The 70595-nt window shown below is 45.6% G+C and overlaps 22 non-coding genes and 2 pseudogenes across 22 annotated transcripts; all 24 read right to left on the minus strand.

Annotated features, from left to right (window-relative positions):
- Positions 1-7198: 7198 nt before the first annotated feature.
- On the minus strand, positions 7199-7390 carry LOC130349056 (U2 spliceosomal RNA). The gene has a single exon (XR_008886485.1). It is a non-coding gene; the product is annotated as a U2 spliceosomal RNA (small nuclear RNA).
- Positions 7391-11023: 3633 nt separating this feature from the next.
- Positions 11024-11214, minus strand: LOC130349006 (U2 spliceosomal RNA). Its single transcript, XR_008886441.1, has one exon. It is a non-coding gene; the product is annotated as a U2 spliceosomal RNA (small nuclear RNA).
- Positions 11215-13308: 2094 nt separating this feature from the next.
- Positions 13309-13499, minus strand: LOC130349007 (U2 spliceosomal RNA). Its single transcript, XR_008886442.1, has one exon. It is a non-coding gene; the product is annotated as a U2 spliceosomal RNA (small nuclear RNA).
- A 2085-nt stretch (positions 13500-15584) lies between these two features.
- Positions 15585-15775, minus strand: LOC130349008 (U2 spliceosomal RNA). Its single transcript, XR_008886443.1, has one exon. It is a non-coding gene; the product is annotated as a U2 spliceosomal RNA (small nuclear RNA).
- Positions 15776-17858: 2083 nt separating this feature from the next.
- LOC130349009 (U2 spliceosomal RNA) lies at positions 17859-18049 on the minus strand. Its single transcript, XR_008886444.1, has one exon. It is a non-coding gene; the product is annotated as a U2 spliceosomal RNA (small nuclear RNA).
- Positions 18050-20127: 2078 nt separating this feature from the next.
- LOC130349010 (U2 spliceosomal RNA) lies at positions 20128-20318 on the minus strand. Its single transcript, XR_008886445.1, has one exon. It is a non-coding gene; the product is annotated as a U2 spliceosomal RNA (small nuclear RNA).
- A 2073-nt stretch (positions 20319-22391) lies between these two features.
- Positions 22392-22582, minus strand: LOC130349011 (U2 spliceosomal RNA). Its single transcript, XR_008886446.1, has one exon. It is a non-coding gene; the product is annotated as a U2 spliceosomal RNA (small nuclear RNA).
- A 2078-nt stretch (positions 22583-24660) lies between these two features.
- On the minus strand, positions 24661-24851 carry LOC130349012 (U2 spliceosomal RNA). Its single transcript, XR_008886447.1, has one exon. It is a non-coding gene; the product is annotated as a U2 spliceosomal RNA (small nuclear RNA).
- Positions 24852-26941: 2090 nt separating this feature from the next.
- On the minus strand, positions 26942-27132 carry LOC130349013 (U2 spliceosomal RNA). The gene has a single exon (XR_008886448.1). It is a non-coding gene; the product is annotated as a U2 spliceosomal RNA (small nuclear RNA).
- Positions 27133-29216: 2084 nt separating this feature from the next.
- Positions 29217-29407, minus strand: LOC130349015 (U2 spliceosomal RNA). The gene has a single exon (XR_008886450.1). It is a non-coding gene; the product is annotated as a U2 spliceosomal RNA (small nuclear RNA).
- Positions 29408-31484: 2077 nt separating this feature from the next.
- LOC130349017 (U2 spliceosomal RNA) lies at positions 31485-31675 on the minus strand. The gene has a single exon (XR_008886451.1). It is a non-coding gene; the product is annotated as a U2 spliceosomal RNA (small nuclear RNA).
- Positions 31676-33766: 2091 nt separating this feature from the next.
- On the minus strand, positions 33767-33957 carry LOC130349018 (U2 spliceosomal RNA). Its single transcript, XR_008886452.1, has one exon. It is a non-coding gene; the product is annotated as a U2 spliceosomal RNA (small nuclear RNA).
- Positions 33958-36042: 2085 nt separating this feature from the next.
- Positions 36043-36233, minus strand: LOC130349019 (U2 spliceosomal RNA). Its single transcript, XR_008886453.1, has one exon. It is a non-coding gene; the product is annotated as a U2 spliceosomal RNA (small nuclear RNA).
- A 2075-nt stretch (positions 36234-38308) lies between these two features.
- On the minus strand, positions 38309-38499 carry LOC130349020 (U2 spliceosomal RNA). The gene has a single exon (XR_008886454.1). It is a non-coding gene; the product is annotated as a U2 spliceosomal RNA (small nuclear RNA).
- A 2085-nt stretch (positions 38500-40584) lies between these two features.
- LOC130349021 (U2 spliceosomal RNA) lies at positions 40585-40775 on the minus strand. Its single transcript, XR_008886455.1, has one exon. It is a non-coding gene; the product is annotated as a U2 spliceosomal RNA (small nuclear RNA).
- Positions 40776-42856: 2081 nt separating this feature from the next.
- LOC130349054 (U2 spliceosomal RNA) lies at positions 42857-43042 on the minus strand. The gene has a single exon (XR_008886484.1). It is a non-coding gene; the product is annotated as a U2 spliceosomal RNA (small nuclear RNA).
- A 5389-nt stretch (positions 43043-48431) lies between these two features.
- LOC130349002 (U2 spliceosomal RNA) lies at positions 48432-48649 on the minus strand (annotated as a pseudogene).
- A 2078-nt stretch (positions 48650-50727) lies between these two features.
- Positions 50728-50918, minus strand: LOC130349022 (U2 spliceosomal RNA). The gene has a single exon (XR_008886456.1). It is a non-coding gene; the product is annotated as a U2 spliceosomal RNA (small nuclear RNA).
- Positions 50919-53004: 2086 nt separating this feature from the next.
- On the minus strand, positions 53005-53195 carry LOC130349023 (U2 spliceosomal RNA). Its single transcript, XR_008886457.1, has one exon. It is a non-coding gene; the product is annotated as a U2 spliceosomal RNA (small nuclear RNA).
- A 2071-nt stretch (positions 53196-55266) lies between these two features.
- Positions 55267-55457, minus strand: LOC130349024 (U2 spliceosomal RNA). Its single transcript, XR_008886458.1, has one exon. It is a non-coding gene; the product is annotated as a U2 spliceosomal RNA (small nuclear RNA).
- Positions 55458-57544: 2087 nt separating this feature from the next.
- LOC130349025 (U2 spliceosomal RNA) lies at positions 57545-57735 on the minus strand. The gene has a single exon (XR_008886459.1). It is a non-coding gene; the product is annotated as a U2 spliceosomal RNA (small nuclear RNA).
- Positions 57736-59819: 2084 nt separating this feature from the next.
- On the minus strand, positions 59820-60010 carry LOC130349028 (U2 spliceosomal RNA). Its single transcript, XR_008886461.1, has one exon. It is a non-coding gene; the product is annotated as a U2 spliceosomal RNA (small nuclear RNA).
- A 2073-nt stretch (positions 60011-62083) lies between these two features.
- On the minus strand, positions 62084-62268 carry LOC130348996 (U2 spliceosomal RNA). The gene has a single exon (XR_008886436.1). It is a non-coding gene; the product is annotated as a U2 spliceosomal RNA (small nuclear RNA).
- Positions 62269-68505: 6237 nt separating this feature from the next.
- LOC130349000 (U2 spliceosomal RNA) lies at positions 68506-68723 on the minus strand (annotated as a pseudogene).
- Positions 68724-70595: the final 1872 nt, after the last annotated feature.

Here is a 70595-nt window from a genome sequence, read left to right on the forward strand (position 1 = left end):
CAAAAAAATAAATAAATAAGTGAATGTGTGCAGATATACTGCCCGGACATCCGGCCGGATCTATAAAAATTTCTCTGATCCTAGCCAGAAGGCCGGGAATCAAGAGGTGAGTGCCACAAGGTGAAGAGATTATGGTGCCCGTGCTTCAACTCAGTGAGCCTATTCTCCCAGTGAGTTTCGGCACCTCGGGGTCACCACTCCCCGAGGCACAAAAGTACCTCGGCTCTAGACCCTCTCAGCCTCATGGCGAGACCCGGAGGGAACAGGTCACATCGGGGCAGCCGTCGAGCTGATTCCTCAGAACCAGCCCCGGAAAGCCCTGGTACACCTGCATCCTCCATGCAGCACCCATCCCCACCAGCATGAAAACTGATAAGAACAGATTTTTTACTTTTAGATATAATATTCTTAGACTAAAAGACCTTACGCAGTCCAGATTATACTTAGTCTGCTAAAAGCATATTCCACAGATGTAGATTCCAAAGACTTTTAGCCACTTTGTGACCTAATCTTTTTTTATCCAATAAATAGAAAACATACATCTCACTAAGAGCTAGGCGAACACAATCTTTAGAGGTAATAGTGTCTCTTTTAAAAAGAAGAATATTCCTCGTCTTCCATAGTGCAATTTTAATACAATTTATACTAATCCACAAAACCCGAGACTTTTCCACAGATAAAACATTATAAAATCCATATAAAATAACTTCATGATTTAAAAAATTAAGATCAGAAATGAATTTTAGTAAGGGTCCTATCAAATGCCATATCTCTTGGGCGTAAAAACAGTTCCAAAAAAGGTGTAAAACTGTTTCCTCACTAGGACACCCCATTCTCGGGCACTTTGCACTACGACACAATCCTCTTCTGTGTTGGAATTCTCTGGTAGGCAAACATTGATGTGCTATCTGCCAGGCCAGATCTTTTAAGTCATTAGATAAGAATCCCATATTCACCATCCTCCAAACTCTTAGAGATTTCTCAGTGGAATAATTAGATATTAAGCAAATCTGTTCTATCTTCCTGATTTCAGGAACTAATTTTCGTGCATTACTACAAATTTCTTGACTAAAATTAGCAATGCCATAAATACGAATAATCTTTTCTAAAACCACATAGTGCGCTGGGGGAATAAATAAGATTGGGGACGTTAAAGGTAAGGTTATCCACTTTCTTTTTCTAAAAATGTGACCTGCAGCATATTTTAAAAAATAAGACCAATAACAGTTTCTTTGCAAGCCATTAAAACACATAGAAAAAAAGTGAATATATAAAAACCTTTTTAAATCAGGCACATCCTTACCCCCCAATTTCTTTGTCTTCATCATTACATCTCTCCTGAGTTTATCCATTTTAGACCCCCATAAAAAATGAAAGCAAATCTTGTTTAAAAACTTTAAGGTGCGTTCACTCGGTGGGAAAACCAAGCTTAAATATAGCATGATAGGTAGCAACAAAGCTTTCATTATCAGTACTTTTCCTTCTATTGTTAATTTCCTCATTTTCCAAAAACTTATTTTCTTTTGCACTTTCTCTTTGACGATGGACCAGCTTTCCTCTCCATTATTTTCATTGTCAAAGATGACACCCAAGATTTTGATTTTATCATATTGCACATTCACCTCCGTATTGCCCCAATTCCCTATTGCAAAGCAATCACATTTATTTTTATTTAATTTGAAGCCAGAGCCCTCACAAAAAAATTCTGTCTGTCTGATAGCACGTTTCAGGGATGGTTCATCTGGACATAGAATATTAACATCATCCATGTATGCTATCGTCTTTACGCTCTGTCCTCCACTTCCAGGGATTGGCACTCCTCTAATGAGCTTATCTTTTCTCAAAACATTCAACAGAGGTTCTATTGCACATATGAAAAGAATGGGTGATAGGGGGCACCCCTGTTTCACCCCAGACTGTAAACATACCTCTTGGGATAAAAAACCGTTAATTAAAATACGACTAAAACAGTTTTTATATAAAAGTGCAATTTTTCCAACAATAAAATCAGGAAAATTCATTTTCTTTAAAACCAACCATAAAAAATCATGAGAAACACGGTCATAAGCCTTTTGAAAATCCAAGGATAAAATTGCCAATTTCTGATCACATTGTTTCTGATACCATAAAACATCTTTTACAAGGTTTAGATGATCACTTATTTTCCTTCCAGGTACTCCGCATACTTGGTCACTGTGTATAACCTTAGAAATTACCTGCTTGAGCCTATTTGCTAAAATTTTTGCTAAAACCTTATAGTCTGTATTTAGCAGGGTAATAGGCCTCCAATTTTCTAATTTAGAGATGTCTCCTTTTTTAAAAATCAGAGTAACAACACCATCTCTCCAGGACGCAGGTAAAATCTCAGATTTAAAAGCACAGTTAAAAATACCTAAAAGATCATCTTTTAAAATGGACCAAAAACACAGATAAAATTCAACTGGCAACCCATCCGAACCAGGTGTTTTACCATTTAAAAAACTCTTAAAAGTGCTTAAAAGTTCAGGTAAAAAGATTTCATCACAAAGGCTCTCTTGGTCAGTTTTGTCAAGTTTTGAATCCAAGGTATCTAAAACATCATTAGTAAAGGAAATATCAATATCTTTTTTATTAAAAAGCTCCTGATAAAATACTTGTGCTTCTCGCAACATCTCTTCATTAGTTATCTTCCCTTCTATTACAGATATCATTTCTTTCTTTCCCACCACCCTTCTTAAAAAAGAATCTCGAACACTTTTCATCATTCTCCAGACATTGCACCTTGCTGTTAAAAATCATTTCTTTTCCTTTTTGACTAATGGCATTTTTTATTTCATTCTTTGTCTGAGCAATAACATCATCCATCTCAAGCCCGGCTTGCTTTAGTTTATAATATGTTTGGATTTTAGTGTTTAACATTTTAAACCATAAAGCCTTTTGGATGCCCACACGGATAAAAAACAGTTTAGTCCACTTTTTAACATCCTCCCACCAATCCAAAATATTTTTATATTGGGATTGACGCAATCTCCATTTGTTATAAGCAGCAATAAAATCATTTTTTGTTTTCATGTCCTCTAATAAAGTAGTGTTGAGCTTCCAAACGCCTCTGCCTTTCTCTAGGCCAGGTAAAGTGACATGTGCATGTAATAACTTATGATCAGAGAAAATATTCGATAAAAGAGAAACCTCAACTAGATTAAAACTTTCCGATAAAAAAATAAAATCAATCCTGGATTTGCAGACATTATTTTCCCATGTGTAACCAGGGTCGTCTGGGTATTTTCTCCTCCAGACATCGGTAAAGTTAAAATCCTCAGTCATACTCTTAATCTGTTTCTCTGTTTTATCCACTCTGACATGCACACTTCCACTCTCACGATGATCACCACTCATACAACAATTAAAATCTCCAGCCATTAAAATAGGTGTTGAACCTGGGATAAAAGCCTGAATATCATTAATCAAGTCGGCTCTCTCATTTTTTTCAGGAGAAGCATAGATGTTAAAAAGCTTAATCTCTGAGCCATTGTACTTAATATTAACTAATAGCGCTCTACCAGGTATAATTTCTAAGAAGGACAAAACTTGTACATCTGAACCTCTAAACAAGATCCCAACACCTGAAGATCTGTTCAGATTGTCACCCGACCAGACCGATGGTCCCAAAGTCCAGCTACGACAAAGGTCCTCATAATTTGGACTATGTTCAATTCCACATTCTTGTAAAAAGAACAGAGAACAGTCCAAGGTCTCTAAAAAACTAAACAAAGCAGCCCTTCTCGTAGGGCTCTTTAGACCTCTCACATTAAGAGAGGAGCACTTTAAGGAAGCTATTCGCTACTGGAGTTTGAGTCCGATATGAAACCCACAGGTGACTCCGGGCTTTCGAACTCTTTGATATTTTTTGGATCGGACGCTGATCTTATAGAAGGCCTCCATGCATGTTGACTGTCCTCACATTCGTCTGAGCTTTTTTTGACAGGCCGTTTAATGCCAAGTTGTGGCTCATCTCCAAGTTCCTTCTTCCGCTTGATCTCCTTCACGCCAACCTCCATGGCTTCACTGCTCACTAGTGACCCTCCACCACCAGAACCCTCCACAGAAGGTCTCCCCTCTGTCTCAGGCACAGCAGAAAGGTCCATAAGCTCCGCCACGACATGAGAAGTTACAGCCGGCTTTTCTGAAGGCGCCTCAGACCGCTGGGGTGCTTTCGCAGGTGGTACTTCAGCTTGCACTACACCCACTCTCCCCGCTACACGGTCAGCCCACGATCTAGCTACACTGGAACGGAGACTGCAATCTTTAAAGGCATGGCCTTCTTCACCACAAATGTTGCAGACGATTTTAGCACAGTCCTTAGAAACATGGCCTTCTTGATTGCACCGACCACAGCGAACTGTAGTGTCCGTGCAAACTTCCATAGTATGTCCGAATTTCTTACATTTCCTACAAAAAGTAGGCATCTCGGGATAAAACAAATAGCCCTTATCCCGACCGATAGAAAAGTTGGAGGGTGGATGACACAACCCTCCAATGCCAGTAGCATCCTCCTTCATTTTCACAAAAAACTTATGTTTCCCCGTCCATAGGTCTTCTGAATTCATCACCTTATGGGAATACTTAACAGAACTGCAGTATTTCCCCAAAAAGAGCTCAATATGGGACACAGTCACAAAGGGATTGTGCATACACACAACTAGAGGAATATCGCCTCCAGTATACAACACTGTGACCGTGATCCCATCAAGCTCAGCAAGGTCTTGATTGCTTTTCAGCTTCTCAAAAAGATTCTGGCATGCATAAGCAGAGTCCAGAGTTAGGATGAAGCTGCCCTTCCGAGGATCTCTGAGACAGACGATGTTCTCTTTCTTCACCCCAAGAAGCTTGTAGAGAGTTTCTTTCACAAAATAAGAAAGTTGGACGAGTTCTTGCTTGTCTTCATCAACATCAAAGCGAAAGGAAAAACGAATCCGCGTTTCACCGGATGTAAGGTAACGGATGCGAACACCCATCTTGTCGATCGCCTTTTCGGTTCCTCGTAGCAGCCCCCCTTGGAAAAGGTAGGACAAACTCCCAGGATCCTCCTGACCAGACACTTGATCTAGCCAAAAGGCCGAGAAGCGATAACCGTGAAAGGGGCGGGCCCAACAAGGTCCCCTTCATGGGCACTATCACTGCTTGCTGTCAGGGAGGCTGCCAGACAATTTTCCATGCACACTCTGGGCTGGGGGGCAGTCAACCACCAGTACACACAGCAGAACCTAAACCCATACCATTATTGCTAAGCAGCAAGACAGGGGCCCATTGCACTCCCACGGGGCCTTTTTAAATGCAATCCATAACCCGGATTTGCCAGGAACCCTTCTTACTCCTCCTACTTGCATGTGACACTGGGCTTAGGATCTGCATAGGAAACACACACACAAGCACACACCTACCTTTGTTGCCTGCAGATGCCTCCTTGGCTGTCCCCAAACGGTATCAAACCAACACCCACGGGAAGCTGTAAGCATAGAGGACATGCCTGCACCCCATTGGACTTACCTGTGTGGGTTAAATCCGGGTTATTTGACAACCTATGGCGGTGATGGTTCTGCTCAGGCAGAGCAGTGCTGATGCTCCTCATAAAGCTGTCGCTGCTGTGAAGGTTCTAGGTGACATCACAAATCCCTATGGTTACATACACAACAAAGCTGGGTTGTTGTTGTTTACACTCTGCAAGGCCTGTGGAAGTGAGTGACATCATAGCACTGTAGTTCTGAGGGTTCTAGATGGATGCAACAATCTCCTGTTGCTTCTATGAAGGCCATAATAGACGACATCACCAAACAGCTCCATAGTCACATACACAGCAAAGGAGAGATGTTGTTTACACCTAGTGATGTCAGTGGTATTGAGTGACATCACAGCACAGTGCTAAGGCTCCTGGGCCTGGACACAGCAGCGGCTGCAATATCTCAACGGAGAATACGTTTATATATATGTGTGTGTGTGCGCGTATATATATATATATATATATATATATATATATATATATATATATATATATATATTTCTCCGCCGAAATCACTTTTAAACCCATTTCCACCTTTTTTTCCCTTCTCTTCCTCTTACTTTTTTTTCACGTTTTTTTACGTTTTTCTCCTTTTCGCCTCTTTTCTGGGCGTATTATTCTTCTTTTTCTTCTTTTTTTTCGTCTAATGCATACCCCATCAGTGCAGCAATGCTTATTCAATACCGCCAGCAGATGGAGACACTGGGGGATAATTTTCTAAGGATTTATACTGATTTTTCCTGTCTGAATTTGTCGCACAGAAAGTTGCAGGCCAAATATGTGTGACATTTCTGCGACTTTAGCTTCTAGAGCATTTTTACAACATTATACATAGGTGCTGAATACATAAAAAGCGACTGTTCAGCGACAGACAAGTCGCATCGGCTGAAAGTAGGCCAGAATGTCAGTCCATGTTGGAGCAGGTTTAGATACAGTCTAAAGTATAGATCTCAAAGTCTGTGCACAGAATTTAGCAAGGGCCTCGCACCTTCTGATGCATCAGGTAGGTGCACAATAGCATAGCCTAACCCTCTGTACTTTGGTCTATATTGATGCGGGACATAGACAGCCAGCTGATGACCAATCCATTAGTGCAATGGATGGCTGGAAGCATTTGTCTTTGCCTTTGCAATACCACAGAAGCAATGCATGGTCAATGTACAGCAATGACACACCTGTGTGAACAGCCAGGAGACCCCCCCCCCATGTTATGTTACATAGTTACATAGTTAGTACGGTCGAAAAAAGACATATGTCCATCAAGTTCAACCAGGGAATTAAGGGGTAGGGGTGTGGCGCGATATTGGGGAAGGGATGAGATTTTATATTTCTTCATAAGCATTAATCTTATTTTGTCAATTAGGAACATTCAGCACCCACCCGCTATCAAGGCAGCTGCCTATCATGTCATGCCCTACCTGCACAGGTGTGCTGGCTACTCAAATGATCCAATTAAGGAGGCCATTTAGTCAGCAGCAGCAGAAGTCCTGTGCCTGGACGCTCCAACAGCGGCCAGACACAAGCAGAAGCAGCAGAAGCAGCAGCAGCAGCACCACCTTTTGTTTTTTGGCTGCAGCAGCAAGGCCCACAGGGCTGGCTAGCTGGCTAGCCAGCAAGCAGGTAGCAATGAAAGTAGGAATCTTTCTTTTTAACCCTGTAAGGGGGTGGTGCACTGTACCCGAAGATACTGCCATATCGGGTCAATGCATAGGGCGACGGAAGCAAGCTTCGAAATCGGCCCCCGTTCTCAAAAATCCATTTAATATATGGTCCCCAGATAGGGGACGTATCAGATATTAAACTGATAAGAACAGATTTTTTTTTTAAGTTAGCCCTCAGAACTCACTCAGAGTTCCAAGATCTTATTTGGAACTCAATTTTGTGTTCATCATCAGGTAACATGTTTTTATTTCTTTTCTTAAACACTAATGAAACAAAATAGAACATTTAAAAACAAAATAAGAAACAACATAAAATAGCAAAACCAAACATTACTTTCTAATTAAGCAAAACCAAATTAGAAGGTCATCCCCTTCCTCCATGCAAACACCATTAGAAAGTCTATCAGTCCTCGACTGATATTGCCATTTGCTATATCTTTCTTAACTTGAGACGCTAACCAGCCTGGAATTTTATACGTTTCAACAAAACGGTTCATGTCTGCCTTGAAAGAAAAATAGACTTTATCCCGAGCTTCTTCCTCCCGGTTCTTCAAGCCTATCTTTAGATCCATCATATCTTTGTCAAACGTTTTTCTTTCTGCTTCCGACAAATTTTCCAACAAACCACCAAGCACACCAAAATACTGCACTGGCACATACACTTCCTCCTCTCTCTTCTTCTTCTGCTCTGTAGGTCTTCTAGTTGGAACCTGCTCCACTTCTGGTTCTTTCACTTCAGCTGGTTCCTCTCTGCTTCTTTTTACAGCTTCCTTTTTCTCTGAATTTTTCTCAGACTTTTTCTTAGGACACGAGCCAAGCAGATGGCCCTCCTCACCACACAGATGGCATTTCCTTTTCTTTTGACAATTTTCCACGTCGTGACCCTCCTCTTGACACTTGAAACACCACAAAAACGTGCAATCCTCCTTTCTGTGACCGTACTGTTTACATTTGCGGCAAAAATCTTGCATGCCAGAAAAATACAGATCCCCGTTCACAGAACCAATTTTAAACCGTCCTGGGGGGATCACTAACTTGCCATCTGCCATTTTAAATTTCACATGGAACCTCCACTTGGTGGTCCATAGTCCATATTGATTAAATACCTTGCCTTTAGGCAGAACACTGTCACAGAATCGAGACAAAAAGGTAACGATATCCTCCTCCGAAGTATATGGGCTATACATCCTTATAGTCACCAATCGTTCTCTACGTGGGAAATGTGGAACTATCTCCACCCCTTCCAAAACCGGACATACCTTCTTTTGCTGCAATATGTTCCAAAATGACTCATAGTCCTCTTCAGAAGCCAGCACCACGTCGTAGTATCCACTTCTGGGAAACTCAAGCATGGATAGGATTTGCTCCCTCTTGACTTCCAGCAACTTAAACAGCACTTCTTCCACGACAAAGACAAGGCCTCTTTCCTTCTTCCGGACATCGAGCAGGGAAATACGAACTCCATTCCGAAGTCTCGCAAAAGGCGGCACGCCTTCCGAAGAAAAACCGCAATCTTCCTCCATGTCCATGATGTCCAGACACCTCCCCCACCGAAGTAGGTAGGTGGGGATCGCCTCCCGTTGTCTGGGGACTAAGCCGGCTCCCTGATAGCAGCAGGGGGGTGAAGTCCCTCCGTTAAGAAGGACGATCCCCCCAGGCAAAGGAGCCGGGTACCCCAGACACCCTCTGGCCAGACCAAGTGAGCAGAACTACACTTGATCTTAGCCAAAAGGCCGAGAAGCGATAACCGTGAAAGGGGCGGGCCCAACAAGGTCCCCTTCATGGGCACTATCACTGCTTGCTGTCAGGGAGGCTGCCAGACAATTTTCCATGCACACTCTGGGCTGGGGGGCAGTCAACCACCAGTACACACAGCAGAACCTAAACCCATACCATTATTGCTAAGCAGCAAGACAGGGGCCCATTGCACTCCCACGGGGCCTTTTTAAATGCAATCCATAACCCGGATTTGCCAGGAACCCTTCTTACTCCTCCTACTTGCATGTGACACTGGGCTTAGGATCTGCATAGGAAACACACACACAAGCACACACCTACCTTTGTTGCCTGCAGATGCCTCCTTGGCTGTCCCCAAACGGTATCAAACCAACACCCACGGGAAGCTGTAAGCATAGAGGACATGCCTGCACCCCATTGGACTTACCTGTGTGGGTTAAATCCGGGTTATTTGACAACCTATGGCGGTGATGGTTCTGCTCAGGCAGAGCAGTGCTGATGCTCCTCATAAAGCTGTCGCTGCTGTGAAGGTTCTAGGTGACATCACAAATCCCTATGGTTACATACACAACAAAGCTGGGTTGTTGTTGTTTACACTCTGCAAGGCCTGTGGAAGTGAGTGACATCATAGCACTGTAGTTCTGAGGGTTCTAGATGGATGCAACAATCTCCTGTTGCTTCTATGAAGGCCATAATAGACGACATCACCAAACAGCTCCATAGTCACATACACAGCAAAGGAGAGATGTTGTTTACACCTAGTGATGTCAGTGGTATTGAGTGACATCACAGCACAGTGCTAAGGCTCCTGGGCCTGGACACAGCAGCGGCTGCAATATCTCAACGGAGAATACGTTTATATATATGTGTGTGTGTGCGCGTATATATATATATATATATATATATATATATATATATATTTCTCCGCCGAAATCACTTTTAAACCCATTTCCACCTTTTTTTCCCTTCTCTTCCTCTTACTTTTTTTTCACGTTTTTTTACGTTTTTCTCCTTTTCGCCTCTTTTCTGGGCGTATTATTCTTCTTTTTCTTCTTTTTTTTCGTCTAATGCATACCCCATCAGTGCAGCAATGCTTATTCAATACCGCCAGCAGATGGAGACACTGGGGGATAATTTTCTAAGGATTTATACTGATTTTTCCTGTCTGAATTTGTCGCACAGAAAGTTGCAGGCCAAATATGTGTGACATTTCTGCGACTTTAGCTTCTAGAGCATTTTTACAACATTATACATAGGTGCTGAATACATAAAAAGCGACTGTTCAGCGACAGACAAGTCGCATCGGCTGAAAGTAGGCCAGAATGTCAGTCCATGTTGGAGCAGGTTTAGATACAGTCTAAAGTATAGATCTCAAAGTCTGTGCACAGAATTTAGCAAGGGCCTCGCACCTTCTGATGCATCAGGTAGGTGCACAATAGCATAGCCTAACCCTCTGTACTTTGGTCTATATTGATGCGGGACATAGACAGCCAGCTGATGACCAATCCATTAGTGCAATGGATGGCTGGAAGCATTTGTCTTTGCCTTTGCAATACCACAGAAGCAATGCATGGTCAATGTACAGCAATGACACACCTGTGTGAACAGCCAGGAGACCCCCCCCCCCCCCCCATGTTATGTTACATAGTTACATAGTTAGTACGGTCGAAAAAAGACATATGTCCATCAAGTTCAACCAGGGAATTAAGGGGTAGGGGTGTGGCGCGATATTGGGGAAGGGATGAGATTTTATATTTCTTCATAAGCATTAATCTTATTTTGTCAATTAGGAACATTCAGCACCCACCCGCTATCAAGGCAGCTGCCTATCATGTCATGCCCTACCTGCACAGGTGTGCTGGCTACTCAAATGATCCAATTAAGGAGGCCATTTAGTCAGCAGCAGCAGAAGTCCTGTGCCTGGACGCTCCAACAGCGGCCAGACACAAGCAGAAGCAGCAGAAGCAGCAGCAGCAGCACCACCTTTTGTTTTTTGGCTGCAGCAGCAAGGCCCACAGGGCTGGCTAGCTGGCTAGCCAGCAAGCAGGTAGCAATGAAAGTAGGAATCTTTCTTTTTAACCCTGTAAGGGGGTGGTGCACTGTACCCGAAGATACTGCCATATCGGGTCAATGCATAGGGCGACGGAAGCAAGCTTCGAAATCGGCCCCCGTTCTCAAAAATCCATTTAATATATGGTCCCCAGATAGGGGACGTATCAGATATTAAACTGATAAGAACAGATACTACACTTGATCTTAGCCAAAAGGCCGAGAAGCGATAACCGTGAAAGGGGCGGGCCCAACAAGGTCCCCTTCATGGGCACTATCACTGCTTGCTGTCAGGGAGGCTGCCAGACAATTTTCCATGCACACTCTGGGCTGGGGGGCAGTCAACCACCAGTACACACAGCAGAACCTAAACCCATACCATTATTGCTAAGCAGCAAGACAGGGGCCCATTGCACTCCCACGGGGCCTTTTTAAATGCAATCCATAACCCGGACCCGGATTTGCCAGGAACCCTTCTTACTCCTCCTACTTGCATGTGACACTGGGCTTAGGATCTGCATAGGAAACACACACACAAGCACACACCTACCTTTGTTGCCTGCAGATGCCTCCTTGGCTGTCCCCAAACGGTATCAAACCAACACCCACGGGAAGCTGTAAGCATAGAGGACATGCCTGCACCCCATTGGACTTACCTGTGTGGGTTAAATCCGGGTTATTTGACAACCTATGGCGGTGATGGTTCTGCTCAGGCAGAGCAGTGCTGATGCTCCTCATAAAGCTGTCGCTGCTGTGAAGGTTCTAGGTGACATCACAAATCCCTATGGTTACATACACAACAAAGCTGGGTTGTTGTTGTTTACACTCTGCAAGGCCTGTGGAAGTGAGTGACATCATAGCACTGTAGTTCTGAGGGTTCTAGATGGATGCAACAATCTCCTGTTGCTTCTATGAAGGCCATAATAGACGACATCACCAAACAGCTCCATAGTCACATACACAGCAAAGGAGAGATGTTGTTTACACCTAGTGATGTCAGTGGTATTGAGTGACATCACAGCACAGTGCTAAGGCTCCTGGGCCTGGACACAGCAGCGGCTGCAATATCTCAACGGAGAATACGTTTATATATATGTGTGTGTGTGCGCATATATATATATATATATATATATATATATATATATATATATATTTCTCCGCCGAAATCACTTTTAAACCCATTTCCACCTTTTTTTCCCTTCTCTTCCTCTTACTTTTTTTTCACGTTTTTTTACGTTTTTCTCCTTTTCGCCTCTTTTCTGGGCGTATTATTCTTCTTTTTCTTCTTTTTTTTCGTCTAATGCATACCCCATCAGTGCAGCAATGCTTATTCAATACCGCCAGCAGATGGAGACACTGAGGGATAATTTTCTAAGGATTTATACTGATTTTTCCTGTCTGAATTTGTCGCACAGAAAGTTGCAGGCCAAATATGTGTGACATTTCTGCGACTTTAGCTTCTAGAGCATTTTTACAACATTATACATAGGTGCTGAATACATAAAAAGCGACTGTTCAGCGACAGACAAGTCGCATCGGCTGAAAGTAGGCCAGAATGTCAGTCCATGTTGGAGCAGGTTTAGATACAGTCTAAAGTATAGATCTCAAAGTCTGTGCACAGAATTTAGCAAGGGCCTCGCACCTTCTGATGCATCAGGTAGGTGCACAATAGCATAGCCTAACCCTCTGTACTTTGGTCTATATTGATGCGGGACATAGACAGCCAGCTGATGACCAATCCATTAGTGCAATGGATGGCTGGAAGCATTTGTCTTTGCCTTTGCAATACCACAGAAGCAATGCATGGTCAATGTACAGCAATGACACACCTGTGTGAACAGCCAGGAGACCCCCCCCCCCCCCCCCCCATGTTATGTTACATAGTTACATAGTTAGTACGGTCGAAAAAAGACATATGTCCATCAAGTTCAACCAGGGAATTAAGGGGTAGGGGTGTGGCGCGATATTGGGGAAGGGATGAGATTTTATATTTCTTCATAAGCATTAATCTTATTTTGTCAATTAGGAACATTCAGCACCCACCCGCTATCAAGGCAGCTGCCTATCATGTCATGCCCTACCTGCACAGGTGTGCTGGCTACTCAAATGATCCAATTAAGGAGGCCATTTAGTCAGCAGCAGCAGAAGTCCTGTGCCTGGACGCTCCAACAGCGGCCAGACACAAGCAGAAGCAGCAGAAGCAGCAGCAGCAGCACCACCTTTTGTTTTTTGGCTGCAGCAGCAAGGCCCACAGGGCTGGCTAGCTGGCTAGCCAGCAAGCAGGTAGCAATGAAAGTAGGAATCTTTCTTTTTAACCCTGTAAGGGGGTGGTGCACTGTACCCGAAGATACTGCCATATCGGGTCAATGCATAGGGCGACGGAAGCAAGCTTCGAAATCGGCCCCCGTTCTCAAAAATCCATTTAATATATGGTCCCCAGATAGGGGACGTATCAGATATTAAACTGATAAGAACAGATACTACACTTGATCTTAGCCAAAAGGCCGAGAAGCGATAACCGTGAAAGGGGCGGGCCCAACAAGGTCCCCTTCATGGGCACTATCACTGCTTGCTGTCAGGGAGGCTGCCAGACAATTTTCCATGCACACTCTGGGCTGGGGGGCAGTCAACCACCAGTACACACAGCAGAACCTAAACCCATACCATTATTGCTAAGCAGCAAGACAGGGGCCCATTGCACTCCCACGGGGCCTTTTTAAATGCAATCCATAACCCGGATTTGCCAGGAACCCTTCTTACTCCTCCTACTTGCATGTGACACTGGGCTTAGGATCTGCATAGGAAACACACACACAAGCACACACCTACCTTTGTTGCCTGCAGATGCCTCCTTGGCTGTCCCCAAACGGTATCAAACCAACACCCACGGGAAGCTGTAAGCATAGAGGACATGCCTGCACCCCATTGGACTTACCTGTGTGGGTTAAATCCGGGTTATTTGACAACCTATGGCGGTGATGGTTCTGCTCAGGCAGAGCAGTGCTGATGCTCCTCATAAAGCTGTCGCTGCTGTGAAGGTTCTAGGTGACATCACAAATCCCTATGGTTACATACACAACAAAGCTGGGTTGTTGTTGTTTACACTCTGCAAGGCCTGTGGAAGTGAGTGACATCATAGCACTGTAGTTCTGAGGGTTCTAGATGGATGCAACAATCTCCTGTTGCTTCTATGAAGGCCATAATAGACGACATCACCAAACAGCTCCATAGTCACATACACAGCAAAGGAGAGATGTTGTTTACACCTAGTGATGTCAGTGGTATTGAGTGACATCACAGCACAGTGCTAAGGCTCCTGGGCCTGGACACAGCAGCGGCTGCAATATCTCAACGGAGAATACGTTTATATATATGTGTGTGTGTGCGCGTATATATATATATATATATATATATATATATATATATATATATTTCTCCGCCGAAATCACTTTTAAACCCATTTCCACCTTTTTTTCCCTTCTCTTCCTCTTACTTTTTTTTCACGTTTTTTTACGTTTTTCTCCTTTTCGCCTCTTTTCTGGACGTATTATTCTTCTTTTTCTTCTTTTTTTTCGTCTAATGCATACCCCATCAGTGCAGCAATGCTTATTCAATACCGCCAGCAGATGGAGACACTGGGGGATAATTTTCTAAGGATTTATACTGATTTTTCCTGTCTGAATTTGTCGCACAGAAAGTTGCAGGCCAAATATGTGTGACATTTCTGCGACTTTAGCTTCTAGAGCATTTTTACAACATTATACATAGGTGCTGAATACATAAAAAGCGACTGTTCAGCGACAGACAAGTCGCATCGGCTGAAAGTAGGCCAGAATGTCAGTCCATGTTGGAGCAGGTTTAGATACAGTCTAAAGTATAGATCTCAAAGTCTGTGCACAGAATTTAGCAAGGGCCTCGCACCTTCTGATGCATCAGGTAGGTGCACAATAGCATAGCCTAACCCTCTGTACTTTGGTCTATATTGATGCGGGACATAGACAGCCAGCTGATGACCAATCCATTAGTGCAATGGATGGCTGGAAGCATTTGTCTTTGCCTTTGCAATACCACAGAAGCAATGCATGGTCAATGTACAGCAATGACACACCTGTGTGAACAGCCAGGAGACCCCCCCCCCCCCCCCATGTTATGTTACATAGTTACATAGTTAGTACGGTCGAAAAAAGACATATGTCCATCAAGTTCAACCAGGGAATTAAGGGGTAGGGGTGTGGCGCGATATTGGGGAAGGGATGAGATTTTATATTTCTTCATAAGCATTAATCTTATTTTGTCAATTAGGAACATTCAGCACCCACCCGCTATCAAGGCAGCTGCCTATCATGTCATGCCCTACCTGCACAGGTGTGCTGGCTACTCAAATGATCCAATTAAGGAGGCCATTTAGTCAGCAGCAGCAGAAGTCCTGTGCCTGGACGCTCCAACAGCGGCCAGACACAAGCAGAAGCAGCAGAAGCAGCAGCAGCAGCACCACCTTTTGTTTTTTGGCTGCAGCAGCAAGGCCCACAGGGCTGGCTAGCTGGCTAGCCAGCAAGCAGGTAGCAATGAAAGTAGGAATCTTTCTTTTTAACCCTGTAAGGGGGTGGTGCACTGTACCCGAAGATACTGCCATATCGGGTCAATGCATAGGGCGACGGAAGCAAGCTTCGAAATCGGCCCCCGTTCTCAAAAATCCATTTAATATATGGTCCCCAGATAGGGGACGTATCAGATATTAAACTGATAAGAACAGATACTACACTTGATCTTAGCCAAAAGGCCGAGAAGCGATAACCGTGAAAGGGGCGGGCCCAACAAGGTCCCCTTCATGGGCACTATCACTGCTTGCTGTCAGGGAGGCTGCCAGACAATTTTCCATGCACACTCTGGGCTGGGGGGCAGTCAACCACCAGTACACACAGCAGAACCTAAACCCATACCATTATTGCTAAGCAGCAAGACAGGGGCCCATTGCACTCCCACGGGGCCTTTTTAAATGCAATCCATAACCCGGATTTGCCAGGAACCCTTCTTACTCCTCCTACTTGCATGTGACACTGGGCTTAGGATCTGCATAGGAAACACACACACAAGCACACACCTACCTTTGTTGCCTGCAGATGCCTCCTTGGCTGTCCCCAAACGGTATCAAACCAACACCCACGGGAAGCTGTAAGCATAGAGGACATGCCTGCACCCCATTGGACTTACCTGTGTGGGTTAAATCCGGGTTATTTGACAACCTATGGCGGTGATGGTTCTGCTCAGGCAGAGCAGTGCTGATGCTCCTCATAAAGCTGTCGCTGCTGTGAAGGTTCTAGGTGACATCACAAATCCCTATGGTTACATACACAACAAAGCTGGGTTGTTGTTGTTTACACTCTGCAAGGCCTGTGGAAGTGAGTGACATCATAGCACTGTAGTTCTGAGGGTTCTAGATGGATGCAACAATCTCCTGTTGCTTCTATGAAGGCCATAATAGACGACATCACCAAACAGCTCCATAGTCACATACACAGCAAAGGAGAGATGTTGTTTACACCTAGTGATGTCAGTGGTATTGAGTGACATCACAGCACAGTGCTAAGGCTCCTGGGCCTGGACACAGCAGCGGCTGCAATATCTCAACGGAGAATACGTTTATATATATGTGTGTGTGTGCGCGTATATATATATATATATATATATATATATATATATATATATATATTTCTCCGCCGAAATCACTTTTAAACCCATTTCCACCTTTTTTTCCCTTCTCTTCCTCTTACTTTTTTTTCACGTTTTTTTACGTTTTTCTCCTTTTCGCCTCTTTTCTGGGCGTATTATTCTTCTTTTTCTTCTTTTTTTTCGTCTAATGCATACCCCATCAGTGCAGCAATGCTTATTCAATACCGCCAGCAGATGGAGACACTGGGGGATAATTTTCTAAGGATTTATACTGATTTTTCCTGTCTGAATTTGTCGCACAGAAAGTTGCAGGCCAAATATGTGTGACATTTCTGCGACTTTAGCTTCTAGAGCATTTTTACAACATTATACATAGGTGCTGAATACATAAAAAGCGACTGTTCAGCGACAGACAAGTCGCATCGGCTGAAAGTAGGCCAGAATGTCAGTCCATGTTGGAGCAGGTTTAGATACAGTCTAAAGTATAGATCTCAAAGTCTGTGCACAGAATTTAGCAAGGGCCTCGCACCTTCTGATGCATCAGGTAGGTGCACAATAGCATAGCCTAACCCTCTGTACTTTGGTCTATATTGATGCGGGACATAGACAGCCAGCTGATGACCAATCCATTAGTGCAATGGATGGCTGGAAGCATTTGTCTTTGCCTTTGCAATACCACAGAAGCAATGCATGGTCAATGTACAGCAATGACACACCTGTGTGAACAGCCAGGAGACCCCCCCCCCCCATGTTATGTTACATAGTTACATAGTTAGTACGGTCGAAAAAAGACATATGTCCATCAAGTTCAACCAGGGAATTAAGGGGTAGGGGTGTGGCGCGATATTGGGGAAGGGATGAGATTTTATATTTCTTCATAAGCATTAATCTTATTTTGTCAATTAGGAACATTCAGCACCCACCCGCTATCAAGGCAGCTGCCTATCATGTCATGCCCTACCTGCACAGGTGTGCTGGCTACTCAAATGATCCAATTAAGGAGGCCATTTAGTCAGCAGCAGCAGAAGTCCTGTGCCTGGACGCTCCAACAGCGGCCAGACACAAGCAGAAGCAGCAGAAGCAGCAGCAGCAGCACCACCTTTTGTTTTTTGGCTGCAGCAGCAAGGCCCACAGGGCTGGCTAGCTGGCTAGCCAGCAAGCAGGTAGCAATGAAAGTAGGAATCTTTCTTTTTAACCCTGTAAGGGGGTGGTGCACTGTACCCGAAGATACTGCCATATCGGGTCAATGCATAGGGCGACGGAAGCAAGCTTCGAAATCGGCCCCCGTTCTCAAAAATCCATTTAATATATGGTCCCCAGATAGGGGACGTATCAGATATTAAACTGATAAGAACAGATACTACACTTGATCTTAGCCAAAAGGCCGAGAAGCGATAACCGTGAAAGGGGCGGGCCCAACAAGGTCCCCTTCATGGGCACTATCACTGCTTGCTGTCAGGGAGGCTGCCAGACAATTTTCCATGCACACTCTGGGCTGGGGGGCAGTCAACCACCAGTACACACAGCAGAACCTAAACCCATACCATTATTGCTAAGCAGCAAGACAGGGGCCCATTGCACTCCCACGGGGCCTTTTTAAATGCAATCCATAACCCGGATTTGCCAGGAACCCTTCTTACTCCTCCTACTTGCATGTGACACTGGGCTTAGGATCTGCATAGGAAACACACACACAAGCACACACCTACCTTTGTTGCCTGCAGATGCCTCCTTGGCTGTCCCCAAACGGTATCAAACCAACACCCACGGGAAGCTGTAAGCATAGAGGACATGCCTGCACCCCATTGGACTTACCTGTGTGGGTTAAATCCGGGTTATTTGACAACCTATGGCGGTGATGGTTCTGCTCAGGCAGAGCAGTGCTGATGCTCCTCATAAAGCTGTCGCTGCTGTGAAGGTTCTAGGTGACATCACAAATCCCTATGGTTACATACACAACAAAGCTGGGTTGTTGTTGTTTACACTCTGCAAGGCCTGTGGAAGTGAGTGACATCATAGCACTGTAGTTCTGAGGGTTCTAGATGGATGCAACAATCTCCTGTTGCTTCTATGAAGGCCATAATAGACGACATCACCAAACAGCTCCATAGTCACATACACAGCAAAGGAGAGATGTTGTTTACACCTAGTGATGTCAGTGGTATTGAGTGACATCACAGCACAGTGCTAAGGCTCCTGGGCCTGGACACAGCAGCGGCTGCAATATCTCAACGGAGAATACGTTTATATATATGTGTGTGTGTGCGCGTATATATATATATATATAATATATATATATATATATATATATTTCTCCGCCGAAATCACTTTTAAACCCATTTCCACCTTTTTTTCCCTTCTCTTCCTCTTACTTTTTTTTCACGTTTTTTTACGTTTTTCTCCTTTTCGCCTCTTTTCTGGGCGTATTATTCTTCTTTTTCTTCTTTTTTTTCGTCTAATGCATACCCCATCAGTGCAGCAATGCTTATTCAATACCGCCAGCAGATGGAGACACTGGGGGATAATTTTCTAAGGATTTATACTGATTTTTCCTGTCTGAATTTGTCGCACAGAAAGTTGCAGGCCAAATATGTGTGACATTTCTGCGACTTTAGCTTCTAGAGCATTTTTACAACATTATACATAGGTGCTGAATACATAAAAAGCGACTGTTCAGCGACAGACAAGTCGCATCGGCTGAAAGTAGGCCAGAATGTCAGTCCATGTTGGAGCAGGTTTAGATACAGTCTAAAGTATAGATCTCAAAGTCTGTGCACAGAATTTAGCAAGGGCCTCGCACCTTCTGATGCATCAGGTAGGTGCACAATAGCATAGCCTAACCCTCTGTACTTTGGTCTATATTGATGCGGGACATAGACAGCCAGCTGATGACCAATCCATTAGTGCAATGGATGGCTGGAAGCATTTGTCTTTGCCTTTGCAATACCACAGAAGCAATGCATGGTCAATGTACAGCAATGACACACCTGTGTGAACAGCCAGGAGACCCCCCCCCCCCCCCCATGTTATGTTACATAGTTACATAGTTAGTACGGTCGAAAAAAGACATATGTCCATCAAGTTCAACCAGGGAATTAAGGGGTAGGGGTGTGGCGCGATATTGGGGAAGGGATGAGATTTTATATTTCTTCATAAGCATTAATCTTATTTTGTCAATTAGGAACATTCAGCACCCACCCGCTATCAAGGCAGCTGCCTATCATGTCATGCCCTACCTGCACAGGTGTGCTGGCTACTCAAATGATCCAATTAAGGAGGCCATTTAGTCAGCAGCAGCAGAAGTCCTGTGCCTGGACGCTCCAACAGCGGCCAGACACAAGCAGAAGCAGCAGAAGCAGCAGCACCACCTTTTGTTTTTTGGCTGCAGCAGCAAGGCCCACAGGGCTGGCTAGCTGGCTAGCCAGCAAGCAGGTAGCAATGAAAGTAGGAATCTTTCTTTTTAACCCTGTAAGGGGGTGGTGCACTGTACCCGAAGATACTGCCATATCGGGTCAATGCATAGGGCGACGGAAGCAAGCTTCGAAATCGGCCCCCGTTCTCAAAAATCCATTTAATATATGGTCCCCAGATAGGGGACGTATCAGATATTAAACTGATAAGAACAGATACTACACTTGATCTTAGCCAAAAGGCCGAGAAGCGATAACCGTGAAAGGGGCGGGCCCAACAAGGTCCCCTTCATGGGCACTATCACTGCTTGCTGTCAGGGAGGCTGCCAGACAATTTTCCATGCACACTCTGGGCTGGGGGGCAGTCAACCACCAGTACACACAGCAGAACCTAAACCCATACCATTATTGCTAAGCAGCAAGACAGGGGCCCATTGCACTCCCACGGGGCCTTTTTAAATGCAATCCATAACCCGGATTTGCCAGGAACCCTTCTTACTCCTCCTACTTGCATGTGACACTGGGCTTAGGATCTGCATAGGAAACACACACACAAGCACACACCTACCTTTGTTGCCTGCAGATGCCTCCTTGGCTGTCCCCAAACGGTATCAAACCAACACCCACGGGAAGCTGTAAGCATAGAGGACATGCCTGCACCCCATTGGACTTACCTGTGTGGGTTAAATCCGGGTTATTTGACAACCTATGGCGGTGATGGTTCTGCTCAGGCAGAGCAGTGCTGATGCTCCTCATAAAGCTGTCGCTGCTGTGAAGGTTCTAGGTGACATCACAAATCCCTATGGTTACATACACAACAAAGCTGGGTTGTTGTTGTTTACACTCTGCAAGGCCTGTGGAAGTGAGTGACATCATAGCACTGTAGTTCTGAGGGTTCTAGATGGATGCAACAATCTCCTGTTGCTTCTATGAAGGCCATAATAGACGACATCACCAAACAGCTCCATAGTCACATACACAGCAAAGGAGAGATGTTGTTTACACCTAGTGATGTCAGTGGTATTGAGTGACATCACAGCACAGTGCTAAGGCTCCTGGGCCTGGACACAGCAGCGGCTGCAATATCTCAACGGAGAATACGTTTATATATATGTGTGTGTGTGCGCGTATATATATATATATATATATATATATATATATTTCTCCGCCGAAATCACTTTTAAACCCATTTCCACCTTTTTTTCCCTTCTCTTCCTCTTACTTTTTTTTCACGTTTTTTTACGTTTTTCTCCTTTTCGCCTCTTTTCTGGGCGTATTATTCTTCTTTTTCTTCTTTTTTTTCGTCTAATGCATACCCCATCAGTGCAGCAATGCTTATTCAATACCGCCAGCAGAAGGAGACACTGGGGGATAATTTTCTAAGGATTTATACTGATTTTTCCTGTCTGAATTTGTCGCACAGAAAGTTGCAGGCCAAATATGTGTGACATTTCTGCGACTTTAGCTTCTAGAGCATTTTTACAACATTATAAATAGGTGCTGAATACATAAAAAGCGACTGTTCAGCGACAGACAAGTCGCATCGGCTGAAAGTAGGCCAGAATGTCAGTCCATGTTGGAGCAGGTTTAGATACAGTCTAAAGTATAGATCTCAAAGTCTGTGCACAGAATTTAGCAAGGGCCTCGCACCTTCTGATGCATCAGGTAGGTGCACAATAGCATAGCCTAACCCTCTGTACTTTGGTCTATATTGATGCGGGACATAGACAGCCAGCTGATGACCAATCCATTAGTGCAATGGATGGCTGGAAGCATTTGTCTTTGCCTTTGCAATACCACAGAAGCAATGCATGGTCAATGTACAGCAATGACACACCTGTGTGAACAGCCAGGAGACCCCCCCCCCCCCCATGTTATGTTACATAGTTACATAGTTAGTACGGTCGAAAAAAGACATATGTCCATCAAGCTCAACCAGGGAATTAAGGGGTAGGGGTGTGGCGCGATATTGGGGAAGGGATGAGATTTTATATTTCTTCATAAGCATTAATCTTATTTTGTCATTTAGGAACATTCAGCACCCACCCGCTATCAAGGCAGCTGCCTATCATGTCATGCCCTACCTGCACAGGTGTGCTGGCTACTCAAATGATCCAATTAAGGAGGCCATTTAGTCAGCAGCAGCAGAAGTCCTGTGCCTGGACGCTTCAACAGCGGCCAGACACAAGCAGAAGCAGCAGAAGCAGCAGCAGCAGCACCACCTTTTGTTTTTTGGCTGCAGCAGCAAGGCCCACAGGGCTGGCTAGCTGGCTAGCCAGCAAGCAGGTAGCAATGAAAGTAGGAATCTTTCTTTTTAACCCTGTAAGGGGGTGGTGCACTGTACCCGAAGATACTGCCATATCGGGTCAATGCATAGGGCGACGGAAGCAAGCTTCGAAATCGGCCCCCGTTCTCAAAAATCCATTTAATATATGGTCCCCAGATAGGGGACGTATCAGATATTAAACTGATAAGAACAGATACTACACTTGATCTTAGCCAAAAGGCCGAGAAGCGATAACCGTGAAAGGGGCGGGCCCAACAAGGTCCCCTTCATGGGCACTATCACTGCTTGCTGTCAGGGAGGCTGCCAGACAATTTTCCATGCACACTCTGGGCTGGGGGGCAGTCAACCACCAGTACACACAGCAGAACCTAAACCCATACCATTATTGCTAAGCAGCAAGACAGGGGCCCATTGCACTCCCACGGGGCCTTTTTAAATGCAATCCATAACCCGGATTTGCCAGGAACCCTTCTTACTCCTCCTACTTGCATGTGACACTGGGCTTAGGATCTGCATAGGAAACACACACACAAGCACACACCTACCTTTGTTGCCTGCAGATGCCTCCTTGGCTGTCCCCAAACGGTATCAAACCAACACCCACGGGAAGCTGTAAGCATAGAGGACATGCCTGCACCCCATTGGACTTACCTGTGTGGGTTAAATCCGGGTTATTTGACAACCTATGGCGGTGATGGTTCTGCTCAGGCAGAGCAGTGCTGATGCTCCTCATAAAGCTGTCGCTGCTGTGAAGGTTCTAGGTGACATCACAAATCCCTATGGTTACATACACAACAAAGCTGGGTTGTTGTTGTTTACACTCTGCAAGGCCTGTGGAAGTGAGTGACATCATAGCACTGTAGTTCTGAGGGTTCTAGATGGATGCAACAATCTCCTGTTGCTTCTATGAAGGCCATAATAGACGACATCACCAAACAGCTCCATAGTCACATACACAGCAAAGGAGAGATGTTGTTTACACCTAGTGATGTCAGTGGTATTGAGTGACATCACAGCACAGTGCTAAGGCTCCTGGGCCTGGACACAGCAGCGGCTGCAATATCTCAACAGAGAATACGTTTATATATATGTGTGTGTGTGCGCGTATATATATATATATATATATATATATATATATTTCTCCGCCGAAATCACTTTTAAACCCATTTCCACCTTTTTTTCCCTTCTCTTCCTCTTACTTTTTTTTCACGTTTTTTTACGTTTTTCTCCTTTTCGCCTCTTTTCTGGGCGTATTATTCTTCTTTTTCTTCTTTTTTTTCGTCTAATGCATACCCCATCAGTGCAGCAATGCTTATTCAATACCGCCAGCAGAAGGAGACACTGGGGGATAATTTTCTAAGGATTTATACTGATTTTTCCTGTCTGAATTTGTCGCACAGAAAGTTGCAGGCCAAATATGTGTGACATTTCTGCGACTTTAGCTTCTAGAGCATTTTTACAACATTATACATAGGTGCTGAATACATAAAAAGCGACTGTTCAGCGACAGACAAGTCGCATCGGCTGAAAGTAGGCCAGAATGTCAGTCCATGTTGGAGCAGGTTTAGATACAGTCTAAAGTATAGATCTCAAAGTCTGTGCACAGAATTTAGCAAGGGCCTCGCACCTTCTGATGCATCAGGTAGGTGCACAATAGCATAGCCTAACCCTCTGTACTTTGGTCTATATTGATGCGGGACATAGACAGCCAGCTGATGACCAATCCATTAGTGCAATGGATGGCTGGAAGCATTTGTCTTTGCCTTTGCAATACCACAGAAGCAATGCATGGTCAATGTACAGCAATGACACACCTGTGTGAACAGCCAGGAGACCCCCCCCCCCCCCCCCCCATGTTATGTTACATAGTTACATAGTTAGTACGGTCGAAAAAAGACATATGTCCATCAAGTTCAACCAGGGAATTAAGGGGTAGGGGTGTGGCGCGATATTGGGGAAGGGATGAGATTTTATATTTCTTCATAAGCATTAATCTTATTTTGTCATTTAGGAACATTCAGCACCCACCCGCTATCAAGGCAGCTGCCTATCATGTCATGCCCTACCTGCACAGGTGTGCTGGCTACTCAAATGATCCAATTAAGGAGGCCATTTAGTCAGCAGCAGCAGAAGTCCTGTGCCTGGACGCTCCAACAGCGGCCAGACACAAGCAGAAGCAGCAGAAGCAGCAGCAGCAGCACCACCTTTTGTTTTTTGGCTGCAGCAGCAAGGCCCACAGGGCTGGCTAGCTGGCTAGCCAGCAAGCAGGTAGCAATGAAAGTAGGAATCTTTCTTTTTAACCCTGTAAGGGGGTGGTGCACTGTACCCGAAGATACTGCCATATCGGGTCAATGCATAGGGCGACGGAAGCAAGCTTCGAAATCGGCCCCCGTTCTCAAAAATCCATTTAATATATGGTCCCCAGATAGGGGACGTATCAGATATTAAACTGATAAGAACAGATACTACACTTGATCTTAGCCAAAAGGCCGAGAAGCGATAACCGTGAAAGGGGCGGGCCCAACAAGGTCCCCTTCATGGGCACTATCACTGCTTGCTGTCAGGGAGGCTGCCAGACAATTTTCCATGCACACTCTGGGCTGGGGGGCAGTCAACCACCAGTACACACAGCAGAACCTAAACCCATACCATTATTGCTAAGCAGCAAGACAGGGGCCCATTGCACTCCCACGGGGCCTTTTTAAATGCAATCCATAACCCGGATTTGCCAGGAACCCTTCTTACTCCTCCTACTTGCATGTGACACTGGGCTTAGGATCTGCATAGGAAACACACACACAAGCACACACCTACCTTTGTTGCCTGCAGATGCCTCCTTGGCTGTCCCCAAACGGTATCAAACCAACACCCACGGGAAGCTGTAAGCATAGAGGACATGCCTGCACCCCATTGGACTTACCTGTGTGGGTTAAATCCGGGTTATTTGACAACCTATGGCGGTGATGGTTCTGCTCAGGCAGAGCAGTGCTGATGCTCCTCATAAAGCTGTCGCTGCTGTGAAGGTTCTAGGTGACATCACAAATCCCTATGGTTACATACACAACAAAGCTGGGTTGTTGTTGTTTACACTCTGCAAGGCCTGTGGAAGTGAGTGACATCATAGCACTGTAGTTCTGAGGGTTCTAGATGGATGCAACAATCTCCTGTTGCTTCTATGAAGGCCATAATAGACGACATCACCAAACAGCTCCATAGTCACATACACAGCAAAGGAGAGATGTTGTTTACACCTAGTGATGTCAGTGGTATTGAGTGACATCACAGCACAGTGCTAAGGCTCCTGGGCCTGGACACAGCAGCGGCTGCAATATCTCAACGGAGAATACGTTTATATATATGTGTGTGTGTGCGCGTATATATATATATATATATATATATATATATATATATATATATATATTTCTCCGCCGAAATCACTTTTAAACCCATTTCCACCTTTTTTTCCCTTCTCTTCCTCTTACTTTTTTTTCACGTTTTTTTACGTTTTTCTCCTTTTCGCCTCTTTTCTGGGCGTATTATTCTTCTTTTTCTTCTTTTTTTTCGTCTAATGCATACCCCATCAGTGCAGCAATGCTTATTCAATACCGCCAGCAGAAGGAGACACTGGGGGATAATTTTCTAAGGATTTATACTGATTTTTCCTGTCTGAATTTGTCGCACAGAAAGTTGCAGGCCAAATATGTGTGACATTTCTGCGACTTTAGCTTCTAGAGCATTTTTACAACATTATACATAGGTGCTGAATACATAAAAAGCGACTGTTCAGCGACAGACAAGTCGCATCGGCTGAAAGTAGGCCAGAATGTCAGTCCATGTTGGAGCAGGTTTAGATACAGTCTAAAGTATAGATCTCAAAGTCTGTGCACAGAATTTAGCAAGGGCCTCGCACCTTCTGATGCATCAGGTAGGTGCACAATAGCATAGCCTAACCCTCTGTACTTTGGTCTATATTGATGCGGGACATAGACAGCCAGCTGATGACCAATCCATTAGTGCAATGGATGGCTGGAAGCATTTGTCTTTGCCTTTGCAATACCACAGAAGCAATGCATGGTCAATGTACAGCAATGACACACCTGTGTGAACAGCCAGGAGACCCCCCCCCCCCCCCATGTTATGTTACATAGTTACATAGTTAGTACGGTCGAAAAAAGACATATGTCCATCAAGTTCAACCAGGGAATTAAGGGGTAGGGGTGTGGCGCGATATTGGGGAAGGGATGAGATTTTATATTTCTTCATAAGCATTAATCTTATTTTGTCATTTAGGAACATTCAGCACCCACCCGCTATCAAGGCAGCTGCCTATCATGTCATGCCCTACCTGCACAGGTGTGCTGGCTACTCAAATGATCCAATTAAGGAGGCCATTTAGTCAGCAGCAGCAGAAGTCCTGTGCCTGGACGCTCCAACAGCGGCCAGACACAAGCAGAAGCAGCAGAAGCAGCAGCAGCAGCACCACCTTTTGTTTTTTTTGGCTGCAGCAGCAAGGCCCACAGGGCTGGCTAGCTGGCTAGCCAGCAAGCAGGTAGCAATGAAAGTAGGAATCTTTCTTTTTAACCCTGTAAGGGGGTGGTGCACTGTACCCGAAGATACTGCCATATCGGGTCAATGCATAGGGCGACGGAAGCAAGCTTCGAAATCGGCCCCCGTTCTCAAAAATCCATTTAATATATGGTCCCCAGATAGGGGACGTATCAGATATTAAACTGATAAGAACAGATACTACACTTGATCTTAGCCAAAAGGCCGAGAAGCGATAACCGTGAAAGGGGCGGGCCCAACAAGGTCCCCTTCATGGGCACTATCACTGCTTGCTGTCAGGGAGGCTGCCAGACAATTTTCCATGCACACTCTGGGCTGGGGGGCAGTCAACCACCAGTACACACAGCAGAACCTAAACCCATACCATTATTGCTAAGCAGCAAGACAGGGGCCCATTGCACTCCCACGGGGCCTTTTTAAATGCAATCCATAACCCGGATTTGCCAGGAACCCTTCTTACTCCTCCTACTTGCATGTGACACTGGGCTTAGGATCTGCATAGGAAACACACACACAAGCACACACCTACCTTTGTTGCCTGCAGATGCCTCCTTGGCTGTCCCCAAACGGTATCAAACCAACACCCACGGGAAGCTGTAAGCATAGAGGACATGCCTGCACCCCATTGGACTTACCTGTGTGGGTTAAATCCGGGTTATTTGACAACCTATGGCGGTGATGGTTCTGCTCAGGCAGAGCAGTGCTGATGCTCCTCATAAAGCTGTCGCTGCTGTGAAGGTTCTAGGTGACATCACAAATCCCTATGGTTACATACACAACAAAGCTGGGTTGTTGTTGTTTACACTCTGCAAGGCCTGTGGAAGTGAGTGACATCATAGCACTGTAGTTCTGAGGGTTCTAGATGGATGCAACAATCTCCTGTTGCTTCTATGAAGGCCATAATAGACGACATCACCAAACAGCTCCATAGTCACATACACAGCAAAGGAGAGATGTTGTTTACACCTAGTGATGTCAGTGGTATTGAGTGACATCACAGCACAGTGCTAAGGCTCCTGGGCCTGGACACAGCAGCGGCTGCAATATCTCAACAGAGAATACGTTTATATATATGTGTGTGTGTGCGCGTATATATATATATATATATATATATATATATATATATATTTCTCCGCCGAAATCACTTTTAAACCCATTTCCACCTTTTTTTCCCTTCTCTTCCTCTTACTTTTTTTTCACGTTTTTTTACGTTTTTCTCCTTTTCGCCTCTTTTCTGGGCGTATTATTCTTCTTTTTCTTCTTTTTTTTCGTCTAATGCATACCCCATCAGTGCAGCAATGCTTATTCAATACCGCCAGCAGAAGGAGACACTGGGGGATAATTTTCTAAGGATTTATACTGATTTTTCCTGTCTGAATTTGTCGCACAGAAAGTTGCAGGCCAAATATGTGTGACATTTCTGCGACTTTAGCTTCTAGAGCATTTTTACAACATTATACATAGGTGCTGAATACATAAAAAGCGACTGTTCAGCGACAGACAAGTCGCATCGGCTGAAAGTAGGCCAGAATGTCAGTCCATGTTGGAGCAGGTTTAGATACAGTCTAAAGTATAGATCTCAAAGTCTGTGCACAGAATTTAGCAAGGGCCTCGCACCTTCTGATGCATCAGGTAGGTGCACAATAGCATAGCCTAACCCTCTGTACTTTGGTCTATATTGATGCGGGACATAGACAGCCAGCTGATGACCAATCCATTAGTGCAATGGATGGCTGGAAGCATTTGTCTTTGCCTTTGCAATACCACAGAAGCAATGCATGGTCAATGTACAGCAATGACACACCTGTGTGAACAGCCAGGAGACCCCCCCCCCCCCCCCCCCATGTTATGTTACATAGTTACATAGTTAGTACGGTCGAAAAAAGACATATGTCCATCAAGTTCAACCAGGGAATTAAGGGGTAGGGGTGTGGCGCGATATTGGGGAAGGGATGAGATTTTATATTTCTTCATAAGCATTAATCTTATTTTGTCATTTAGGAACATTCAGCACCCACCCGCTATCAAGGCAGCTGCCTATCATGTCATGCCCTACCTGCACAGGTGTGCTGGCTACTCAAATGATCCAATTAAGGAGGCCATTTAGTCAGCAGCAGCAGAAGTCCTGTGCCTGGACGCTCCAACAGCGGCCAGACACAAGCAGAAGCAGCAGAAGCAGCAGCAGCAGCACCACCTTTTGTTTTTTGGCTGCAGCAGCAAGGCCCACAGGGCTGGCTAGCTGGCTAGCCAGCAAGCAGGTAGCAATGAAAGTAGGAATCTTTCTTTTTAACCCTGTAAGGGGGTGGTGCACTGTACCCGAAGATACTGCCATATCGGGTCAATGCATAGGGCGACGGAAGCAAGCTTCGAAATCGGCCCCCGTTCTCAAAAATCCATTTAATATATGGTCCCCAGATAGGGGACGTATCAGATATTAAACTGATAAGAACAGATACTACACTTGATCTTAGCCAAAAGGCCGAGAAGCGATAACCGTGAAAGGGGCGGGCCCAACAAGGTCCCCTTCATGGGCACTATCACTGCTTGCTGTCAGGGAGGCTGCCAGACAATTTTCCATGCACACTCTGGGCTGGGGGGCAGTCAACCACCAGTACACACAGCAGAACCTAAACCCATACCATTATTGCTAAGCAGCAAGACAGGGGCCCATTGCACTCCCACGGGGCCTTTTTAAATGCAATCCATAACCCGGATTTGCCAGGAACCCTTCTTACTCCTCCTACTTGCATGTGACACTGGGCTTAGGATCTGCATAGGAAACACACACACAAGCACACACCTACCTTTGTTGCCTGCAGATGCCTCCTTGGCTGTCCCCAAACGGTATCAAACCAACACCCACGGGAAGCTGTAAGCATAGAGGACATGCCTGCACCCCATTGGACTTACCTGTGTGGGTTAAATCCGGGTTATTTGACAACCTATGGCGGTGATGGTTCTGCTCAGGCAGAGCAGTGCTGATGCTCCTCATAAAGCTGTCGCTGCTGTGAAGGTTCTAGGTGACATCACAAATCCCTATGGTTACATACACAACAAAGCTGGGTTGTTGTTGTTTACACTCTGCAAGGCCTGTGGAAGTGAGTGACATCATAGCACTGTAGTTCTGAGGGTTCTAGATGGATGCAACAATCTCCTGTTGCTTCTATGAAGGCCATAATAGACGACATCACCAAACAGCTCCATAGTCACATACACAGCAAAGGAGAGATGTTGTTTACACCTAGTGATGTCAGTGGTATTGAGTGACATCACAGCACAGTGCTAAGGCTCCTGGGCCTGGACACAGCAGCGGCTGCAATATCTCAACGGAGAATACGTTTATATATATGTGTGTGTGTGCGCGTATATATATATATATATATATATATATATATATATATTTCTCCGCCGAAATCACTTTTAAACCCATTTCCACCTTTTTTTCCCTTCTCTTCCTCTTACTTTTTTTTCACGTTTTTTTACGTTTTTCTCCTTTTCGCCTCTTTTCTGGGCGTATTATTCTTCTTTTTCTTCTTTTTTTTCGTCTAATGCATACCCCATCAGTGCAGCAATGCTTATTCAATACCGCCAGCAGAAGGAGACACTGGGGGATAATTTTCTAAGGATTTATACTGATTTTTCCTGTCTGAATTTGTCGCACAGAAAGTTGCAGGCCAAATATGTGTGACATTTCTGCGACTTTAGCTTCTAGAGCATTTTTACAACATTATACATAGGTGCTGAATACATAAAAAGCGACTGTTCAGCGACAGACAAGTCGCATCGGCTGAAAGTAGGCCAGAATGTCAGTCCATGTTGGAGCAGGTTTAGATACAGTCTAAAGTATAGATCTCAAAGTCTGTGCACAGAATTTAGCAAGGGCCTCGCACCTTCTGATGCATCAGGTAGGTGCACAATAGCATAGCCTAACCCTCTGTACTTTGGTCTATATTGATGCGGGACATAGACAGCCAGCTGATGACCAATCCATTAGTGCAATGGATGGCTGGAAGCATTTGTCTTTGCCTTTGCAATACCACAGAAGCAATGCATGGTCAATGTACAGCAATGACACACCTGTGTGAACAGCCAGGAGACCCCCCCCCCCCCCATGTTATGTTACATAGTTACATAGTTAGTACGGTCGAAAAAAGACATATGTCCATCAAGTTCAACCAGGGAATTAAGGGGTAGGGGTGTGGCGCGATATTGGGGAAGGGATGAGATTTTATATTTCTTCATAAGCATTAATCTTATTTTGTCATTTAGGAACATTCAGCACCCACCCGCTATCAAGGCAGCTGCCTATCATGTCATGCCCTACCTGCACAGGTGTGCTGGCTACTCAAATGATCCAATTAAGGAGGCCATTTAGTCAGCAGCAGCAGAAGTCCTGTGCCTGGACGCTCCAACAGCGGCCAGACACAAGCAGAAGCAGCAGAAGCAGCAGCAGCAGCACCACCTTTTGTTTTTTGGCTGCAGCAGCAAGGCCCACAGGGCTGGCTAGCTGGCTAGCCAGCAAGCAGGTAGCAATGAAAGTAGGAATCTTTCTTTTTAACCCTGTAAGGGGGTGGTGCACTGTACCCGAAGATACTGCCATATCGGGTCAATGCATAGGGCGACGGAAGCAAGCTTCGAAATCGGCCCCCGTTCTCAAAAATCCATTTAATATATGGTCCCCAGATAGGGGACGTATCAGATATTAAACTGATAAGAACAGATACTACACTTGATCTTAGCCAAAAGGCCGAGAAGCGATAACCGTGAAAGGGGCGGGCCCAACAAGGTCCCCTTCATGGGCACTATCACTGCTTGCTGTCAGGGAGGCTGCCAGACAATTTTCCATGCACACTCTGGGCTGGGGGGCAGTCAACCACCAGTACACACAGCAGAACCTAAACCCATACCATTATTGCTAAGCAGCAAGACAGGGGCCCATTGCACTCCCACGGGGCCTTTTTAAATGCAATCCATAACCCGGATTTGCCAGGAACCCTTCTTACTCCTCCTACTTGCATGTGACACTGGGCTTAGGATCTGCATAGGAAACACACACACAAGCACACACCTACCTTTGTTGCCTGCAGATGCCTCCTTGGCTGTCCCCAAACGGTATCAAACCAACACCCACGGGAAGCTGTAAGCATAGAGGACATGCCTGCACCCCATTGGACTTACCTGTGTGGGTTAAATCCGGGTTATTTGACAACCTATGGCGGTGATGGTTCTGCTCAGGCAGAGCAGTGCTGATGCTCCTCATAAAGCTGTCGCTGCTGTGAAGGTTCTAGGTGACATCACAAATCCCTATGGTTACATACACAACAAAGCTGGGTTGTTGTTGTTTACACTCTGCAAGGCCTGTGGAAGTGAGTGACATCATAGCACTGTAGTTCTGAGGGTTCTAGATGGATGCAACAATCTCCTGTTGCTTCTATGAAGGCCATAATAGACGACATCACCAAACAGCTCCATAGTCACATACACAGCAAAGGAGAGATGTTGTTTACACCTAGTGATGTCAGTGGTATTGAGTGACATCACAGCACAGTGCTAAGGCTCCTGGGCCTGGACACAGCAGCGGCTGCAATATCTCAACGGAGAATACGTTTATATATATGTGTGTGTGTGCGCGTATATATATATATATATATATATATATATATATATATATATATATATTTCTCCGCCGAAATCACTTTTAAACCCATTTCCACCTTTTTTTCCCTTCTCTTCCTCTTACTTTTTTTTCACGTTTTTTTACGTTTTTCTCCTTTTCGCCTCTTTTCTGGGCGTATTATTCTTCTTTTTCTTCTTTTTTTCCGTCTAATGCATACCCCATCAGTGCAGCAATGCTTATTCAATACCGCCAGCAGATGGAGACACTGGGGGATAATTTTCTAAGGATTTATACTGATTTTTCCTGTCTGAATTTGTCGCACAGAAAGTTGCAGGCCAAATATGTGTGACATTTCTGCGACTTTAGCTTCTAGAGCATTTTTACAACATTATACATAGGTGCTGAATACATAAAAAGCGACTGTTCAGCGACAGACAAGTCGCATCGGCTGAAAGTAGGCCAGAATGTCAGTCCATGTTGGAGCAGGTTTAGATACAGTCTAAAGTATAGATCTCAAAGTCTGTGCACAGAATTTAGCAAGGGCCTCGCACCTTCTGATGCATCAGGTAGGTGCACAATAGCATAGCCTAACCCTCTGTACTTTGGTCTATATTGATGCGGGACATAGACAGCCAGCTGATGACCAATCCATTAGTGCAATGGATGGCTGGAAGCATTTGTCTTTGCCTTTGCAATACCACAGAAGCAATGCATGGTCAATGTACAGCAATGACACACCTGTGTGAACAGCCAGGAGACCCCCCCCCCCCCCCCCCATGTTATGTTACATAGTTACATAGTTAGTACGGTCGAAAAAAGACATATGTCCATCAAGTTCAACCAGGGAATTAAGGGGTAGGGGTGTGGCGCGATATTGGGGAAGGGATGAGATTTTATATTTCTTCATAAGCATTAATCTTATTTTGTCAATTAGGAACATTCAGCACCCACCCGCTATCAAGGCAGCTGCCTATCATGTCATGCCCTACCTGCACAGGTGTGCTGGCTACTCAAATGATCCAATTAAGGAGGCCATTTAGTCAGCAGCAGCAGAAGTCCTGTGCCTGGACGCTCCAACAGCGGCCAGACACAAGCAGAAGCAGCAGAAGCAGCAGCAGCAGCACCACCTTTTGTTTTTGGGCTGCAGCAGCAAGGCCCACAGGGCTGGCTAGCTGGCTAGCCAGCAAGCAGGTAGCAATGAAAGTAGGAATCTTTCTTTTTAACCCTGTAAGGGGGTGGTGCACTGTACCCGAAGATACTGCCATATCGGGTCAATGCATAGGGCGACGGAAGCAAGCTTCGAAATCGGCCCCCGTTCTCAAAAATCCATTTAATATATGGTCCCCAGATAGGGGACGTATCAGATATTAAACTGATAAGAACAGATACTACACTTGATCTTAGCCAAAAGGCCGAGAAGCGATAACCGTGAAAGGGGCGGGCCCAACAAGGTCCCCTTCATGGGCACTATCACTGCTTGCTGTCAGGGAGGCTGCCAGACAATTTTCCATGCACACTCTGGGCTGGGGGGCAGTCAACCACCAGTACACACAGCAGAACCTAAACCCATACCATTATTGCTAAGCAGCAAGACAGGGGCCCATTGCACTCCCACGGGGCCTTTTTAAATGCAATCCATAACCCGGATTTGCCAGGAACCCTTCTTACTCCTCCTACTTGCATGTGACACTGGGCTTAGGATCTGCATAGGAAACACACACACAAGCACACACCTACCTTTGTTGCCTGCAGATGCCTCCTTGGCTGTCCCCAAACGGTATCAAACCAACACCCACGGGAAGCTGTAAGCATAGAGGACATGCCTGCACCCCATTGGACTTACCTGTGTGGGTTAAATCCGGGTTATTTGACAACCTATGGCGGTGATGGTTCTGCTCAGGCAGAGCAGTGCTGATGCTCCTCATAAAGCTGTCGCTGCTGTGAAGGTTCTAGGTGACATCACAAATCCCTATGGTTACATACACAACAAAGCTGGGTTGTTGTTGTTTACACTCTGCAAGGCCTGTGGAAGTGAGTGACATCATAGCACTGTAGTTCTGAGGGTTCTAGATGGATGCAACAATCTCCTGTTGCTTCTATGAAGGCCATAATAGACGACATCACCAAACAGCTCCATAGTCACATACACAGCAAAGGAGAGATGTTGTTTACACCTAGTGATGTCAGTGGTATTGAGTGACATCACAGCACAGTGCTAAGGCTCCTGGGCCTGGACACAGCAGCGGCTGCAATATCTCAACGGAGAATACGTTTATATATATGTGTGTGTGTGCGCGTATATATATATATATATATATATATATATATATATATATATATTTCTCCGCCGAAATCACTTTTAAACCCATTTCCACCTTTTTTTCCCTTCTCTTCCTCTTACTTTTTTTTCACGTTTTTTTACGTTTTTCTCCTTTTCGCCTCTTTTCTGGGCGTATTATTCTTCTTTTTCTTCTTTTTTTCCGTCTAATGCATACCCCATCAGTGCAGCAATGCTTATTCAATACCGCCAGCAGATGGAGACACTGGGGGATAATTTTCTAAGGATTTATACTGATTTTTCCTGTCTGAATTTGTCGCACAGAAAGTTGCAGGCCAAATATGTGTGACATTTCTGCGACTTTAGCTTCTAGAGCATTTTTACAACATTATACATAGGTGCTGAATACATAAAAAGCGACTGTTCAGCGACAGACAAGTCGCATCGGCTGAAAGTAGGCCAGAATGTCAGTCCATGTTGGAGCAGGTTTAGATACAGTCTAAAGTATAGATCTCAAAGTCTGTGCACAGAATTTAGCAAGGGCCTCGCACCTTCTGATGCATCAGGTAGGTGCACAATAGCATAGCCTAACCCTCTGTACTTTGGTCTATATTGATGCGGGACATAGACAGCCAGCTGATGACCAATCCATTAGTGCAATGGATGGCTGGAAGCATTTGTCTTTGCCTTTGCAATACCACAGAAGCAATGCATGGTCAATGTACAGCAATGACACACCTGTGTGAACAGCCAGGAGACCCCCCCCCCCCCCCCATGTTATGTTACATAGTTACATAGTTAGTACGGTCGAAAAAAGACATATGTCCATCAAGTTCAACCAGGGAATTAAGGGGTAGGGGTGTGGCGCGATATTGGGGAAGGGATGAGATTTTATATTTCTTCATAAGCATTAATCTTATTTTGTCAATTAGGAACATTCAGCACCCACCCGCTATCAAGGCAGCTGCCTATCATGTCATGCCCTACCTGCACAGGTGTGCTGGCTACTCAAATTATCCAATTAAGGAGGCCATTTAGTCAGCAGCAGCAGAAGTCCTGTGCCTGGACGCTCCAACAGCGGCCAGACACAAGCAGAAGCAGCAGAAGCAGCAGCAGCAGCACCACCTTTTGTTTTTTGGCTGCAGCAGCAAGGCCCACAGGGCTGGCTAGCTGGCTAGCCAGCAAGCAGGTAGCAATGAAAGTAGGAATCTTTCTTTTTAACCCTGTAAGGGGGTGGTGCACTGTACCCGAAGATACTGCCATATCGGGTCAATGCATAGGGCGACGGAAGCAAGCTTCGAAATCGGCCCCCGTTCTCAAAAATCCATTTAATATATGGTCCCCAGATAGGGGACGTATCAGATATTAAACTGATAAGAACAGATACTACACTTGATCTTAGCCAAAAGGCCGAGAAGCGATAACCGTGAAAGGGGCGGGCCCAACAAGGTCCCCTTCATGGGCACTATCACTGCTTGCTGTCAGGGAGGCTGCCAGACAATTTTCCATGCACACTCTGGGCTGGGGGGCAGTCAACCACCAGTACACACAGCAGAACCTAAACCCATACCATTATTGCTAAGCAGCAAGACAGGGGCCCATTGCACTCCCACGGGGCCTTTTTAAATGCAATCCATAACCCGGATTTGCCAGGAACCCTTCTTACTCCTCCTACTTGCATGTGACACTGGGCTTAGGATCTGCATAGGAAACACACACACAAGCACACACCTACCTTTGTTGCCTGCAGATGCCTCCTTGGCTGTCCCCAAACGGTATCAAACCAACACCCACGGGAAGCTGTAAGCATAGAGGACATGCCTGCACCCCATTGGACTTACCTGTGTGGGTTAAATCCGGGTTATTTGACAACCTATGGCGGTGATGGTTCTGCTCAGGCAGAGCAGTGCTGATGCTCCTCATAAAGCTGTCGCTGCTGTGAAGGTTCTAGGTGACATCACAAATCCCTATGGTTACATACACAACAAAGCTGGGTTGTTGTTGTTTACACTCTGCAAGGCCTGTGGAAGTGAGTGACATCATAGCACTGTAGTTCTGAGGGTTCTAGATGGATGCAACAATCTCCTGTTGCTTCTATGAAGGCCATAATAGACGACATCACCAAACAGCTCCATAGTCACATACACAGCAAAGGAGAGATGTTGTTTACACCTAGTGATGTCAGTGGTATTGAGTGACATCACAGCACAGTGCTAAGGCTCCTGGGCCTGGACACAGCAGCGGCTGCAATATCTCAACGGAGAATACGTTTATATATATGTGTGTGTGTGCGCGTATATATATATATATATATATATATATATATATATATATTCTCCGCCGAAATCACTTTTAAACCCATTTCCACCTTTTTTTCCCTTCTCTTCCTCTTACTTTTTTTTCACGTTTTTTTACGTTTTTCTCCTTTTCGCCTCTTTTCTGGGCGTATTATTCTTCTTTTTCTTCTTTTTTTTCGTCTAATGCATACCCCATCAGTGCAGCAATGCTTATTCAATACCGCCAGCAGATGGAGACACTGGGGGATAATTTTCTAAGGATTTATACTGATTTTTCCTGTCTGAATTTGTCGCACAGAAAGTTGCAGGCCAAATATGTGTGACATTTCTGCGACTTTAGCTTCTTGAGCATTTTTACAACATTATACATAGGTGCTGAATACATAAAAAGCGACTGTTCAGCGACAGACAAGTCGCATCGGCTGAAAGTAGGCCAGAATGTCAGTCCATGTTGGAGCAGGTTTAGATACAGTCTAAAGTATAGATCTCAAAGTCTGTGCACAGAATTTAGCAAGGGCCTCGCACCTTCTGATGCATCAGGTAGGTGCACAATAGCATAGCCTAACCCTCTGTACTTTGGTCTATATTGATGCGGGACATAGACAGCCAGCTGATGACCAATCCATTAGTGCAATGGATGGCTGGAAGCATTTGTCTTTGCCTTTGCAATACCACAGAAGCAATGCATGGTCAATGTACAGCAATGACACACCTGTGTGAACAGCCAGGAGACCCCCCCCCCCATGTTATGTTACATAGTTACATAGTTAGTACGGTCGAAAAAAGACATATGTCCATCAAGTTCAACCAGGGAATTAAGGGGTAGGGGTGTGGCGCGATATTGGGGAAGGGATGAGATTTTATATTTCTTCATAAGCATTAATCTTATTTTGTCAATTAGGAACATTCAGCACCCACCCGCTATCAAGGCAGCTGCCTATCATGTCATGCCCTACCTGCACAGGTGTGCTGGCTACTCAAATGATCCAATTAAGGAGGCCATTTAGTCAGCAGCAGCAGAAGTCCTGTGCCTGGACGCTCCAACAGCGGCCAGACACAAGCAGAAGCAGCAGAAGCAGCAGCAGCAGCACCACCTTTTGTTTTTTGGCTGCAGCAGCAAGGCCCACAGGGCTGGCTAGCTGGCTAGCCAGCAAGCAGGTAGCAATGAAAGTAGGAATCTTTCTTTTTAACCCTGTAAGGGGGTGGTGCACTGTACCCGAAGATACTGCCATATCGGGTCAATGCATAGGGCGACGGAAGCAAGCTTCGAAATCGGCCCCCGTTCTCAAAAATCCATTTAATATATGGTCCCCAGATAGGGGACGTATCAGATATTAAACTGATAAGAACAGATACTACACTTGATCTTAGCCAAAAGGCCGAGAAGCGATAACCGTGAAAGGGGCGGGCCCAACAAGGTCCCCTTCATGGGCACTATCACTGCTTGCTGTCAGGGAGGCTGCCAGACAATTTTCCATGCACACTCTGGGCTGGGGGGCAGTCAACCACCAGTACACACAGCAGAACCTAAACCCATACCATTATTGCTAAGCAGCAAGACAGGGGCCCATTGCACTCCCACGGGGCCTTTTTAAATGCAATCCATAACCCGGATTTGCCAGGAACCCTTCTTACTCCTCCTACTTGCATGTGACACTGGGCTTAGGATCTGCATAGGAAACACACACACAAGCACACACCTACCTTTGTTGCCTGCAGATGCCTCCTTGGCTGTCCCCAAACGGTATCAAACCAACACCCACGGGAAGCTGTAAGCATAGAGGACATGCCTGCACCCCATTGGACTTACCTGTGTGGGTTAAATCCGGGTTATTTGACAACCTATGGCGGTGATGGTTCTGCTCAGGCAGAGCAGTGCTGATGCTCCTCATAAAGCTGTCGCTGCTGTGAAGGTTCTAGGTGACATCACAAATCCCTATGGTTACATACACAACAAAGCTGGGTTGTTGTTGTTTACACTCTGCAAGGCCTGTGGAAGTGAGTGACATCATAGCACTGTAGTTCTGAGGGTTCTAGATGGATGCAACAATCTCCTGTTGCTTCTATGAAGGCCATAATAGACGACATCACCAAACAGCTCCATAGTCACATACACAGCAAAGGAGAGATGTTGTTTACACCTAGTGATGTCAGTGGTATTGAGTGACATCACAGCACAGTGCTAAGGCTCCTGGGCCTGGACACAGCAGCGGCTGCAATATCTCAACGGAGAATACGTTTATATATATGTGTGTGTGTGCGCGTATATATATATATATATATATATATATATATATATATATATATATTTCTCCGCCGAAATCACTTTTAAACCCATTTCCACCTTTTTTTCCCTTCTCTTCCTCTTACTTTTTTTTCACGTTTTTTTACGTTTTTCTCCTTTTCGCCTCTTTTCTGGGCGTATTATTCTTCTTTTTCTTCTTTTTTTTCGTCTAATGCATACCCCATCAGTGCAGCAATGCTTATTCAATACCGCCAGCAGATGGAGACACTGGGGGATAATTTTCTAAGGATTTATACTGATTTTTCCTGTCTGAATTTGTCGCACAGAAAGTTGCAGGCCAAATATGTGTGACATTTCTGCGACTTTAGCTTCTAGAGCATTTTTACAACATTATACATAGGTGCTGAATACATAAAAAGCGACTGTTCAGCGACAGACAAGTCGCATCGGCTGAAAGTAGGCCAGAATGTCAGTCCATGTTGGAGCAGGTTTAGATACAGTCTAAAGTATAGATCTCAAAGTCTGTGCACAGAATTTAGCAAGGGCCTCGCACCTTCTGATGCATCAGGTAGGTGCACAATAGCATAGCCTAACCCTCTGTACTTTGGTCTATATTGATGCGGGACATAGACAGCCAGCTGATGACCAATCCATTAGTGCAATGGATGGCTGGAAGCATTTGTCTTTGCCTTTGCAATACCACAGAAGCAATGCATGGTCAATGTACAGCAATGACACACCTGTGTGAACAGCCAGGAGACCCCCCCCCCCCCCATGTTATGTTACATAGTTACATAGTTAGTACGGTCGAAAAAAGACATATGTCCATCAAGTTCAACCAGGGAATTAAGGGGTAGGGGTGTGGCGCGATATTGGGGAAGGGATGAGATTTTATATTTCTTCATAAGCATTAATCTTATTTTGTCAATTAGGAACATTCAGCACCCACCCGCTATCAAGGCAGCTGCCTATCATGTCATGCCCTACCTGCACAGGTGTGCTGGCTACTCAAATGATCCAATTAAGGAGGCCATTTAGTCAGCAGCAGCAGAAGTCCTGTGCCTGGACGCTCCAACAGCGGCCAGACACAAGCAGAAGCAGCAGAAGCAGCAGCAGCAGCACCACCTTTTGTTTTTTGGCTGCAGCAGCAAGGCCCACAGGGCTGGCTAGCTGGCTAGCCAGCAAGCAGGTAGCAATGAAAGTAGGAATCTTTCTTTTTAACCCTGTAAGGGGGTGGTGCACTGTACCCGAAGATACTGCCATATCGGGTCAATGCATAGGGCGACGGAAGCAAGCTTCGAAATCGGCCCCCGTTCTCAAAAATCCATTTAATATATGGTCCCCAGATAGGGGACGTATCAGATATTAAACTGATAAGAACAGATACTACACTTGATCTTAGCCAAAAGGCCGAGAAGCGATAACCGTGAAAGGGGCGGGCCCAACAAGGTCCCCTTCATGGGCACTATCACTGCTTGCTGTCAGGGAGGCTGCCAGACAATTTTCCATGCACACTCTGGGCTGGGGGGCAGTCAACCACCAGTACACACAGCAGAACCTAAACCCATACCATTATTGCTAAGCAGCAAGACAGGGGCCCATTGCACTCCCACGGGGCCTTTTTAAATGCAATCCATAACCCGGATTTGCCAGGAACCCTTCTTACTCCTCCTACTTGCATGTGACACTGGGCTTAGGATCTGCATAGGAAACACACACACAAGCACACACCTACCTTTGTTGCCTGCAGATGCCTCCTTGGCTGTCCCCAAACGGTATCAAACCAACACCCACGGGAAGCTGTAAGCATAGAGGACATGCCTGCACCCCATTGGACTTACCTGTGTGGGTTAAATCCGGGTTATTTGACAACCTATGGCGGTGATGGTTCTGCTCAGGCAGAGCAGTGCTGATGCTCCTCATAAAGCTGTCGCTGCTGTGAAGGTTCTAGGTGACATCACAAATCCCTATGGTTACATACACAACAAAGCTGGGTTGTTGTTGTTTACACTCTGCAAGGCCTGTGGAAGTGAGTGACATCATAGCACTGTAGTTCTGAGGGTTCTAGATGGATGCAACAATCTCCTGTTGCTTCTATGAAGGCCATAATAGACGACATCACCAAACAGCTCCATAGTCACATACACAGCAAAGGAGAGATGTTGTTTACACCTAGTGATGTCAGTGGTATTGAGTGACATCACAGCACAGTGCTAAGGCTCCTGGGCCTGGACACAGCAGCGGCTGCAATATCTCAACGGAGAATACGTTTATATATATGTGTGTGTGTGCGCGTATATATATATATATATATATATATATATATATATATATTCTCCGCCGAAATCACTTTTAAACCCATTTCCACCTTTTTTTCCCTTCTCTTCCTCTTACTTTTTTTTCACGTTTTTTTACGTTTTTCTCCTTTTCGCCTCTTTTCTGGGCGTATTATTCTTCTTTTTCTTCTTTTTTTTCGTCTAATGCATACCCCATCAGTGCAGCAATGCTTATTCAATACCGCCAGCAGATGGAGACACTGGGGGATAATTTTCTAAGGATTTATACTGATTTTTCCTGTCTAATTTGTCGCACAGAAAGTTGCAGGCCAAATATGTGTGACATTTCTGCGACTTTAGCTTCTTGAGCATTTTTACAACATTATACATAGGTGCTGAATACATAAAAAGCGACTGTTCAGCGACAGACAAGTCGCATCGGCTGAAAGTAGGCCAGAATGTCAGTCCATGTTGGAGCAGGTTTAGATACAGTCTAAAGTATAGATCTCAAAGTCTGTGCACAGAATTTAGCAAGGGCCTCGCACCTTCTGATGCATCAGGTAGGTGCACAATAGCATAGCCTAACCCTCTGTACTTTGGTCTATATTGATGCGGGACATAGACAGCCAGCTGATGACCAATCCATTAGTGCAATGGATGGCTGGAAGCATTTGTCTTTGCCTTTGCAATACCACAGAAGCAATGCATGGTCAATGTACAGCAATGACACACCTGTGTGAACAGCCAGGAGACCCCCCCCCCCCCCCCCCATGTTATGTTACATAGTTACATAGTTAGTACGGTCGAAAAAAGACATATGTCCATCAAGTTCAACCAGGGAATTAAGGGGTAGGGGTGTGGCGCGATATTGGGGAAGGGATGAGATTTTATATTTCTTCATAAGCATTAATCTTATTTTGTCAATTAGGAACATTCAGCACCCACCCGCTATCAAGGCAGCTGCCTATCATGTCATGCCCTACCTGCACAGGTGTGCTGGCTACTCAAATGATCCAATTAAGGAGGCCATTTAGTCAGCAGCAGCAGAAGTCCTGTGCCTGGACGCTCCAACAGCGGCCAGACACAAGCAGAAGCAGCAGAAGCAGCAGCAGCAGCACCACCTTTTGTTTTTTGGCTGCAGCAGCAAGGCCCACAGGGCTGGCTAGCTGGCTAGCCAGCAAGCAGGTAGCAATGAAAGTAGGAATCTTTCTTTTTAACCCTGTAAGGGGGTGGTGCACTGTACCCGAAGATACTGCCATATCGGGTCAATGCATAGGGCGACGGAAGCAAGCTTCGAAATCGGCCCCCGTTCTCAAAAATCCATTTAATATATGGTCCCCAGATAGGGGACGTATCAGATATTAAACTGATAAGAACAGATAAGGTTTCAACAAAATTTTATTGAATAAATAAGAAACCATACAAAATTTAAAATGCAAAATAATAAAAGGTTCACAAAAGTTTTAAAATACAAATAATAAAACCAGTAATAAAAGGAGAAAAAATAAAAATGGCAGGATAAAACATTATACAAATGTCATAAAAACTGATTATACTGTTATTTCGTTCCATAGAGGCAGACACCACATGGATGCTGCCTCGCTGGCCCCCAACTGTTTCTTGTCTCTTAGGTAATAGATGTACATCTCACTCAGGGCCAGCTTTATACAGTTTTTAACATCAATAAAATCATGTTTAAAAAGTAAGATGTTCCTAACTTTCCAGATGGCATTTTTAAAACAATTAATAATCATCCAGCAGATCATCTGCTGTTTAAAATTGGGGCAGTTAAAAAGACCGTAAAAGACACATTCGTGATTAAAATCTTTTAGGCCGCAGGCCCACTTCAAAAGTGGGCCTACCTTCCTCCAAAGCTCCCGTGCAAAAGGGCAGTTCCAAAATATGTGCAGCACCGTTTCGTCCACTCCGCAGCCATCTCTCGGGCACTTGGCTCTCGCCACCAGTCCTCGCCTGTGCTGAAACTCACGAGTAGGGAGGCACTGGTGGACGATTGCCCAGGCAAGATCCCTGTGTACATTCGCCAGAAACTTCCCGTACACGTTCCGCCATACCTTTTTGGATCTTGCCTGTGTGAAATTGGACACTGCCAGGGTAACCTCACTCCGCCTGAGGACCTTTCATACCTTTCTCTGGTCCCCCAGTATGTCAGGCTCCAAATCTTGGAGACCTAGGAGCCTGACTGTCTTTTCCAACACCACATAATGTTTTGGGGGACACAGAAGCACCGGAGCGTTCAGAGGGATGCGCAACCATCTTTTAAAAACCATGCCCGCAGCGTACCTTAAAAAGCAGCTAAAAATGCCATCGGATTTAATAATTTTAAAACAGAAACAGAAATACTTTATGTAAAAGAAAGTAAAAAGGTTAGGAACATCTTTCCCGCCATTATCTTTACTTTTGTACATAAAATCACGCTTTAATTTCTCCATTTTTGAACCCCATAAAAAAGTAAAAACAATTCTAGTTACTTTTTTAATGTATAAAATAGATGGAGGAAATACCATGGCAATGTATAGCATAATAGGGAGTAAAACCATCTTTATTATTAAAATCTTCCCCTCCATGGTAAGGTTTCTAAGATTCCACATTAAAATCTTCTTCTCCATCTTAGCTATAGCTGAATCCCAGTTAGGGCTCCCATCATTGACCTGGTTAAAAACAATACCTAAAACTTTAATTTGATCCTGTTGCATTGTGACTCCTGGGGTGATGGATGAATCCCAGGAGCCAATATAAAAACAGTCACATTTATCTGTGTTTAGCTTAAAACCAGAGACCTCGCAGAAATAGCTGGTGTTCCTCAATGCCCCCCTCATGGATGGAGAGTCCGGGCACAGTATGGTGACATCATCCATGTACCCCAACACCTTTAGATGGGTCCCTCCTCCACCAGGTATCGGTACGCCTCTTACTACCCGGTCTTTTCTGAGGAGGGCCATCAGTGGTTCGATTGCGCAAATAAAAAGGAGTGGGGACAGGGGGCAGCCCTGTTTGACACCTGATAAAAGAGGAACACCGCTGGTTAAAAAGCCATTAACAGAGACTTGACTAAAACAGGATCGGTATAAAAGCATGATTCGGCTTAAAATCGTTTCAGGCACTGCCATCTTTTTAAGAACTAAAAACAGGTATTCATGGGAGACCCTATCAAAGGCTTTTTCAAAGTCTAAGGATAAAATTGCTACAGTTTGATTTCTATCCTTAAAATACCATAAAACATCTCTTAAAATATTTAGGGATTCAGCTATAGACCTTCCAGGTACCCCACAAACCTGATTTGGGTGAATTAATTTATGAATAAAAGGTTTAAAACGGACAGCTAATAACTTGGCTAAAACTTTATAATCAACATTTAAAAGTGTGATGGGGCGCCAATTTTTTAGCATATCCTTTTCACCCTTTTTAAAAAGTAATGATACAATCCCCCTCCTCCAGGAAGGGGGAAGTTCATTAACAATAAAAGTTTCTTTATACAATAAAACCATATCATCCTTTAAAATATCCCAAAAAGCTAAATAAAATTCGATGGGTAAACCATCTTCCCCAGGGGCCTTCCCACTAGAAAAACTTTTAAAAACAAATAAAAGTTCATCTAAGTTAAGATCACGGGATAAAACCTCCTGGTCTAAAACATCTAGCTTAAAATCAAGGGAATTAAGAACATGTTCTAAAAAGGATGGATTAAGATCTTTCTTATTAAAAAGAAGCTGGTAGAAGTTAAAAACTGCATCTAACATGCCTTTTGGAGTGGATTCACCCTCAAGGTTTTGGATGATATCCCTCCTATTCATCACTTTTTTAAAAAAGAAACGGGAACATTTCTCGCCCTCCTCCAGGTGCTGCACATGTGAGTTAAAAATGATTTGTTTCCCTTTCTTTTCTATGGCATGTTTTATTTCAGTTTTAAGGTTTAAAATATCATTTTCTACATCCATACCAGCTTCTTTCAATTTAAAAAGTACATTTAAACGCATGTTAAGAACATAAAACCACTGTTTTTCCATTTTTGCCTTCTTCTTACCTGCTTTGATAAAAAAAAATCTGATTTTAGATTTGGTGCCCTCCCACCAGTGCAGCATAGGCTCGTGGGGTTTTCTTTGTGATTGCCAGCATTGGTAGGTCCGCACAAACTCCTCTTTTATCTCAGGGTCCTCTAGGAGTGTGGTGTTTAATCTCCAGAGGCCCCTTTTTGCTTTTTGCTCCCCCTCTAGCTCCAGGCCCACCAAGAGGAGCTTATGATCAGAGAAGATATTCTGCTCGAGCGTGCATTTCAGGGGTTTAAAAGCTCTAGAGGAAAAAATAAAATCGATTCTGGAGCTCACTCTTCCATTGGACCATGTGGCGCCTGGGTCCTCCGGCAAGAGATCCTTCCAGCAATCTTTCAAATTAAAATCATCAATAAAATTTTTAAGCAGGTAAGAAGTGCGGTCTTTACGATTAATATCCCCACCCTGCCGGTGTTCCCCATCACGTATGCAGTTAAAATCACCTCCCACCAGCAGGGGGGAAGACCCAACACAAAACAGTGGTAAAATTTCAAATAGTTCTGCCCGCTCCTGTTTATCAGGAGGGGCATACACATTTAAAACACGAATTAAAAGTCCATTAAAATATAGATGAATTAAAAGAGCTCTGCCAGGCACAATCTCAGTTACTGTATGAATAGAAAAGGACTGGCCTCGGCAGAGCAGCCCAACACCCACAGAACGACAGTCATTTGCACCGGACCATATGGATGGGCCCAGCTTCCAGTCTTCTTTTAAGTCTTTATAGTCCATTTTACTAGGGATTCCACATTCTTGTAGCAGGCAAAGGTCAAAGTCACATGTCTCTAGATAAGAAAATAAAGCAGCCCTGCGATCAGGGCTCTTTAAGGACCTCACATTGAGTGAGGCAATTTTTACAGGGATAGGCATAGTTTATGGAGAGTCCGTGCTTGGAGAATCAAAGTCAATAATAAGCTGCGTACCGTCATCCCCCGCCTGCGGGGTCATCAGCTCCTTGATGTTCTGAGGGTCGGAGCTTGAGATCGATGATGCCCCGACCCTGAGCTCGCTCTCGTCCGAACTACGGCACGCCGCTTTCCTTTGAATGTCTTCCTCTTCTTCTTCTCTTTGTCTTTTAAATGTCACACTGCTGTCCATATCCTCTGTGTTGCTCTCACTCGATGTAATCTCTGGCCCCCGGCTGATGGATCTGCGTCTTCTTTCATCATTTGACGACTGGAACTGCTGCACAGGGGCCTGTGAGGCCTCTTTTCCGGAACCTTTGCCGCTACCTTGGGAAGTTTTCATCGCTTGTTCCCCAGCAAGCATTGCTGAGGACTGTTGCTCCAACTTCCCCATCGATCGACGATGGCCAGTTTTACCCACCGGGTCCACTGCTGGCGGGGCAGCAAACCCTGGTTTGGCGCCACTTGTCTTCTTGGCCCTGTCCTGTATAGGCGGAGTAACAGGACCGGGCTCAGACCTGGCCACCTGGCTCCCCTTCCGGCGGGCTTTCACCGGGGCCTCTTCGTCCGGAGCAGGGCGACCCTGGGCCAAGCCAGTACCTGGCTTATGCTGCAATTTTGGGTCCACTTTTGCCCCCACCGAGGCCCGTCGGCTGCCACCCGCCACAGGTGAGCCCCCTTCAGAAGTTTCGGCGGGCTCTTGAGCCAGGTAGGAAGTCGATCGACGTCTTTCAATTTCCCGGGCAGTAAACTCGATCACCCGCCCGGGCTTCGTGGAATCCCCATGGCCTCCCCCTAGCACTACCACCGGTGGGCCCCCCGATGGAGCACCAGAGGTCTTGGGCCTGGACCCATCAGTACCTGCCATCTGGGGTTTGGGCATCTTAAAAAAGGACGTCTTTTGTCCTGTCCCCTCTTTGGGTGGGCCCAGCCTTGACCCACCCATCGTAGTTTTTGCTTTATGGGGACAGGAATTAAAATCGTGATTTTCCTCTCCGCAGAGGTTGCACCTTATCGTATGGCTACATCTTGAGGCTATGTGACCTTCTTGGCCACACCTATTGCAGCGAATCACACGCTCCGCGCCGCAGGTCTCCTGGGTGTGGCCAAACCTCAAGCAATTTCGGCAATACATAGGCATTTGAGGATAGAACAGGAAGCCCCGAACTCTCCCGATGGCAAAATTTGGGGGCGGATGGCAAAGACCCCCAATACCACCGGGATCCTTACGGAGCTTGACCCAGAACTTCCTCTTGCCGTTCCAGAACCGCACGGAGTTCAAGATTTTGTTTGCGAATCGCACCTCTTCGCAGTATCGCCGAAGAAAAGTGGCTATATCCTCCGTGGTCACATGAGGGCTGTGCATAGCCACCACCAACGGTATATGTTCCTCACCATAGAGGAACTGGAACGAAAGACCGTCGAGTCGATCGTCCCTCTGGTCCGCACCAGACAAGGTTGCATAGATGTTATCGCAACACGCCGTGGCCGTGAAGGTGACGGTATACAGGCCACGGCTTTCCTGGTCATTTAGACACAGGATGTCCTCCCTATTGAGGCGGAAGTAGTCAAGAAGAATCACCTCCGCAATGAAGCGGAGGTTCTTCAACTGACGATGGCTCTCCGACACCTCTATGCGGATGGTATTTCGCATCGACATTTCCCCAGAGGGGAAAGCCCAGGAGAACGGCATCTTCCACACCCAGGGACTAAGCCCCTTCCCCAATAGCAGCAGGGGCTCGGAATCCCGCTATAAAAGCGGAACCCTTACCCAAGGCAGAGGTCGGGGGTACCCTAGGTGCTTCCGAAGCTACAGGTAACGCTCAACGTACCGAAAATGCCTTCTGAGACACAAGGTCCCAGAGACAGGGGGATCGCAACCCGTTGTCCGTGGACTAAGCCCGCTCCCCAATAGCAGCAAGGGGGTGAAGTCCCTCCGTAAGGAGAGACAATCCCCCAAGGCCGAGAAGCGGGGTACCACAGACACCTTCCGACCAGACCAAATGCAGATACTACACTTGATCTTAGCCAAAAGGCCGAGAAGCGATAACCGTGAAAGGGGCGGGCCCAACAAGGTCCCCTTCATGGGCACTATCACTGCTTGCTGTCAGGGAGGCTGCCAGACAATTTTCCATGCACACTCTGGGCTGGGGGGCAGTCAACCACCAGTACACACAGCAGAACCTAAACCCATACCATTATTGCTAAGCAGCAAGACAGGGGCCCATTGCACTCCCACGGGGCCTTTTTAAATGCAATCCATAACCCGGATTTGCCAGGAACCCTTCTTACTCCTCCTACTTGCATGTGACACTGGGCTTAGGATCTGCATAGGAAACACACACACAAGCACACACCTACCTTTGTTGCCTGCAGATGCCTCCTTGGCTGTCCCCAAACGGTATCAAACCAACACCCACGGGAAGCTGTAAGCATAGAGGACATGCCTGCACCCCATTGGACTTACCTGTGTGGGTTAAATCCGGGTTATTTGACAACCTATGGCGGTGATGGTTCTGCTCAGGCAGAGCAGTGCTGATGCTCCTCATAAAGCTGTCGCTGCTGTGAAGGTTCTAGGTGACATCACAAATCCCTATGGTTACATACACAACAAAGCTGGGTTGTTGTTGTTTACACTCTGCAAGGCCTGTGGAAGTGAGTGACATCATAGCACTGTAGTTCTGAGGGTTCTAGATGGATGCAACAATCTCCTGTTGCTTCTATGAAGGCCATAATAGACGACATCACCAAACAGCTCCATAGTCACATACACAGCAAAGGAGAGATGTTGTTTACACCTAGTGATGTCAGTGGTATTGAGTGACATCACAGCACAGTGCTAAGGCTCCTGGGCCTGGACACAGCAGCGGCTGCAATATCTCAACGGAGAATACGTTTATATATATGTGTGTGTGTGCGCGTATATATATATATATATATATATATATATATATATTTCTCCGCCGAAATCACTTTTAAACCCATTTCCACCTTTTTTTCCCTTCTCTTCCTCTTACTTTTTTTTCACGTTTTTTTACGTTTTTCTCCTTTTCGCCTCTTTTCTGGGCGTATTATTCTTCTTTTTCTTCTTTTTTTTCGTCTAATGCATACCCCATCAGTGCAGCAATGCTTATTCAATACCGCCAGCAGATGGAGACACTGGGGGATAATTTTCTAAGGATTTATACTGATTTTTCCTGTCTGAATTTGTCGCACAGAAAGTTGCAGGCCAAATATGTGTGACATTTCTGCGACTTTAGCTTCTAGAGCATTTTTACAACATTATACATAGGTGCTGAATACATAAAAAGCGACTGTTCAGCGACAGACAAGTCGCATCGGCTGAAAGTAGGCCAGAATGTCAGTCCATGTTGGAGCAGGTTTAGATACAGTCTAAAGTATAGATCTCAAAGTCTGTGCACAGAATTTAGCAAGGGCCTCGCACCTTCTGATGCATCAGGTAGGTGCACAATAGCATAGCCTAACCCTCTGTACTTTGGTCTATATTGATGCGGGACATAGACAGCCAGCTGATGACCAATCCATTAGTGCAATGGATGGCTGGAAGCATTTGTCTTTGCCTTTGCAATACCACAGAAGCAATGCATGGTCAATGTACAGCAATGACACACCTGTGTGAACAGCCAGGAGACCCCCCCCCCCCCCCCCATGTTATGTTACATAGTTACATAGTTAGTACGGTCGAAAAAAGACATATGTCCATCAAGTTCAACCAGGGAATTAAGGGGTAGGGGTGTGGCGCGATATTGGGGAAGGGATGAGATTTTATATTTCTTCATAAGCATTAATCTTATTTTGTCAATTAGGAACATTCAGCACCCACCCGCTATCAAGGCAGCTGCCTATCATGTCATGCCCTACCTGCACAGGTGTGCTGGCTACTCAAATGATCCAATTAAGGAGGCCATTTAGTCAGCAGCAGCAGAAGTCCTGTGCCTGGACGCTCCAACAGCGGCCAGACACAAGCAGAAGCAGCAGAAGCAGCAGCAGCAGCACCACCTTTTGTTTTTTGGCTGCAGCAGCAAGGCCCACAGGGCTGGCTAGCTGGCTAGCCAGCAAGCAGGTAGCAATGAAAGTAGGAATCTTTCTTTTTAACCCTGTAAGGGGGTGGTGCACTGTACCCGAAGATACTGCCATATCGGGTCAATGCATAGGGCGACGGAAGCAAGCTTCGAAATCGGCCCCCGTTCTCAAAAATCCATTTAATATATGGTCCCCAGATAGGGGACGTATCAGATATTAAACTGATAAGAACAGATACTACACTTGATCTTAGCCAAAAGGCCGAGAAGCGATAACCGTGAAAGGGGCGGGCCCAACAAGGTCCCCTTCATGGGCACTATCACTGCTTGCTGTCAGGGAGGCTGCCAGACAATTTTCCATGCACACTCTGGGCTGGGGGGCAGTCAACCACCAGTACACACAGCAGAACCTAAACCCATACCATTATTGCTAAGCAGCAAGACAGGGGCCCATTGCACTCCCACGGGGCCTTTTTAAATGCAATCCATAACCCGGATTTGCCAGGAACCCTTCTTACTCCTCCTACTTGCATGTGACACTGGGCTTAGGATCTGCATAGGAAACACACACACAAGCACACACCTACCTTTGTTGCCTGCAGATGCCTCCTTGGCTGTCCCCAAACGGTATCAAACCAACACCCACGGGAAGCTGTAAGCATAGAGGACATGCCTGCACCCCATTGGACTTACCTGTGTGGGTTAAATCCGGGTTATTTGACAACCTATGGCGGTGATGGTTCTGCTCAGGCAGAGCAGTGCTGATGCTCCTCATAAAGCTGTCGCTGCTGTGAAGGTTCTAGGTGACATCACAAATCCCTATGGTTACATACACAACAAAGCTGGGTTGTTGTTGTTTACACTCTGCAAGGCCTGTGGAAGTGAGTGACATCATAGCACTGTAGTTCTGAGGGTTCTAGATGGATGCAACAATCTCCTGTTGCTTCTATGAAGGCCATAATAGACGACATCACCAAACAGCTCCATAGTCACATACACAGCAAAGGAGAGATGTTGTTTACACCTAGTGATGTCAGTGGTATTGAGTGACATCACAGCACAGTGCTAAGGCTCCTGGGCCTGGACACAGCAGCGGCTGCAATATCTCAACGGAGAATACGTTTATATATATGTGTGTGTGTGCGCGTATATATATATATATATATATATATATATATATATATATATATATATTTCTCCGCCGAAATCACTTTTAAACCCATTTCCACCTTTTTTTCCCTTCTCTTCCTCTTACTTTTTTTTCACGTTTTTTTACGTTTTTCTCCTTTTCGCCTCTTTTCTGGGCGTATTATTCTTCTTTTTCTTCTTTTTTTTCGTCTAATGCATACCCCATCAGTGCAGCAATGCTTATTCAATACCGCCAGCAGATGGAGACACTGGGGGATAATTTTCTAAGGATTTATACTGATTTTTCCTGTCTGAATTTGTCGCACAGAAAGTTGCAGGCCAAATATGTGTGACATTTCTGCGACTTTAGCTTCTAGAGCATTTTTACAACATTATACATAGGTGCTGAATACATAAAAAGCGACTGTTCAGCGACAGACAAGTCGCATCGGCTGAAAGTAGGCCAGAATGTCAGTCCATGTTGGAGCAGGTTTAGATACAGTCTAAAGTATAGATCTCAAAGTCTGTGCACAGAATTTAGCAAGGGCCTCGCACCTTCTGATGCATCAGGTAGGTGCACAATAGCATAGCCTAACCCTCTGTACTTTGGTCTATATTGATGCGGGACATAGACAGCCAGCTGATGACCAATCCATTAGTGCAATGGATGGCTGGAAGCATTTGTCTTTGCCTTTGCAATACCACAGAAGCAATGCATGGTCAATGTACAGCAATGACACACCTGTGTGAACAGCCAGGAGACCCCCCCCCCCCCATGTTATGTTACATAGTTACATAGTTAGTACGGTCGAAAAAAGACATATGTCCATCAAGTTCAACCAGGGAATTAAGGGGTAGGGGTGTGGCGCGATATTGGGGAAGGGATGAGATTTTATATTTCTTCATAAGCATTAATCTTATTTTGTCAATTAGGAACATTCAGCACCCACCCGCTATCAAGGCAGCTGCCTATCATGTCATGCCCTACCTGCACAGGTGTGCTGGCTACTCAAATGATCCAATTAAGGAGGCCATTTAGTCAGCAGCAGCAGAAGTCCTGTGCCTGGACGCTCCAACAGCGGCCAGACACAAGCAGAAGCAGCAGAAGCAGCAGCAGCAGCACCACCTTTTGTTTTTTGGCTGCAGCAGCAAGGCCCACAGGGCTGGCTAGCTGGCTAGCCAGCAAGCAGGTAGCAATGAAAGTAGGAATCTTTCTTTTTAACCCTGTAAGGGGGTGGTGCACTGTACCCGAAGATACTGCCATATCGGGTCAATGCATAGGGCGACGGAAGCAAGCTTCGAAATCGGCCCCCGTTCTCAAAAATCCATTTAATATATGGTCCCCAGATAGGGGACGTATCAGATATTAAACTGATAAGAACAGATACTACACTTGATCTTAGCCAAAAGGCCGAGAAGCGATAACCGTGAAAGGGGCGGGCCCAACAAGGTCCCCTTCATGGGCACCATCACTGCTTGCTGTCAGGGAGGCTGCCAGACAATTTTCCATGCACACTCTGGGCTGGGGGGCAGTCAACCACCAGTACACACAGCAGAACCTAAACCCATACCATTATTGCTAAGCAGCAAGACAGGGGCCCATTGCACTCCCACGGGGCCTTTTTAAATGCAATCCATAACCCGGATTTGCCAGGAACCCTTCTTACTCCTCCTACTTGCATGTGACACTGGGCTTAGGATCTGCATAGGAAACACACACACAAGCACACACCTACCTTTGTTGCCTGCAGATGCCTCCTTGGCTGTCCCCAAACGGTATCAAACCAACACCCACGGGAAGCTGTAAGCATAGAGGACATGCCTGCACCCCATTGGACTTACCTGTGTGGGTTAAATCCGGGTTATTTGACAACCTATGGCGGTGATGGTTCTGCTCAGGCAGAGCAGTGCTGATGCTCCTCATAAAGCTGTCGCTGCTGTGAAGGTTCTAGGTGACATCACAAATCCCTATGGTTACATACACAACAAAGCTGGGTTGTTGTTGTTTACACTCTGCAAGGCCTGTGGAAGTGAGTGACATCATAGCACTGTAGTTCTGAGGGTTCTAGATGGATGCAACAATCTCCTGTTGCTTCTATGAAGGCCATAATAGACGACATCACCAAACAGCTCCATAGTCACATACACAGCAAAGGAGAGATGTTGTTTACACCTAGTGATGTCAGTGGTATTGAGTGACATCACAGCACAGTGCTAAGGCTCCTGGGCCTGGACACAGCAGCGGCTGCAATATCTCAACGGAGAATACGTTTATATATATGTGTGTGTGTGCGCGTATATATATATATATATATATATATATATATATTTCTCCGCCGAAATCACTTTTAAACCCATTTCCACCTTTTTTTCCCTTCTCTTCCTCTTACTTTTTTTTCACGTTTTTTTACGTTTTTCTCCTTTTCGCCTCTTTTCTGGGCGTATTATTCTTCTTTTTCTTCTTTTTTTTCGTCTAATGCATACCCCATCAGTGCAGCAATGCTTATTCAATACCGCCAGCAGATGGAGACACTGGGGGATAATTTTCTAAGGATTTATACTGATTTTTCCTGTCTGAATTTGTCGCACAGAAAGTTGCAGGCCAAATATGTGTGACATTTCTGCGACTTTAGCTTCTAGAGCATTTTTACAACATTATACATAGGTGCTGAATACATAAAAAGCGACTGTTCAGCGACAGACAAGTCGCATCGGCTGAAAGTAGGCCAGAATGTCAGTCCATGTTGGAGCAGGTTTAGATACAGTCTAAAGTATAGATCTCAAAGTCTGTGCACAGAATTTAGCAAGGGCCTCGCACCTTCTGATGCATCAGGTAGGTGCACAATAGCATAGCCTAACCCTCTGTACTTTGGTCTATATTGATGCGGGACATAGACAGCCAGCTGATGACCAATCCATTAGTGCAATGGATGGCTGGAAGCATTTGTCTTTGCCTTTGCAATACCACAGAAGCAATGCATGGTCAATGTACAGCAATGACACACCTGTGTGAACAGCCAGGAGACCCCCCCCCCCCATGTTATGTTACATAGTTACATAGTTAGTACGGTCGAAAAAAGACATATGTCCATCAAGTTCAACCAGGGAATTAAGGGGTAGGGGTGTGGCGCGATATTGGGGAAGGGATGAGATTTTATATTTCTTCATAAGCATTAATCTTATTTTGTCAATTAGGAACATTCAGCACCCACCCGCTATCAAGGCAGCTGCCTATCATGTCATGCCCTACCTGCACAGGTGTGCTGGCTACTCAAATGATCCAATTAAGGAGGCCATTTAGTCAGCAGCAGCAGAAGTCCTGTGCCTGGACGCTCCAACAGCGGCCAGACACAAGCAGAAGCAGCAGAAGCAGCAGCAGCAGCACCACCTTTTGTTTTTTGGCTGCAGCAGCAAGGCCCACAGGGCTGGCTAGCTGGCTAGCCAGCAAGCAGGTAGCAATGAAAGTAGGAATCTTTCTTTTTAACCCTGTAAGGGGGTGGTGCACTGTACCCGAAGATACTGCCATATCGGGTCAATGCATAGGGCGACGGAAGCAAGCTTCGAAATCGGCCCCCGTTCTCAAAAATCCATTTAATATATGGTCCCCAGATAGGGGACGTATCAGATATTAAACTGATAAGAACAGATACTACACTTGATCTTAGCCAAAAGGCCGAGAAGCGATAACCGTGAAAGGGGCGGGCCCAACAAGGTCCCCTTCATGGGCACTATCACTGCTTGCTGTCAGGGAGGCTGCCAGACAATTTTCCATGCACACTCTGGGCTGGGGGGCAGTCAACCACCAGTACACACAGCAGAACCTAAACCCATACCATTATTGCTAAGCAGCAAGACAGGGGCCCATTGCACTCCCACGGGGCCTTTTTAAATGCAATCCATAACCCGGATTTGCCAGGAACCCTTCTTACTCCTCCTACTTGCATGTGACACTGGGCTTAGGATCTGCATAGGAAACACACACACAAGCACACACCTACCTTTGTTGCCTGCAGATGCCTCCTTGGCTGTCCCCAAACGGTATCAAACCAACACCCACGGGAAGCTGTAAGCATAGAGGACATGCCTGCACCCCATTGGACTTACCTGTGTGGGTTAAATCCGGGTTATTTGACAACCTATGGCGGTGATGGTTCTGCTCAGGCAGAGCAGTGCTGATGCTCCTCATAAAGCTGTCGCTGCTGTGAAGGTTCTAGGTGACATCACAAATCCCTTTGGTTACATACACAACAAAGCTGGGTTGTTGTTGTTTACACTCTGCAAGGCCTGTGGAAGTGAGTGACATCATAGCACTGTAGTTCTGAGGGTTCTAGATGGATGCAACAATCTCCTGTTGCTTCTATGAAGGCCATAATAGACGACATCACCAAACAGCTCCATAGTCACATACACAGCAAAGGAGAGATGTTGTTTACACCTAGTGATGTCAGTGGTATTGAGTGACATCACAGCACAGTGCTAAGGCTCCTGGGCCTGGACACAGCAGCGGCTGCAATATCTCAACGGAGAATACGTTTATATATATGTGTGTGTGTGCGCGTATATATATATATATATATATATATATATATATATATATATATTTCTCCGCCGAAATCACTTTTAAACCCATTTCCACCTTTTTTTCCCTTCTCTTCCTCTTACTTTTTTTTCACGTTTTTTTACGTTTTTCTCCTTTTCGCCTCTTTTCTGGGCGTATTATTCTTCTTTTTCTTCTTTTTTTTCGTCTAATGCATACCCCATCAGTGCAGCAATGCTTATTCAATACCGCCAGCAGATGGAGACACTGGGGGATAATTTTCTAAGGATTTATACTGATTTTTCCTGTCTGAATTTGTCGCACAGAAAGTTGCAGGCCAAATATGTGTGACATTTCTGCGACTTTAGCTTCTAGAGCATTTTTACAACATTATACATAGGTGCTGAATACATAAAAAGCGACTGTTCAGCGACAGACAAGTCGCATCGGCTGAAAGTAGGCCAGAATGTCAGTCCATGTTGGAGCAGGTTTAGATACAGTCTAAAGTATAGATCTCAAAGTCTGTGCACAGAATTTAGCAAGGGCCTCGCACCTTCTGATGCATCAGGTAGGTGCACAATAGCATAGCCTAACCCTCTGTACTTTGGTCTATATTGATGCGGGACATAGACAGCCAGCTGATGACCAATCCATTAGTGCAATGGATGGCTGGAAGCATTTGTCTTTGCCTTTGCAATACCACAGAAGCAATGCATGGTCAATGTACAGCAATGACACACCTGTGTGAACAGCCAGGAGACCCCCCCCCCCCCCCCCCATGTTATGTTACATAGTTACATAGTTAGTACGGTCGAAAAAAGACATATGTCCATCAAGTTCAACCAGGGAATTAAGGGGTAGGGGTGTGGCGCGATATTGGGGAAGGGATGAGATTTTATATTTCTTCATAAGCATTAATCTTATTTTGTCAATTAGGAACATTCAGCACCCACCCGCTATCAAGGCAGCTGCCTATCATGTCATGCCCTACCTGCACAGGTGTGCTGGCTACTCAAATGATCCAATTAAGGAGGCCATTTAGTCAGCAGCAGCAGAAGTCCTGTGCCTGGACGCTCCAACAGCGGCCAGACACAAGCAGAAGCAGCAGAAGCAGCAGCAGCAGCACCACCTTTTGTTTTTTGGCTGCAGCAGCAAGGCCCACAGGGCTGGCTAGCTGGCTAGCCAGCAAGCAGGTAGCAATGAAAGTAGGAATCTTTCTTTTTAACCCTGTAAGGGGGTGGTGCACTGTACCCGAAGATACTGCCATATCGGGTCAATGCATAGGGCGACGGAAGCAAGCTTCGAAATCGGCCCCCGTTCTCAAAAATCCATTTAATATATGGTCCCCAGATAGGGGACGTATCAGATATTAAACTGATAAGAACAGATACTACACTTGATCTTAGCCAAAAGGCCGAGAAGCGATAACCGTGAAAGGGGCGGGCCCAACAAGGTCCCCTTCATGGGCACTATCACTGCTTGCTGTCAGGGAGGCTGCCAGACAATTTTCCATGCACACTCTGGGCTGGGGGGCAGTCAACCACCAGTACACACAGCAGAACCTAAACCCATACCATTATTGCTAAGCAGCAAGACAGGGGCCCATTGCACTCCCACGGGGCCTTTTTAAATGCAATCCATAACCCGGATTTGCCAGGAACCCTTCTTACTCCTCCTACTTGCATGTGACACTGGGCTTAGGATCTGCATAGGAAACACACACACAAGCACACACCTACCTTTGTTGCCTGCAGATGCCTCCTTGGCTGTCCCCAAACGGTATCAAACCAACACCCACGGGAAGCTGTAAGCATAGAGGACATGCCTGCACCCCATTGGACTTACCTGTGTGGGTTAAATCCGGGTTATTTGACAACCTATGGCGGTGATGGTTCTGCTCAGGCAGAGCAGTGCTGATGCTCCTCATAAAGCTGTCGCTGCTGTGAAGGTTCTAGGTGACATCACAAATCCCTATGGTTACATACACAACAAAGCTGGGTTGTTGTTGTTTACACTCTGCAAGGCCTGTGGAAGTGAGTGACATCATAGCACTGTAGTTCTGAGGGTTCTAGATGGATGCAACAATCTCCTGTTGCTTCTATGAAGGCCATAATAGACGACATCACCAAACAGCTCCATAGTCACATACACAGCAAAGGAGAGATGTTGTTTACACCTAGTGATGTCAGTGGTATTGAGTGACATCACAGCACAGTGCTAAGGCTCCTGGGCCTGGACACAGCAGTGGCTGCAATATCTCAACGGAGAATACGTTTATATATATGTGTGTGTGTGCGCGTATATATATATATATATATATATATATATATATATATATATATATTTCTCCGCCGAAATCACTTTTAAACCCATTTCCACCTTTTTTTCCCTTCTCTTCCTCTTACTTTTTTTTCACGTTTTTTTACGTTTTTCTCCTTTTCGCCTCTTTTCTGGGCGTATTATTCTTCTTTTTCTTCTTTTTTTTCGTCTAATGCATACCCCATCAGTGCAGCAATGCTTATTCAATACCGCCAGCAGATGGAGACACTGGGGGATAATTTTCTAAGGATTTATACTGATTTTTCCTGTCTGAATTTGTCGCACAGAAAGTTGCAGGCCAAATATGTGTGACATTTCTGCGACTTTAGCTTCTAGAGCATTTTTACAACATTATACATAGGTGCTGAATACATAAAAAGCGACTGTTCAGCGACAGACAAGTCGCATCGGCTGAAAGTAGGCCAGAATGTCAGTCCATGTTGGAGCAGGTTTAGATACAGTCTAAAGTATAGATCTCAAAGTCTGTGCACAGAATTTAGCAAGGGCCTCGCACCTTCTGATGCATCAGGTAGGTGCACAATAGCATAGCCTAACCCTCTGTACTTTGGTCTATATTGATGCGGGACATAGACAGCCAGCTGATGACCAATCCATTAGTGCAATGGATGGCTGGAAGCATTTGTCTTTGCCTTTGCAATACCACAGAAGCAATGCATGGTCAATGTACAGCAATGACACACCTGTGTGAACAGCCAGGAGACCCCCCCCCCCCCATGTTATGTTACATAGTTACATAGTTAGTACGGTCGAAAAAAGACATATGTCCATCAAGTTCAACCAGGGAATTAAGGGGTAGGGGTGTGGCGCGATATTGGGGAAGGGATGAGATTTTATATTTCTTCATAAGCATTAATCTTATTTTGTCAATTAGGAACATTCAGCACCCACCCGCTATCAAGGCAGCTGCCTATCATGTCATGCCCTACCTGCACAGGTGTGCTGGCTACTCAAATGATCCAATTAAGGAGGCCATTTAGTCAGCAGCAGCAGAAGTCCTGTGCCTGGACGCTCCAACAGCGGCCAGACACAAGCAGAAGCAGCAGAAGCAGCAGCAGCAGCACCACCTTTTGTTTTTTGGCTGCAGCAGCAAGGCCCACAGGGCTGGCTAGCTGGCTAGCCAGCAAGCAGGTAGCAATGAAAGTAGGAATCTTTCTTTTTAACCCTGTAAGGGGGTGGTGCACTGTACCCGAAGATACTGCCATATCGGGTCAATGCATAGGGCGACGGAAGCAAGCTTCGAAATCGGCCCCCGTTCTCAAAAATCCATTTAATATATGGTCCCCAGATAGGGGACGTATCAGATATTAAACTGATAAGAACAGATACTACACTTGATCTTAGCCAAAAGGCCGAGAAGCGATAACCGTGAAAGGGGCGGGCCCAACAAGGTCCCCTTCATGGGCACTATCACTGCTTGCTGTCAGGGAGGCTGCCAGACAATTTTCCATGCACACTCTGGGCTGGGGGGCAGTCAACCACCAGTACACACAGCAGAACCTAAACCCATACCATTATTGCTAAGCAGCAAGACAGGGGCCCATTGCACTCCCACGGGGCCTTTTTAAATGCAATCCATAACCCGGATTTGCCAGGAACCCTTCTTACTCCTCCTACTAGCATGTGACACTGGGCTTAGGATCTGCATAGGAAACACACACACAAGCACACACCTACCTTTGTTGCCTGCAGATGCCTCCTTGGCTGTCCCCAAATGGTATCAAACCAACACCCACGGGAAGCTGTAAGCATAGAGGACATGCCTGCACCCCATTGGACTTACCTGTGTGGGTTAAATCCGGGTTATTTGACAACCTATGGCGGTGATGGTTCTGCTCAGGCAGAGCAGTGCTGATGCTCCTCATAAAGCTGTCGCTGCTGTGAAGGTTCTAGGTGACATCACAAATCCCTATGGTTACATACACAACAAAGCTGGGTTGTTGTTGTTTACACTCTGCAAGGCCTGTGGAAGTGAGTGACATCATAGCACTGTAGTTCTGAGGGTTCTAGATGGATGCAACAATCTCCTGTTGCTTCTATGAAGGCCATAATAGACGACATCACCAAACAGCTCCATAGTCACATACACAGCAAAGGAGAGATGTTGTTTACACCTAGTGATGTCAGTGGTATTGAGTGACATCACAGCACAGTGCTAAGGCTCCTGGGCCTGGACACAGCAGCGGCTGCAATATCTCAACGGAGAATACGTTTATATATATGTGTGTGTGTGCGCGTATATATATATATATATATATATATATATATATTTCTCCGCCGAAATCACTTTTAAACCCATTTCCACCTTTTTTTCCCTTCTCTTCCTCTTACTTTTTTTTCACGTTTTTTTACGTTTTTCTCCTTTTCGCCTCTTTTCTGGGCGTATTATTCTTCTTTTTCTTCTTTTTTTTCGTCTAATGCATACCCCATCAGTGCAGCAATGCTTATTCAATACCGCCAGCAGATGGAGACACTGGGGGATAATTTTCTAAGGATTTATACTGATTTTTCCTGTCTGAATTTGTCGCACAGAAAGTTGCAGGCCAAATATGTGTGACATTTCTGCGACTTTAGCTTCTAGAGCATTTTTACAACATTATACATAGGTGCTGAATACATAAAAAGCGACTGTTCAGCGACAGACAAGTCGCATCGGCTGAAAGTAGGCCAGAATGTCAGTCCATGTTGGAGCAGGTTTAGATACAGTCTAAAGTATAGATCTCAAAGTCTGTGCACAGAATTTAGCAAGGGCCTCGCACCTTCTGATGCATCAGGTAGGTGCACAATAGCATAGCCTAACCCTCTGTACTTTGGTCTATATTGATGCGGGACATAGACAGCCAGCTGATGACCAATCCATTAGTGCAATGGATGGCTGGAAGCATTTGTCTTTGCCTTTGCAATACCACAGAAGCAATGCATGGTCAATGTACAGCAATGACACACCTGTGTGAACAGCCAGGAGACCCCCCCCCCCCCCATGTTATGTTACATAGTTACATAGTTAGTACGGTCGAAAAAAGACATATGTCCATCAAGTTCAACCAGGGAATTAAGGGGTAGGGGTGTGGCGCGATATTGGGGAAGGGATGAGATTTTATATTTCTTCATAAGCATTAATCTTATTTTGTCAATTAGGAACATTCAGCACCCACCCGCTATCAAGGCAGCTGCCTATCATGTCATGCCCTACCTGCACAGGTGTGCTGGCTACTCAAATGATCCAATTAAGGAGGCCATTTAGTCAGCAGCAGCAGAAGTCCTGTGCCTGGACGCTCCAACAGCGGCCAGACACAAGCAGAAGCAGCAGAAGCAGCAGCAGCAGCACCACCTTTTGTTTTTTGGCTGCAGCAGCAAGGCCCACAGGGCTGGCTAGCTGGCTAGCCAGCAAGCAGGTAGCAATGAAAGTAGGAATCTTTCTTTTTAACCCTGTAAGGGGGTGGTGCACTGTACCCGAAGATACTGCCATATCGGGTCAATGCATAGGGCGACGGAAGCAAGCTTCGAAATCGGCCCCCGTTCTCAAAAATCCATTTAATATATGGTCCCCAGATAGGGGACGTATCAGATATTAAACTGATAAGAACAGATTTTTTTTTTTTTTTTTTTATCTAAAGCCGAGGAACGTGCTTTCGATTCACCCAAAGTGCAAGAAAAAGTGCAAACGTGTTACACTAAAAAAACGTGCACAAAGGATGCGGTCTATCGCAAGCCCTTCTCCGATAGGAGAGAGGCCCCCCAACAAACCTTACCCTTCGCCTCCGGACCAAAAGGTACCTGCGAGGTTCCAGGTTCGATGTCCCTTTTCGCCGAAGCTACTAGGGGACCACAAATGCTCCCGGCATCCCCCTTGGCGTTAGCCAAGGTATCTGCCCGCAGAGCCGATTACGGTAGGTACCCTGCCAAAGCAGGAGTACCCGGGGTGTTTGCAGGGAGGTGCGGAACCTAATGGCCACACACACCTCCCCTAGACCGCCAGGAGGGACACCCAGAAGGGCTACCGCATCCTGACAAATCCTGTGAACACACAACACGCAAAAAGTGACACAGTGAGACAAAAAAGAAATAAATAAGTGAATGTGTGCAGATATACTGCCCGGACATCCGGCCGGATCTATAAAAATTTCTCTGATCCTAGCCAGAAGGCCGGGAATCAAGAGGTGAGTGCCACAAGGTGAAGAGATTATGGTGCCCGTGCTTCAACTCAGTGAGTCTATTCTCCCAGTGAGTTTCGGCACCTCGGGGTCACCACTCCCCGAGGCACAAAAGTACCTCGGCTCTAGACCCTCTCAGCCTCATGGCGAGACCCGGAGGGAACAGGTCACATCGGGGCAGCCGTCGAGCTGATTCCTCAGAACCAGCCCCGGAAAGCCCTGGTACACCTGCATCCTCCATGCAGCACCCATCCCCACCAGCATGAAAACTGATAAGAACAGATAAGGTTTCAACAAAATTTTATTGAATAAATAAGAAACCATACAAAATTTAAAATGCAAAATAATAAAAGGTTCACAAAAGTTTTAAAATACAAATAATAAAACCAGTAATAAAAGGAGAAAAAATAAAAATGGCAGGATAAAACATTATACAAATATCATAAAAACTGATTATACTGTTATTTCGTTCCATAGAGGCAGACACCACATGGATGCTGCCTCGCTGGCCCCCAACTGTTTCTTGTCTCTTAGGTAATAGATGTACATCTCACTCAGGGCCAGCTTTATACAGTTTTTAACATCAATAAAATCATGTTTAAAAAGTAAGATGTTCCTAACTTTCCAGATGGCATTTTTAAAACAATTAATAATCATCCAGCAGATCATCTGCTGTTTAAAATTGGGGCAGTTAAAAAGACCGTAAAAGACACATTCGTGATTAAAATCTTTTAGGCCGCAGGCCCACTTCAAAAGTGGGCCTACCTTCCTCCAAAGCTCCCGTGCAAAAGGGCAGTTCCAAAATATGTGCAGCACCGTTTCGTCCACTCCGCAGCCATCTCTCGGGCACTTGGCTCTCGCCACCAGTCCTCGCCTGTGCTGGAACTCACGAGTAGGGAGGCACTGGTGGACGATTGCCCAGGCAAGATCCCTGTGTACATTCGCCAGAAACTTCCCGTACACGTTCCGCCATACCTTTTTGGATCTTGCCTGTGTGAAATTGGACACTGCCAGGGTAACCTCACTCCGCCTGAGGACCTTTGATACCTTTCTCTGGTCCCCCAGTATGTCAGGCTCCAAATCTTGGAGACCTAGGAGCCTGACTGTCTTTTCCAACACCACATAATGTTTTGGGGGACACAGAAGCACCGGAGCGTTCAGAGGGATGCGCAACCATCTTTTAAAAACCATGCCCGCAGCGTACCTTAAAAAGCAGCTAAAAATGCCATCGGATTTAATAATTTTAAAACAGAAACAGAAATACTTTATGTAAAAGAAAGTAAAAAGGTTAGGAACATCTTTCCCGCCATTATCTTTACTTTTGTACATAAAATCACGCTTTAATTTCTCCATTTTTGAACCCCATAAAAAGGTAAAAACAATTCTAGTTACTTTTTTAATGTATAAAATAGATGGAGGAAATACCATGGCAATGTATAGCATAATAGGGAGTAAAACCATCTTTATTATTAAAATCTTCCCCTCCATGGTAAGGTTTCTAAGATTCCACATTAAAATCTTCTTCTCCATCTTAGCTATAGCTGAATCCCAGTTAGGGCTCCCATCATTGACCTGGTTAAAAACAATACCTAAAACTTTAATTTGATCCTGTTGCATTGTGACTCCTGGGGTGATGGATGAATCCCAGGAGCCAATATAAAAACAGTCACATTTATCTGTGTTTAGCTTAAAACCAGAGACCTCGCAGAAATAGCTGGTGTTCCTCAATGCCCCCCTCATGGATGGAGAGTCCGGGCACAGTATGGTGACATCATCCATGTACCCCAACACCTTTAGATGGGTCCCTCCTCCACCAGGTATCGGTACGCCTCTTACTACCCAGTCTTTTCTGAGGAGGGCCATCAGTGGTTCGATTGCGCAAATAAAAAGGAGTGGGGACAGGGGGCAGCCCTGTTTGACACCTGATAAAAGAGGAACACCGCTGGTTAAAAAGCCATTAACAGAGACTTGACTAAAACAGGATCGGTATAAAAGCATGATTCGGCTTAAAATCGTTTCAGGCACTGCCATCTTTTTAAGAACTAAAAACAGGTATTCATGGGAGACCCTATCAAAGGCTTTTTCAAAGTCTAAGGATAAAATTGCTACAGTTTGATTTCTATCCTTAAAATACCATAAAACATCTCTTAAAATATTTAGGGATTCAGCTATAGACCTTCCAGGTACCCCACAAACCTGATTTGGGTGAATTAATTTATGAATAAAAGGTTTAAAACGAACAGCTAATAACTTGGCTAAAACTTTATAATCGACATTTAAAAGTGTGATGGGGCGCCAATTTTTTAGCATATCCTTTTCACCTTTTTTAAAAAGTAATGATACAATCCCCCTCCTCCAGGAAGGGGGAAGTTCATTAACAATAAAAGTTTCTTTATACAATAAAACCATATCATCCTTTAAAATATCCCAAAAAGCTAAATAAAATTCGATGGGTAAACCATCTTCCCCAGGGGCCTTCCCACTAGAAAAACTTTTAAAAACAAATAAAAGTTCAACTAAGTTAAGATCACGGGATAAAACCTCCTGGTCTAAAACATCTAGCTTAAAATCAAGGGAATTAAGAACATGTTCTAAAAAGGATGGATTAAGATCTTTCTTATTAAAAAGAAGCTGGTAGAAGTTAAAAACTGCATCTAACATGCCTTTTGGAGTGGATTCACCCTCAAGGTTTTGGATGATATCCCTCCTATTCATCACTTTTTTAAAAAAGAAACGGGAACATTTCTCGCCCTCCTCCAGGTGCTGCACATGTGAGTTAAAAATGATTTGTTTCCCTTTCTTTTCTATGGCATGTTTTATTTCAGTTTTAAGGTTTAAAATATCATTTTCTACATCCATACCAGCTTCTTTCAATTTAAAAAGTACATTTAAACGCATGTTAAGAACATAAAACCACTGTTTTTCCATTTTTGCCTTCTTCTTACCTGCTTTGATAAAAAAAAATCTGATTTTAGATTTGGTGCCCTCCCACCAGTGCAGCATAGGCTCGTGGGGTTTTCTTTGTGATTGCCAGCACTGGTAGGTCCGCACAAACTCCTCTTTTATCTCAGGGTCCTCTAGGAGTGTGGTGTTTAATCTCCAGAGGCCCCTTTTTGCTTTTTGCTCCCCCTCTAGCTCCAGGCCCACCAAGAGGAGCTTATGATCAGAGAAGATATTCTGCTCGAGCGTGCATTTCAGGGGTTTAAAAGCTCTAGAGGAAAAAATAAAATCGATTCTGGAGCTCACTCTTCCATTGGACCATGTGGCGCCCAGGTCCTCCGGCAAGAGATCCTTCCAGAAATCTTTCAAATTAAAATCATCAATAAAATTTTTAAGCAGGTAAGAAGTGCGGTCTTTACGATTAATATCCCCACCCTGCCGGTGTTCCCCATCACGTATGCAGTTAAAATCACCTCCCACCAGCAGGGGAGAAGACCCAACACAAAACAGTGGTAAAATTTCAAATAGTTCTGCCCGATCCTGTTTATCAGGAGGGGCATACACATTTAAAACACGAATTAAAAGTCCATTAAAATATAGATGAATTAAAAGAGCTCTGCCAGGCACAATCTCAGTTACTGTATGAATAGAAAAGGACTGGCCTCGGCAGAGCAGCCCAACACCCACAGAACGACAGTCATTTGCACCGGACCATATGGATGGGCCCAGCTTCCAGTCTTCTTTTAAGTCTTTATAGTCCATTTTACTAGGGATTCCACATTCTTGTAGCAGGCAAAGGTCAAAGTCACATGTCTCTAGATAAGAAAATAAAGCAGCCCTGCGATCAGGGCTCTTTAAGGACCTCACATTGAGTGAGGCAATTTTTACAGGGATAGGCATAGTTTATGGAGAGTCAGTGCTTGGAGAATCAAAGTCAATAATAAGCTGCGTACCGTCATCCCCCGCCTGCGGGGTCATCAGCTCCTTGATGTTCTGAGGGTCGGAGCTTGAGATCGATGATGCCCCGACCCTGAGCTCGCTCTCGTCCGAACTACGGCACGCCGCTTTCCTTTGAATGTCTTCCTCTTCTTCTTCTCTTTGTCTTTTAAATGTCACACTGCTGTCCATATCCTCTGTGTTGCTCTCACTCGATGTAATCTCTGGCCCCCGGCTGATGGATCTGCGTCTTCTTTCATCATTTGACGACTGGAACTGCTGCACAGGGGCCTGTGAGGCCTCTTTTCCGGAACCTTTGCCGCTACCTTGGGAAGTTTTCATCGCTTGTTCCCCAGCAAGCGTTGCTGAGGACTGTTGCTCCAACTTCCCCATCGATCGACGATGGCCAGTTTTACCCACCGGGTCCACTGCTGGCGGGGCAGCAAACCCTGGTTTGGCGCCACTTGTCTTCTTGGCCCTGTCCTGTATAGGCGGAGTAACAGGACCGGGCTCAGACCTGGCCACCTGGCTCCCCTTCCGGCGGGCTTTCACCGGGGCCTCTTCGTCCGGAGCAGGGCGACCCTGGGCCAAGCCAGTACCTGGCTTATGCTGCAATTTTGGGTCCACCTTTGCCCCCACCGAGGCCCGTCGGCTGCCACCCGCCACAGGTGAGCCCCCTTCAGAAGTTTCGGCGGGCTCTTGAGCCAGGTAGGAAGTCGATCGACGTCTTTCAATTTCCCGGGCAGTAAACTCGATTACCCGCCCGGGCTTCGTGGAATCCCCATGGCCTCCCCCTAGCACTACCACCGGTGGGCCCCCCGATGGAACACCAGAGGTCTTGGGCCTGGACCCATCAGTACCTGCCATCTGGGGTTTGGGCATCTTAAAAAAGGACGTCTTTTGTCCTGTCCCCTCTTTGGGTGGGCCCAGCCTTGACCCACCCATCGTAGTTTTTGCTTTATGGGGACAGGAATTAAAATCGTGATTTTCCTCTCCGCAGAGGTTGCACCTTATCGTATGGCTACATCTTGAGGCTATGTGACCTTCTTGGCCACACCTATTGCAGCGAATCACACGCTCCGCGCCGCAGGTCTCCTGGGTGTGGCCAAACCTCAAGCAATTTCGGCAATACATAGGCATTTGAGGATAGAACAGGAAGCCCCGAACTCTCCCGATGGCAAAATTTGGGGGCGGATGGCAAAGACCCCCAATACCACCGGGATCCTTACGGAGCTTGACCCAGAACTTCCTCTTGCCGTTCCAGAACCGCACGGAGTTCAAGATTTTGTTTGCGAATCGCACCTCTTCGCAGTATCGCCGAAGAAAAGTGGCTATATCCTCCGTGGTCACATAAGGGCTGTGCATAGCCACCACCAACGGTATATGTTCCTCACCATAGAGGAACTGGAACGAAAGACCGTCGAGTCGATCGTCCCTCTGGTCCGCACCAGACAAGGTTGCATAGATGTTATCGCAACACGCCGTGGCCGTGAAGGTGACGGTATACAGGCCACGGCTTTCCTGGTCATTTAGACACAGGATGTCCTCCCTATTGAGGCGGAAGTAGTCAAGAAGAATCACCTCCGCAATGAAGCGGAGGTTCTTCAACTGACGATGGCTCTCCGACACCTCTATGCGGATGGTATTTCGCATCGACATTTCCCCAGAGGGGAAAGCCCAGGAGAACGGCATCTTCCACACCCAGGGACTAAGCCCCTTCCCCAATAGCAGCAGGGGCTCGGAATCCCGCTATAAAAGCGGAACCCTTACCCAAGGCAGAGGTCGGGGGTACCCTAGGTGCTTCCGAAGCTACAGGTAACGCTCAACGTACCGAAAATGCCTTCTGAGACACAAGGTCCCAGAGACAGGGGGATCGCAACCCGTTGTCCGTGGACTAAGCCCGCTCCCCAATAGCAGCAAGGGGGTGAAGTCCCTCCATAAGGAGAGACAATCCCCCAAGGCCGAGAAGCGGGGTACCACAGACACCTTCCGACCAGACCAAATGCAGATACTACACTTGATCTTAGCCAAAAGGCCGAGAAGCGATAACCGTGAAAGGGGCGGGCCCAACAAGGTCCCCTTCATGGGCACTATCACTGCTTGCTGTCAGGGAGGCTGCCAGACAATTTTCCATGCACACTCTGGGCTGGGGGGCAGTCAACCACCAGTACACACAGCAGAACCTAAACCCATACCATTATTGCTAAGCAGCAAGACAGGGGCCCATTGCACTCCCACGGGGCCTTTTTAAATGCAATCCATAACCCGGATTTGCCAGGAACCCTTCTTACTCCTCCTACTTGCATGTGACACTGGGCTTAGGATCTGCATAGGAACACACACACACAAGCACACACCTACCTTTGTTGCCTGCAGATGCCTCCTTCGCTGTCCCCAAACGGTATCAAACCAACACCCACGGGAAGCTGTAAGCATAGAGGACATGCCTGCACCCCATTGGACTTACCTGTGTGGGTTAAATCCGGGTTATTTGACAACCTATGGCGGTGATGGTTCTGCTCAGGCAGAGCAGTGCTGATGCTCCTCATAAAGCTGTCGCTGCTGTGAAGGTTCTAGGTGACATCACAAATCCCTATGGTTACATACACAACAAAGCTGGGTTGTTGTTGTTTACACTCTGCAAGGCCTGTGGAAGTGAGTGACATCATAGCACTGTAGTTCTGAGGGTTCTAGATGGATGCAACAATCTCCTGTTGCTTCTATGAAGGCCATAATAGACGACATCACCAAACAGCTCCATAGTCACATACACAGCAAAGGAGAGATGTTGTTTACACCTAGTGATGTCAGTGGTATTGAGTGACATCACAGCACAGTGCTAAGGCTCCTGGGCCTGGACACAGCAGCGGCTGCAATATCTCAACGGAGAATACGTTTATATATATGTGTGTGTGTGCGCGTATATATATATATATATATATATATATATATATATATATATATTTCTCCGCCGAAATCACTTTTAAACCCATTTCCACCTTTTTTTCCCTTCTCTTCCTCTTACTTTTTTTTCACGTTTTTTTACGTTTTTCTCCTTTTCGCCTCTTTTCTGGGCGTATTATTCTTCTTTTTCTTCTTTTTTTTCGTCTAATGCATACCCCATCAGTGCAGCAATGCTTATTCAATACCGCCAGCAGATGGAGACACTGGGGGATAATTTTCTAAGGATTTATACTGATTTTTCCTGTCTGAATTTGTCGCACAGAAAGTTGCAGGCCAAATATGTGTGACATTTCTGCGACTTTAGCTTCTAGAGCATTTTTACAACATTATACATAGGTGCTGAATACATAAAAAGCGACTGTTCAGCGACAGACAAGTCGCATCGGCTGAAAGTAGGCCAGAATGTCAGTCCATGTTGGAGCAGGTTTAGATACAGTCTAAAGTATAGATCTCAAAGTCTGTGCACAGAATTTAGCAAGGGCCTCGCACCTTCTGATGCATCAGGTAGGTGCACAATAGCATAGCCTAACCCTCTGTACTTTGGTCTATATTGATGCGGGACATAGACAGCCAGCTGATGACCAATCCATTAGTGCAATGGATGGCTGGAAGCATTTGTCTTTGCCTTTGCAATACCACAGAAGCAATGCATGGTCAATGTACAGCAATGACACACCTGTGTGAACAGCCAGGAGACCCCCCCCCCCCCCCCCCATGTTATGTTACATAGTTACATAGTTAGTACGGTCGAAAAAAGACATATGTCCATCAAGTTCAACCAGGGAATTAAGGGGTAGGGGTGTGGCGCGATATTGGGGAAGGGATGAGATTTTATATTTCTTCATAAGCATTAATCTTATTTTGTCAATTAGGAACATTCAGCACCCACCCGCTATCAAGGCAGCTGCCTATCATGTCATGCCCTACCTGCACAGGTGTGCTGGCTACTCAAATG

Source organism: Hyla sarda, unplaced genomic scaffold (genome assembly GCF_029499605.1).
Source record: "Hyla sarda isolate aHylSar1 unplaced genomic scaffold, aHylSar1.hap1 scaffold_908, whole genome shotgun sequence".
NCBI classification, from domain to species: Eukaryota; Metazoa; Chordata; class Amphibia; order Anura; family Hylidae; genus Hyla; species Hyla sarda.